The sequence below is a fragment of the Strigops habroptila genome, chromosome W (genome assembly GCF_004027225.2).
Source record: "Strigops habroptila isolate Jane chromosome W, bStrHab1.2.pri, whole genome shotgun sequence".
Taxonomy (NCBI): domain Eukaryota; kingdom Metazoa; phylum Chordata; class Aves; order Psittaciformes; family Psittacidae; genus Strigops; species Strigops habroptila.
Genome location: NC_044301.2, coordinates 4,719,062 through 4,780,867, shown reverse-complemented (window position 1 = coordinate 4,780,867; position 61,806 = coordinate 4,719,062). Strand labels below are relative to the sequence as shown.

The window sequence follows — 61,806 nt, the reverse complement described above, 5'->3', positions numbered from 1 at the left end:
GGGTCTTCATCTTTCTTCGCTTCGCGGGTTGCTCTTTGTGCCTCTCGTCTGCTTTTGCTTACAGGGGCAACAGACATTGTCACAAACTGGACATTTGGTTTAGCTGCAGTGTTTGTCACTGTGGTTGGAGTGGCTGCAGTGTCTGCCACTAGGATTGGAGTGGTTGCAATGTCTATTGCTGGGGTTGGTGCAGCTGTTGTTCTTGGGAGTTGAGTAACACCAACAGCTGCATTGTCTGTTGCTGTCGGGGTTTGAGTAGCTACTGTGCTTGTCACTGGGGTTGGTGTAACTGCTGTATTTGAAGTTGGAGTAGTTGCGTTGTCTGTTGTGGTCAGGGTTTGAGTAGCTGTTGTGCTTGTCACTGGGGTTGATGTAGCTGCTGTACTTGGAGTAGCTGTGTTGTCTGTTGTGGTCAGGGTCTGAGTAGCTGCTGTGCTTGTAGTTGGCATAGCTGCGTTGTCTGTTGCTTTGCCATCAGATCCAGAGACATTTTTTTCCCTTTGAAGGTGCTGGATAGTGTTGAGCAGGGCTCTGTAGGCGTAGGCCAAGCCCCAGCACGTTGCCAAGATTTGTCCCTCTCTGGTATAACCAGGACGACAGCACACCTCATTTAAGTGTTTTACTAGTTTTTCCGGATGTTGCACTTGTTCAGTGGTGAAGTTCCAAAGCACTGGAGGGGCCCACTGGCCTAGGTACTTGCCCATACTATCCCACACACCCTGCCACTCATAACTGTCCAGCCTCAGGGAAAATCTCCTGGTGGTCCTCCTATATTGTCGTCTAACCCTAGACCAGATTCGAACCTGATACTGCTGAACTTTTGAGATTAAACGAAATAGGATGTTCCTACGACGGGATGGCCGTGGGTAAAACACACTCCGTATGTTTGCCAACATGCTGATCCCCAGCACAATCAGGAGGCAGGTTTCAAGGGTACTCAAAGGCCATCTAAAACCTTCAGAACTCTCAACTGCTGTTGCAAATAGGCTGGTGGGGGAACGGGGGGTGAAAGAGAATGCTTTCTTCGTAAGTTTACCCCCCGAGGAGAAAAAAAAAGATATGCAATTGCTAAAATATTTCATTATATACCTCCCAATGTATAGTGGTGATGGCCATGCTGGAAGCACAAACCAGACCAGTTTCATGATCAATGAGTCTGTTGTATTACAAGTCATTACCATGAAGTACAGTGAAACAAGAACCTTAGCCCAGGCCCCCCAGCCGAGAAACACTAAAACAGCAAATAGTGGCTGTAAGTAAGGTACAACATGCTGAAACTCTGAGATCAAGCGCAACAAGTCTGAGAGCCAAATAATCACCATTGTGACGAGTAGTAACAATGAACGCTTATCACAAATATGATTAAACACACTCTGGTCAGATCTGTTGTTATCTCAACCTTTCGAGCCCCACGTTGGGCGCCAAAAAGAACTGTCGTGGTTTGAGCCCAGCCGGTAACTCAGAACCACACAGCCGCTCGCTCACTCCCCCCCCCCATTCTTCCTCCCCCCGCTCCTGGAGGGATGGGGAGGAGAATGGGAAGAATGTAACTCCCACGGGTTGAGATAAGAGCAGTCCCGCAACTAAGGTATAATACAAAACCACTACTGCTACCACCAATGATAATAACGATTAGTGAAATAACAAGGGGAGAGGATACAATTGCTCACCACCCGCCGACCGATACCCAGCCTGACCCGAGCAGTGATCTGGGCCTTCCGGGTAACTCCCCCCGGTTTATATACTGGGCATGACGTGCTGTGGTATGGAATACCCCTTTGGCCAGTTTGGGTCAGGTGTCCTGTCTCTGCTTCCTCCCGGCTTCCCCTCCTCCCTGGCAAAGCATGAGACTGAGAAAGTCCTTGGTTGGAATAAACATTACTTAGCAACAACTAAAAACATCGGTGTTATCAGCATTGTTCCCAGGCTGAAAGTTAAAAAACACAGCACTGCACCAGCTACTAAGCAGGAGAAAAATGACTGCTATAGCTGAACCCAGGACATTGGGGTCCCCCGTCTCAGTGATGCCCCAGGGATGGGCTTGGGCGCGGCTAGACAGGCATGAAGCCGAAGCCCTCGCATCCTGACAGGAGCTGGGCAGGCTGACATAGATCCACACGCACACACGCTCTGTCCTGGTGGAACCAATTTAATTGTGCTTTTTCGTTAATTGCTTGGAAGCGGCCGCTGCTGAACTCGGCACATGAGGAGCTGCGGTGGGGCAGGTGACCCCTTTCATCCCAGCGGTGAGCAGTACCCGGCACAGGAGGGTGTCGGGCACAAGCCCCGGGCTGTGGCAGGCAGTGGCTGTGCTGCCAGGGTTTGGACAGGCATTGGGAAACCTTCTTGCTGTATAAGAAGGACCCTATTTCAGAGTTGAGGTTTGGCTTTTGCTATTTTACTGCTGTTCGGTGTGTGGAATATGCAGTGCTTCAAAGCCAGTAAAGTGAATAACCTGTTCTGCCTGATGCAAATGGTTACAGGTTGTGTAAATTCTAATCAGGTGAAGACAGTATTTAACAAACATGTAATAATGCAGAACATTAAAAAGGCCTGATTACATGTAGTCATAAGACCATTCAAAGTCATATCCTTAAAAGTAGAATTCCTTGCAGAAACTTATTATCTTACATGCATCCAAATAAAAAAATCACAACAGAGGTATGAGTATCTTGGGTTTTGTACAAATGATCAAACCTGTATTCTTTATTGACCAAGGAACTGTGTAAAAGGGAACTTGGATAATGTTTTAAAACACTAGTGGTTTTTCACACAGTGTTTGTAGTTGATGCTGCAAGCTCTCTGAAGTTAGTAGCTTTCTCTGACTCGTATTTGTCTGGCACAGTGTCCTTATCACTGCAAAAAGACAACGTTGCATTGTTCTGTAAGTTTAATCTCATACAAGCCATGTAAGAAGTATTTTTAGAAGGAAACAACTGACAATACCAAACAACCCCCTCACCAAAGCTTTCAGGCCACAGTCGATCAGCTTTAACTAACCAATTGATCCCCTCTGTGAAGAGAGAAGTCTGGCTTACTTAACTCCTGGTTACAACTCCTTACATAAAAAGCTATGATTAATTATGAGCACAAAACATACCTAAGACTATCTCTATGTACAGAGAATAGTTTTGTGGTAACAAGTTTGACAAATTTCAAGTCCATAAATTGGAGTGATGCAGAAATTAATGGCTAGGTACATGGATTAAAGTAAATACTAGTTTGAACATGAGTTTAATGCCTCATAGTGCAATCCAGGAAGTGCTGCTTCAGTGACATAGGAAATGGAGAATTTCTTTTTATTTTTAAAAAAAACATGTGCTTTATTATTTGGAAGTCTCATACATCTGAAGTATCATTATAAGGAGCACCTGTAGGAGAATCAAACTTAGAAGCATGCATTTGAAAGTAAGGATTGTCTGTTACTAATGAAATATTTCAAAGACATTGAAAAGAAGCATCTTAGCTTTACAGGATTGTTCCACAAAAATGTACATTAACCTTATTACAGTACATACAAATATTGTGGATGGATAATAGAAATCACCACCCTTCCATACGAGATGCATCAAGAACAAAGTTATCCCTTATAATGTCAGAAACATAAAAGGCACCATAATAGAATGTTTAGAAAAAACTCAGTTTATGCCATTATATTTTAAAATTGTAAGAATTGCTGTCCCAACTTAAAACAAAAAGCCTTTCATACCTGCAAATTATTAGAAACTTGTAAACCTTTACATTTTTTCCAGAAGTATCAGGTGCAAATGCAAGGCAAATATAAAATCTGTTGACTTATTAGATTACAAACACTACCCCCTGAAAAAGCTGCAGTTACAAAAATATAAAAAAAATATTCTAACTCTCATTGTTAGATCTTAGCTTCAATCTACACTGCATTACGAGTCCAAAGCCAGATCTGATTTGGACTCATTCCTAGAATAGGAACGTGCCGTTTGCCTTATTTTTACATCAATATTCTGACCCCTTAGTATGGTTTTGCTTTCTGGATTTGTTTTATTAGTGCATATTAAGGATGTGGAGAGTGCTAACAGATAAAAGGTTATATTTATCAATGGACAGCAGCAACATAAGTGTTCTCAGTCTGCTGCCCTCCAAGAAGTCCATTTCTATAAGGATAAAAGGATTTTGGTGTTTTTTTTTTTTCCATCTAAGCCTCCATAGTAACTTTGTGTAGCAGTGTGCCATTTTCATTTCTGAACCTGGGACCAGTGGTAGGTGACTGAGTACTGAATTCTTCTCACAGACTTCAGTAAAGAACTGTGAGAAGTACACCAGCTGCTAATGCTACGTCATAGACCAGTAGCTGCTGTTGCAAGGACAATTATTGGCAACATCTCCTGCCTTCCACACATAATAGATTGGCACAGGCTTTACCCCTGTGGTGATTCTCTAGCCCTTGGCTTTAGTAACCTGGATCAGCATAGGAAGTTGAACCAGCTACAAAGGCAGCCTAAATAACAAAGTGCTAGTAGACATAAAAATGAGTTTACTTCTAAACAACAACTTAAAAATAATGACTAGATTAAATGAGACATTCTTAATGAGTAAATGTTGTAAATGCTGAGCCTAAGCCTGACAAATGCTAATGCTTTCATGGCTGAATAATGGAGGCTATGTTCCTTCAGTCCTTTATCAGTGCTAGAAGGCGGCGTCCAGTTTCCAACTCTAGAGAAACAGAAGCCTTCTTTTGTTGTGCAGGGAAACTGGCATAGATTAGTAGAGCAACACAGCTGTACTCCTAGATAGTGACCTGTTTTTTAATACTGGGTTTTAATAAGCACTCAGGGTCATTCAGCCAGCAGCATGACTGTGGAAGATTTAAGAGTGAGCTGTACTATTATCCTTATGCTTGGCACAAGACATTTTCCTTTAAATACCTTTTCCTTCATTAGAAAGCATCCCCAGCCTTTCTCCTGCTAAAGAACATTTGTTAGTCCTTGCCAATCAAGCAGGATTTTGGCCAGCTAACAGGTCCATAGATAAAGCGATTCTGAAATAGCATTATGTTTTACCCTACTTGAAAGAATTGACAGTACTCACATCTGCTTTGAAACAGCACCTTACTGTGTTCCATGTATATATATATATATAAAAAAGATATGAGCTAACAGGAGACTCATGGAGTTGTTATGAAAGGAAGTGTTCAGTGCTCTTATGCTGGGACAGTGTGTTGAACAGCATGAACAAGAAGCTAGTATTCCTCATTATGTTTCAGTTTCGTAAAAATAGGGTTCAAGGAGACACCATGTTCACTCCTCTGATCAGAACCGTATGTTCCAGTCAATTACACTGCCATGGCAGGATTTCTTTTAACAGAAGGTCAAAGGTATCTGCACACATCTGCCAAAGATTTTTTTTTTTTTTTTAAATAAGCACACTGTACCTACATGCTTAATCAGATTTGGAGAACATTTCACACCACAAAAAAATTAAACAAAACAATACCTATAATGTAGGCTTTTGAATTTTTGTTTAATAGAATTTTAAGATGTGAAAAATGTGCTTTACAACGCAGCTGGGGAGAATGGCCCATCTCCACCACTCTGAGCTTCGAAGAGAAGATCGGTGCTGTCATGATCATCACTGGAGAATAAAGTCATGGGAAAAGCCAGCAGCAGCAGCAGAACTGTCCTCAGGTTACCATCGACTGACCCTGACTTCCCTCCGATCATCACCCCAACAAAGAATGAACTTTGATGAAACCAGACGAGCTCAGCAGTGACCAGATGAGTTCGGTGTTGCCATCAGCAGGCAACAATCCATCACTACACAACTGTCCCTCCCGCCCTGAAAGACTGTTACAAGAGATGGAGCCTGACATCATGGACTGGATGAATTCAGCAATTTTATAGGGATTGGTCCATGGACTAAGCAATGATATCTCTCTCTTTGTGTGTCGGTGTGGGGGGGTGTGTGTGTATATATATATATATATGAGAGACAAAAAGCAATGGTATACTAAAAAATATGGGATCTGAGGATGACGTGAATGGTACGGAATAAGATGTGGATACAAAGGATCCCGCGTCTCTCTGTGTTGCCCAGGCTACGCCGCAGTGGCTATTCACAGGCGCGATCCCGCTACTGACCAGCACAGGAGCTTTGACCTGCTCCATCTCCGACCTGGGCTGTTTCACCCCTCCTTAGTCAACCTGGCATGCCCCGGCTCCCCCTGTCTCACTGTATTGATGCCAGCCATAGCACGGACACCTGCTCGGCATAGCGCACTGCAGCCCAGAACTCCTGGGCTCAAGCGATCCAGCGGGCTCAGCCTCCCAAGTAGCTAGGACTACAGGCACGTGCCACCATGCCCAGCTGTGCACACGTGGATTTTTTTTAAAAGGACTGTCGTGGTTTAAGCCCAGCCGGTAACTCAAAACTACGCAGCCACTCGCTCACTCCCCTCCTTCTTCCCCCCCTTCCCGGCGAGACAGGGAGGAGAATCAAAAGAATGTAAATCCCACGGGTCGAGATAAGAACAGTCCAGTAACTAAGGTACCATCCAAAACTACTACTACCACCACCAATAATAATAATGATAGGGGAAATAACAAGGGGAGAGAATATAAAACTAAAAGGGGAAAAGGAAAAGAAAACAATAAACACAAGTGATGAACAGTACAACTGCTCACCATCTGCCGACCGATACCCAGCCCAACCCGAGCAGCGATCTGGGCCTTTCGGGTAACTCCCCCCAATTTATATACTGGGCATGATGTACTGTGGTATGGAATATCCCTTTGGCTAGTTTGGGTCAGGTGTCCCATCTCTGCTTCCTCCTGGCTTCGCATGCCCCTCCTCACTGGCAGAGAATGAGAAACTGAAAAGTCCTTGGTCGGAGTAAGCATTACTTAGCAATGACTATAAACATCTGTTTGTTATCAGCATTGTTCTCAGAGTAAAGTCAAAAACAGAGCACTGCACCAGCTACTAAGAAGGAGAAAAATAACTGTTACAGCTGAACCCAGGACAGAAGGAAAGTAACACAAATTATTTTTTTTCCAAGCTTTTGATGCAGCAAGCAGACTGACAATAAGTTGCAGCCAAACATACCTGGTATTGTGTGATTACCTGCAGCTGCAGAGGACACCACAGATTTTCTTTGTGAGCAGTCTCTGCACAGTACCAGTCACCAGATTTACTTTGGAAAGCTTGGCTTGTGGAGCTGCCAGCATGACCACAAGAACTCAGGGCACCGCCTACTGGATACTACCAGAGTGTCATTGTTCGAGACAAAAATTAAACTTTGGGTGTTTTCCTACCTGACGTGCTCTACAGCTAGTGCTGTCTGGTCAAACTCTCCTGACTCATCATACACAACCCACAGCTCCTGTAGTGGTATCTGGCACTCCTTCAGCTCCAAGAGCTCCTGCATGCACTCCAAGGTAAAGGTGCTGTCCCGCAACTTGCACAGGAAAGGCTCACTGAGTTGCGCAACTGCTTTCACATCTGAATACTCCACATCAACAACCTGTTGAAACAAATAGTTCTTCAGATTTCTCAGAACCTTAGATACAGCTAAGGAGGGCTAACATGCATATGTCAGCAGGCCATACTCATCAAATGTAAGGGAACTGCAAGTTTGAACATCCAAGGTTTGCACAAAGATGTGTGACTTGGACATTGAGAGACCTAGAAAAGGAATATCCCAAACCAGCAATCCTCAGTGGGTCTGTGACAGGAGCACACAATGCAGAACAGATACTGTCAGTACCAAGATGGGTTAAAGGAATTTTACTGATAAAAAAATAAGAAATTATCAGAGCCTGATATTTGAAACGACTACATTACAACAGCCAGCTCTGGACCAAGTACTTATTCCCTCCGTGCCCACAGAGTTCTACCTCACAGCTCGCTCATGCTGACTTGGTGTTCTGCTTCCAGTTTCAAGCAAGGACCCTTTAATAGAATTCCCATTGCTCTAGCCATCACTGGCAATTAGATATGAAAACATTACTATTTTCTACCAGCTCGTAAACTTATAGGTAAATGATCTGTCTGTTAGAGGTAAATGATGTTAATTGGAGACAAATGCCTGAGCATTGTCTGTCACTGAGCAACTGCATTCCATTTATCTCAACAAGGACCTCAAACACATTAGTGCGCCAGACTGCTTGCCATCCAGATGGTTCAAGGACCTTCTCCAGGTACTCAGCTGTGAATTCTTTCACTTCAGAAGCTTTGCAGACAGCTAAAGAAATTGAAAACAGTACATTTATGCAAGAAAAGAAAGAAAAGTCCTCCATCTCACTGGAAAATGAAAGTCAACGCAGTTGAAATGTTCCTCTGTCACATCTAAAGTTGGAATTCATTCTGTTTTGCTCATGATAACCAGCAGCATTTTTGCTGTGTGTGTCCCTCAGAAAGCAGGAGAGTCATCTGTTTTGTGCTTCTCTGGAGGAAGAGATCCAGTACTCAACCTTCCAGGTACTGAAGGTTTCAGTGCCAGTGGAATTAAACAGCTAGCCTGTACCTTACTACACACAAAAAAGTTCTAGTAAAATCAGTTAAAACAAGGCACAGAATCCAGTATTAGCACCTCTGCCTTTCAATCATTCAATTTTATTTACTTATCTTGAAACCCTTGCCTCTTGATCCACCAGCAATAGCAGCATAAGTGATCACAGCTCACTACATCTTTACTAGACCCCATTAAGATCACCTCACAGTTGAATACAGAATTGACTCCATTTAAACTGGATAATTTAAACAGTCACTACAAGGAATCTGACTGCATATTCTTTTTCTACTAAGAAATTACTTACTCAAGATGTAATCCTGGTAAGCTTTAAATCACTCATAAAACAAAAGATGATCAGTGTGAAAAATATCTGTGAAAAGCATATTCCCATCTGGCATAGTCCTTCCTAAAGCAGTCCCTGGTTTGTCAGGACTGCTAATCACTGCAGGAATCATCATCTTCCTGGAGCAGATCTGGGGAGAGGAGCCGGAACAAAGCAATGCCCACAAACTGTCAGTTCAATGCAATTATCAGTCACACCTCTATTCCCACAGTCCTCTATTCCTCTTCAGTCCAAGATCTATCATGAACAGCTTTCTACAACAGATTTAAAATAATCCTTAGTGAAGAGACTACCTTACCTGGTTACTTGTTCTCTTCTTCAGAATATTTACCCTGTCCCAGAAAGGGATTTCCCTATTTGTTGCCACATCGCTGAGCTGCAGTTACATGCAAACTTGCTTGATTCTATATGTAAGATCTAAAATCCTTTAGGTAATACATTACCATGCATGTACATATTATGCCTTGTCAGTACACTGCACACTGCCTGCATCACCCAGACATGGTATCAATCAATAATCCAAACAATTCTGGAACATGTATAAAACCAGCTGATCCCATACACAACTAATCCTGCGCAATGCACAAGATTACTGTGAGCAAATAGCAAAACATACATAAGATGTGTGATAAAACAGCAGGTACTGGTCTTAGCTAAAGACATCTCTTCACAGCTCCCCTTTCCTTAAGCTTTTTCCTATTCAGTGCAAGCATTCATTTTGAATTTTAATAAACCAACAAATAACATGGAAACACCAAGCAGCATATTCAGCCAGAAGGGACACAGTGTTGTAATTTTCTGCCCACTTAAATAGACATTGGCTGAATCTTTACTTTAAAGGTCTCTAGGCAATGATAGCACCCCATTAGAATTCTCCAACGTCCTGGGTTCAGCTGTAACAGTTATTTTTCTCCTTCCTAGTAGCTGGTACACTGCTGTGTTTCAGCTTTAGTCCGAGAACAATGCTGATAACACACCAAGGTTTTAGTTGTTGCTAAGTAATGCTTACCATGATCAAGGACTTTTCAGTTTCTCATGCTCTGCCAGTGACGAGGGGCACGCGAAGCCAGGAGGAAGCAGAGACAGGACACCTGACCCAAACTAGCCAAAGGGGTATTCCATACCACAGCACGTCATGCCCAGTATATAAACTGAGGGGAGTCACCCGGGAAGGCAGATCGCTGCTCGGGTCGGGCTGGGTATCGGTCGGCAGGTGGTGAGCAACTGTATTGTGCATCACTTGTACTTATTGGGGTCCCTTTTAGTTTTATATTCCCTCCCCTTGTTATTTCCCTTATCATTATTATTGGTGGTAGTAGTAGTGGTTTTGTATTATACTTTAGTTATTGGACTGTTCTTATCTCAACCCGTGGGGTTTACATTCTTTCGATTCTCCTCCTCATCCCACCAGGAGCAGGGAGGGAAGAAGGGGGGGAAGCGAGTGGCTGCGCGGTGCTGAGTTACCAGCTGGGCTTAAACCACAACAGTCCTTTGTGGCACCCAACATGGGGCTCGAAGGGTTGAGATAGTGACAGATCTGACCAGAATGCGTCTAATCGTATTTGTGATAAGCATTCATTGTTTCAGATTAATAGTCAGTCACCACAATGTTGATTTATTTGCTCTCGGAGTTGTTGTGCTTGGTCTCAGAGTTTCAGCATGTTGTACCTTACTTGCAGCCAGTATTTGCTATTTTAACGTTTACCGGCTTTGGGGCCTGGGCTAAGGTTATCGTTGTGTTGTACTTTATGATAATGGCTTGCGATAAAATAGAATTACTGATCATGAAACTGATTTGGTATGTGTTCTCAGTGTGGCCATCACCTCTATACTTTGGGAGGCATGTAATGGGAATTTTTAACAATTACATGTCTTCCCCCCCCCCCCCCCCCGCAGAGGGTCAACCTATGAAGAAGACATCCTCCCGCACCTTCCACCCCCACACCAGGCTATTGACAATGTCATTTAAGAAATTTAAAGATTGTGAATGTCCTTTGAATACCCACAAAACCAGCCTGCTCATTCCGCTGGGAACCAGCATTTTGTTGAATATGGTTCAGGTTCTTGTCTAAGGTTGAAAAACTACCTAAGAGGACCACCAAGAGATCATCCCCAAGGTTGGAGAGCCATGAATGGCAGGGTGTGTGGGATAGTATGGGCAAGTATCTAGGCCAGTGGGCCCCTCCAGTGCTTTGGAACTTCACCACTGAACAAGTGCAACATCCGGAAAAACTAGTAAAACACTTAAACGAGGTGTGCTGTTGTTCTGCTTATACCAGAGAGGGACAACTCGCTGCAACGTGCTGGGGCTTGGCCTACACCTACAGAGCCCTGCTCAACACTATCCAGTACCCTCAAAGGGAAAAAGATGTCTCAGGTTCTGATGACAAAGCAACAGACAACTTGGCTGCTCCATCCCCAGCAATGAGCAGAGCAGCCACTCCAACCCTACTGAACAAGAGGAATTAGTACTAGAATCACAGAATAGAAAGAGGTAACTTCTCGATCCCTGTCCTTGACTGAGCTGCAGAATATGCGAAAAGATTTCAGCCTTTGTCCAGGTGAGCACATCATCACCTGGTTCCTCCGATGCTGGGACAATGGGACAGACAGTCACAAACTAGAGGGTAAGGAAGCCAAGAAGCTGAGATTGCTTGCTAAGGAAAGGGAAATTGACAAAGTGATTGTGAAAGAGAAATGAGTTCCCAGATGGAGTGGAAGAGCTGATTTTACTCCAACTCCTATGAATAGGAATGCTAATCCCTTTGTACAAGAAGTAAGTGAAGAATCTTATAATCGCTATCAGAGGGGTCCTGCCTCCAGCCAGGTGCAGGAGAGGGACAATCAGGTTTACTGGACTGTGGATCAGATAGCCTGGCACATCAGTCCCACAGGAGTACAAGGCTCTAGTAGATACCGGTGCACAGTGTACCCTGATGCCATCAAGCTACCAAGGGGTGGAACCCATGTGCATTTCTGGAGTGACAGGAGGATCCCAAGAGTTGACTGTACTGGAGGATGAAATCAGCCTGACTGGGAGGAAGTGGCAAAAGCACCCCATTGTGACTGGTCCAGGGGCTCCATGCATCCTTGGCATAGACTGTCTCAGGAGTGGGTACTTCAAAGACCCAAAAGGGTATAGATGGGCTTTTGGTATTGCTGCCTTGGAGACAGAGGAAATTAAGCAGCTGTCCACCTTGCCCGGTCTCTCAGAGGATCCTTCCGATGTGGGGTTGCTGAAGGTCGAAGAACAACGAGTGCCAATTGCGACCACAACAGTGCACCGGCGGCAATATCGCACCAACCGAGACTCCTTGATTCCCATCCATAAGCTGATCCGTAGACTGGAGAGCCAAGGAGTGATCAGCAGGACCCGCTCACCCTTTAATAGCCCCATATGGCCAGTGCAAAAGTCTAATGGAGAGTGGAGACTAACAGTAGAGTATCGCGGCCTGAATGAAGTCACACCACCATTGAGTGCTGCCGTACCGGACATGTTAGAACTTCAATCTGAACTGGAGTCAAAGGCAGCCAAGTGGGATGCCACAAGTGATATTGCCAATGCATTTTTCTCAATCCCTTTGGCAGCAGAGTGCAGGCCACAGTTTGCTTTCACTTGGAGGGGTGTCCAGTACACTTGGAATCGACTGCCCCGGGGGTGGAGACACAGCCCTACCATCTGCCATGGGCTGATCCAGACTGCACTGGAACAGGGGCAAGCTCCAGAACACCTGCAATACATTGATGACATTATTGTGTGGGGCGATACAGCGGAAGAAGTTTTTGAGAAAGGGAGGAAGATAACCCAAATCCTGCTGAAGGCCGGTTTTGCCATGAAATAGAGTAAGGTCAAGAGACCTGCACAGGAGATTCATTTTTTGGGAATACAATGGCAAGACAGACGTCGCCAGATAGCCACAGATCAACAAGATAACAGCAATGTCTCCACCAACTAACAAGAAAGAAACACAAGCTTTCTTAGGTGTTGTGGGGTTCTGGAGAATGCACATCCCAAATTACGGTCTGATTGTAAGCCCTCTCTACCACGTGACCCGGAAGAAGAATGATTTCAAATGGGGCCCCGAGCAACAACTATACTTTGAACAAATTAAACGAGAGGTAGTTCATGCAGTAGCCCTTGGACCAGTCCGCGCAGGGCCAGATGTGAAAAATGTGCTTTACAACGCAGCCGGGGAGAATGGTCCTACCTGGAGCCTCTGGCAGAAAGCTCCAGGGGAGACTCGAGGTCGACCCCTCAGCTTTCGGAGTCAGGGATACAGAGGATCCGAGGCCGGCTATACTCCAACTGAAAATGAAATACTGGCAGCCTATGAAGGGGTTCGAGCTGCTTCCGAAGTGATTGGCACTGAAGCACAGCTCCTCCTGGCACCCCGGTTGCCCGTGTTGGGCTGGATGTTCAAAGGCAGGGTCTCCTTGACACATCATGCAACTGATGCTGCATGGAGTAAGTGGGCCGCACTAATTACACAACGAGCTCGGATAGGAAATCCCAGTCGTCCAGGAATTCTAGAAGTCATCATGGACTGGCCAGAGGGCAAAGATTTTGGAAAGTCACCAAAGGAGGAGGTGATGCATGCTGAAGAAGCCCCACCGTATAATAAACTGTCCGAAAGTGAGAAGCAATATGCCTTGTTTACTGATGGGTCCTGCCCTATTGTGGGAAAGTATCGGAGATGGAAGGCAGCTGTATGGAGTCCCCTGTGACAAGTGGCAGAAACTGCTGAAGGAGAGGGTGAATCGAGTCAGTTTGCAGAAGTGAAACCATCCAGCTGGCCTTGGACATTGCTGAACGAGAAAAATGGCCAGTACTTTATACTGACTCATGGATGGTGGCAAATGCCCTGTGGGGGTGCTTGCAGCAATGGAAGCAGAGCAACTGGCAACGCAGAGGTAAACCCGTCTTGGCTGCTGCACTGTGGCGAGATATCGCTGCCCGGGTGCAGAACCTGGTGGTGAAGGTACGCCACGTAGATGCTCATGTACCCAAGAGTCGGGCTACTGAGGAACATCAAGTTTCAAGACATTTGAAAGCCATTGGACTGTAGTGCTTAGCAGCTTTTTTGGTTTCTTTTTTATTACCTCTCTCTTCTTCGTGTTTGTTGGCTGAGGCAGTCTTAGGTCTTCCTCTTCCTCATCTGCTATGATCTGAATGGCTGTTAGACCTCTATCTTTTTCGGTTTTCTAAGTCTTTCTTTACTGCAGAGTTTATCTTCTCTCGCTTAACTCTCTCTGTTTGTCTCCTTTTGGCCTCACTCTTGTTTTCTGTGCAAATGAATAGAGATGGTATGGTATGATCTAGGGTTGTTTTCATCTTTTTTCCTTAATTTACTCTTAGCACTTGCCCCTCCCCCAACCACCTTTCTTCTTTGATTCTCTTAGCAGAAGTGGTTAGATGTCTTTACAGAATAACTACATCTGCACAGTCATTTCTGCACCCATGCAGAAATTAAGGTGTCAGATCCAGAATGACACTTCACTTCTTGATTGTAAGGATCAAGCCTTTAATTACTTCAAATGCATTTTGCAACGAGACATTTGCTAGCACACTTAAAAGTACAGTTTCGCATAATAAGATGAAAAAACTATACATATCATAACCATCAAGACAGCCCATTGTATTTGTTTCCACTAGCCAAAGAAAAAAGTTTATCATATAGGCAAACAGCAAAGTACTTGATCTTTCTTTGACACTAACAATGAAATCATTCCCGCTGCTCACACATGTTGCTGCGTTGCTTCAGCCAAGACTTGCAGAACTAAGCCAACCCCCTGGCTTAGGGCTAGAGATCACAGACACCAATATGGAGGATGATCAAATAGCGTTTTATTAAACAACAGCAAGCATTATATACCTTCGGCCACGCGGAAGTACCTATGCTGATCCAATCAGAAGGCAGGTTAACAATTTTTGCCTTTTATGGTATCGCCAGGCCTTGCCCCACAATTCCCCTCTCCATGCTATGGGGCTTGTAAAAGTATCAGGGGAGGGGCTCTCTCTTTCCGTACAGCGCGATATCTTCCGGCCGCCAGACCTTAACTACCTACACACACAAATCAAAATGCTGAGTCAACGATGCAGTCAGTAAATGCCACATTACATAGCACATGTCCCACCAAGTCTAACCTATCACAAGGCCTCATAATACTTAATGCTGAACAGGTGTCTTGTCAGAGTCAAAAAAAGAGTATTTACATGAGTTTCACCTATAAGTTAATTACAGATTAGTGAGCTTGGGTACGAAAATAGTATAGTCCCCACAGCACACTATTCAACACAGATTAGTTGCACATTTGCAAAGCTGCAGCACCATTCTGCAGTAGCTATATTGTTGAAAATACTGGAACAATGTTTTCTAAAGGAAGTTGCAGTTACCTTATGAGCACAATACAGACATAGAGTCTCCCACTACACCTTCCTGGGAAAATAGTTTCTTTTTGCTGCAGTTATCCCATTAATCTTGTGTAGACACAGGGTACTCACTGAACAGCAGGGTAACGTGTCACTAATGTTAATACAAAAGCTGTATTTCACAGTATCCCAAAAAGGCTGAAGCAGCAAGGTGTAGGCTTAAATTTTAAACTAACAATAGTGTGTGTGCCTTTAACATAGTAGAATGGACCAAACTGTTTTAACTTACTAACGCGTAGAGAGAAAGGAATGTTTGGCTGATGGGGGAAGGAACATCATGGAACTGATAACTCCAGATTGAGTCTTAGAGAGTTTCTCTGACTGACTTTTACGGTAACAATTTGGCGCCCAAAGTTCATACTGAAGTTCTGTACAAACAACCACCTTTCTAATATACACCCTTCCAACTTTTAAGCCCTCTTATAATTAATGCCTGTAACTCCACATGTAATCTTTTAGTCTTTGTTGTCATCTTGCTACATACTTCGGTGGCTGGCTGAGGCACTACGTTGCACAGACAAACTGAGGTGGTAAAATTAATACACTTGTGCTATTTGTTTTAGAGATCAAGGTGGAAAAGAATGCACAAGTCATTCAAATATATAAAAGGTTTTTTGGTGGGTTTTTTTGTTTGTTTGTTTTTCTTGGCTTTTTGGTTTGGGGGGTTTTGGGGGGTTTTTTGGTGGTGTGTTTGTTTGGTTTTTTTTATCACTACAATGCATCTGATTCACCCCATTGTTAAAATTATAAAAGATGGTGGATTACCTTCACGTCACTAACATGAATGGCTGTCCAACCAGATTAATGAGGAAGGTGAAATAAAAAAAAAACTAAAGCAGACTTACTCACCCATGTATCCCTTAGAGGTGTAGTGAAAAGAGGCCAGCTCAACATTGTTATAGCACTCGGGTTCCATCTCATACAGAATCTTTTTGAAAGAATGAAACTGGCATCCTTCAGAGTACACATTGTCCTGGTAAACCTGAACAGTCAGAAGATGACCTTTCAGAGAGCCAGGTCTGAAGAAACAGTGGTAATACTTAAAACTTAAAGCCATTAAAAGACACAAGGTTCTTTCTTTGTTAAATAATAATTACTGTAATGATGCATTTTATCTCATGTGGCCATACTTAATAGTTTAGCCTTTGGAAGAACAGTGAGCATCTTTGTATAACTTAACCTTTAGTTGTATTTTTTAATTGATTTTCCTTCTGTTTCTTTCATTTGAAGTAGTCTGAGTATCACATCATAGGTTTTTAGGTCAGTTCCAGCAAAGTTCCTCCTTGTGTCTCCTTGCTCGTGTCCCCTACTCTTTCTAGTTCAAATCCAGATCAAGACACCTCTCATATTAATCCTCTGATATTAAGAATATTGCATGTTTGTTCATGGCTTAAAATGATAACAGAGAATCTGTTCCCTGTACTTAAAAAACACCAATACCACACATGGAAAAAAATTATACCTCGTATGTGTACTCTTAGCTGTGCTTTAGGGAGAACAGAATATCTCATTACCTCATCAGCCAGAAGAAAAAGTTTCTCTTCCCAAGCAAAGTGTATCACATCTTCAGTGCACTTTTTGTTTTGCACCTGTCCTATGGTTTGATTTTTAAAGCAAGAAGAAAGTTAGTGGAGCATATATATACACAAATCTTTTCGCCCAGACCTAGTTAGACTATTAGCTTTTCAGTAAGATATCCTTCTTTCTCAGAAAAGTGCTATTGAATTTTATAATTCAATTTACTAAGTGTGAAATTAAGGAACATTTTCGGAGGAATTATGGTTCAAGGTAACTTAGTCCATCTCAAGCAAAGGAAGTGTGAGATACAGTAATTAATAATTTATTGAGTCCTCTGTGTATAACTGATCATTTGAAATACTCGCATGATGGTTAAGTGGGAGCTAGTTTCTCACTAATCAACCTCAGTTACTCAAAAACCTAAATTATTCTGAGGGAAGCAGTGGTTGCCACTGAGTTCAGAGTGTTTAGTCATTGCCTTTCAGTGGCAAGAGGCTACAAGCCATGTCAGAGACAAGATCTTTGATAAAGACCAAAAGTGACCAAGTGATTCCACAAGTCTGCAAAAGTTCACTGGAAGCAGTGGCTTCGAATGGGATCCAGTGACGTGAACCTGCTCCCTCCTGTCTTCCCAAATCCCTGGAGTTCCATGACACTGAAAATAAGTTTCTAAAAGTAAGACATGCTGTCCTACTTAAAGCACTGATCTCTAGAATTCAGCTTTACATATTTCATAGGTATTTAGAATTTGCCTGTGATGTCAAATGAATGGAAGAAGGAAAAAAAGCCCCAAACGGTGTTAAAACCCATCCATTAACCAAAATTGCTACAGACCTGTGGGATTTCTGGGGTTGATGATGCAGAGGACTTTCAGATTGCAGTATGCCTTAGCTTCCTTCAAGGAACGGCAAAGTTCATTCACATCTAGAGCCCAGCAATTTTCTTCATCCAAATAGTAGTTCACCTGGACAGCATCTAGATATGGCTGCTGAATATAAGGGATACTGTGGTATAGGGATCATCACTCCTGTTTGGGATTTTCCACCTCCTGAGACCAGGATCTTTAAAATGGTCTGGGGAAAAAGTAGGAATTAAAAAAAAAAAAAAAAAAAAAAAGAAAAAAGAAAAAGTCACACACCAGAATTAATAGCATACTCTAGAATAAGTTACTGATCTTCCCTCTTAAAAAATCTAGAGTTAAGGTATCTAGAAGCATACAGTCATCTTCTTATATCAAAGGGCATTTATTTATTTCAAGTTAAGTTACTGACTGAGGGAGGATGGTTTAACTCAGTTTAATGGAATTCCTCTGAATGTCGTGGCTTCTAAAGATCATGTTAGGAAAAGCATTCTGAGCACAAGCCAGAGGGAAAATTGGAAACAGGAATACCAAGCTCATGATTTTTGTACTGTACCCAGTTGTAAGCAAACAACAACAAACTCAGCTAGTTCTTGCTTGTTGCCTTCCACTCATCTTGTGGCGTATTGAGACACGGACTCAGGTCGGTGAGGATACTGAGACAAAGCTTTATTACAATCGAGCCCCTTTTATTCCCTCATTCGGTACTTTCCCAACATGCCCGGGCATGCCACACTTAATCTCATTGGGTTCTGTGAAAATCCCATAGGTTAAACACGCGCACAGTAGTCCAATCACAATGCCGATCACGTGCTGTTCACGCGACGACAGTTCGGCCTTCTTGCTTCACATCTTGCCACATTTCCTGACCTTCAACTGAAATTCTTCGTTACATTTCCTGTCTTTCAACATCCTGGCTTATCTGTTTCCCAACATCCTGGCTTATCTGTTTCTCAACATCCTGGCTTATCGGCCCAAGGCTTGTTCGGTATCAGGGCCTCATAGCTTGCATTCAGAGTGTTGCTCAAGCTCATCATGCAGATCCTGTCGCCTTCACCTCCCACATCATCTCACTAACCACACGAGGCGAGAGAATAAACCCAGAAATTAGAACTAGGGCCTGTGGAGGTTCTCCTTTGGAACAGAGACGCACAGAGATTAGGAGCAATTGTAGCCGGGTGGGAGGGAAGGAAGCTAGAGAATCACATTATGGTTTCATTTTCAAGTAACAGAAGAGACCAAAAGTCTGCATGTCTTGGTATAGGAAACTAATGTATCATATGTAGTTTAGGTTCAGAAGATACAGCTAGAAATGTAATGCTTGTGCTAAGGTCAGTCCAGAGGATTTGCCTGTGCCCAGCAACTGTGTGTCTGCGTGTGTCTATGTGTAGGCTTTTTACATGTGATTTAAATAAGAGTGCATTTGGTGCAGGAATGGAGAGATTTCTTGCCTTTATAATCAAGGGAGAACTCTGAAGTATGGGCGCAATCAAAATAGGCATCCTTATCAATATGTAATTGATAGTGTAAAACCAAAAATATCTCTTCAGATATAACAGCAGTGCCCTTGAAGTTTCTTCATAGAATCATAGAATAGTTAGGGTTGGAAAGGACCTTAAGATCATTGTCCTGGGTTCAGCTATAGCAGTCATTTTTCTCCTTCTTAGTAGCTGGTGCAGTGCTGTGTTTTTTAACTTTCAGCCTGGGAACAACGCTGATAACACCGATGTTTTCAGTTGTTGCTAAGTAATGTTTACACCGACCAAGGACTTTCTCAGTCCCATGCTCTGCCAGGGAGGAGGGGATGCCAGGAGGAAACAGAGACAGGACACCTGACCCAAACTAGCCAAAGGGGTATTCCATACCACGGCACGTCATGCCCAGTATATAAACCGGGGGGAGTTACCCGGAAGGCCCAGATCACTGCTCGAGTCGGGCTCGGTATCGGTCGGCAGGTGGTGAGCAATTGTATCCTCTCCCCTTGTTATTTCCCTTATCGTTATTATTATTGGTGGTAGCAGTAGTGGTTTTGTATTATACCTTAGTTGCGGGACTGCTCTTATCTCAACCCGTGGGAGTTGCATTCTTCCGATTCTCCTCCCCATCCCTCCGGGAGCAGGGGGAGGAAGAAGGGGGGGAGTGAGCGAGTGGCTGTGTGGTTCTGAGTTACCAGCTGGGCTCAAACCACGACAGTCATCTAAGTTCCAACCCCCCTGCCATGGGCAGGGATGCCTCACACTAGACCATGTCGCCCAAGGCTCTGTCCAACCTGGCCTTGAACACTGCCAGGGATGGAGCATTTACCACTTCTTTGGGCAACCTGTTCCAGTGCCTCAACCAACTTCTTGTTGGTTCTAGAACAAAATCTGCCTTTCTGTGCCTCTTGTCACATACTAACTCAGCTGCTAAGTTTATAATCAACATAATTTTGCACCCACCACTAGTTTAAAATTACCAAGCATCCAAAATGTATAATCAGGACCAAGTGCAGATTTAAAAACCCTTTAACACCCTCTGTCCCCCAAGTTATGAAACAATAGTTGTTTTATCCTTGGAAGTGCCAAATAATGAGACTCATTGTACTACTGACTTTTCATCGCTGGTGAAATCAAATAAGCATGGTACAGATTTGATATGCTACGCTGCCATTCCTGACAAGCTTCCAGGTTAAGACTTGGCATCTGATTCGTAGAACTCATTAGGAACTCGTCAGGAACTCGTCAACAAAGTTTTAAGTTGACAAGCAGGTATTCTTTATTGCGGCGCCGGGAGACACAGGGGATATCTCCTCCTGATGTGTCTCGTTTAAGCATCAAACAGACCATGATCACATTGTTGCTTAACATACATAGTCATTACATTTCCGGTAAACGTCATACATATTCATTAGTTTTCCGAGAATTGTTTTACATAATTCCACGCCCATTTTCACATACGCATAGCAACATGGTAGTGGTCTTTAGTGGTCGTTTTACTTCTTCCAACAATCTTCATCACTTGGCCGTTCCTTGAACTCTTGTTCTGGTAGTCTTTGAGGTCCGCGCAGTAGATAAGTGCTTACGCCAGTTTAATTAGTTCGGTAACACTGCTGACATAAGTGAGTGATTTCTTCCCATCCTTCTACTTATCAGTTAACTTAGCTACAGCACATCCTGAACATCTGCTAGTTTCAGACACTCTTTATCTACAGTCCTTATTTTGCTTACAATAAATTTTATACGAAGGTCATAAGGTTCTAAAACTATGTCAGCTACAACGATTTATCTTATACAAGGATCCTTATTATGTTCTTTTGGTTGGGCTTTTTAGGTTTGGAAAGTTTTGTTGTTATGTACAAAGCCACCAAGCTTAAAGTTACTTAAAACTGAATTTTCTTATTTACAAAGGATTATATTTCATTTTATACTTCCTTGTCTCAGCATCATAAACTCTGGAAAGGCCAGCTCACTAAAGACATCTGGAGAACTGCTCCTATCAGAACACTGTCATTCTGAACTCTGCCACTAGATGTCATTTAAAAAAAACCAAACAACAAAAACCAAACTTTTACAAACAAGCTATAAGAGGCTGCCTTAATAAAAGCAAAGAACTGCTGGTTGTTGTAATACCAGCGAATGTGTCTGTGTAAAGGAAAAATCTAATACAGTATTCCTGTTTTAACTAAGGACCAACTCTGAACTTTGCTTGAAGCCAAAACCTTACATTTTTTTTCCCAAACAAGCTGGCTACTGAAGAGATTTTGGGGATTTTCACTGGCATTAATCTGCACTAGCAGAGAGTTTACTAGGAAGAAGAGCTGCTGGACTTCTCACTTCATTCTCTTCACTCATGTCTCCATTCCCTCTTCTCTCTGCTACAGGCTCATACCTTCTAATCTTCAGTGCTTATGTATCTTAACCACTGAGGACACCATTATTTAGTCTGAATGGTCTGAATCTCCTAAATTTATATTTAGGCCCCTATGTAGTTTATACTACCTTTACAAAAGGTACAAGTTAATGTATATCAAGAGACTTTGTTTCCATGTGCCTGTTTCTTAGCTGGCATCTTAAATCCACATAATTGGATGTATCGCGTATCCACTTAATGTGACTGCAGTACCTGTTAGATCAAACTCACAGGAGTTGTGAGACCAGATGTTCAACAGAAATCTGTATTTCCAAAGGTAGCTGATAAATTACACCAAGAAGAGAGGTTTAATTTTAACACTTACAGTAATACCATCACTTGCCCCAGTGGTAAGATATATGTTATCTGGATCTGCAGGAACCCCTCCATCTCTTCTTCCAATATATGAAGCAACATCTTCACGGATACAATTTATACCTGGACTGGCAGTGTAAGATCCTGTGAAAAATGAGATGAGAGTTGACTACAATGAGCAATCAGATTTTCTGTTTGCTAGCAAAACTCCTTAGCTAATATTGTATGAAGTAGTTTGTATGTATGAGGGATTTGGACCCCCAGGATTTGTTTGGTTTGTTTTTGGGGGTTGTTTTTTTTTTTCAAGGAGTAAGAAAGGGAGTTGGTTTGTTCACAGAGCAAAAGAGTTAATTTGGAATTAGACAAATAGTATAAGTATCACTAAAATACAAACATAATAAACTAGAGTGGTAAAAAGTAGGATTTAAAGGCTACTTTGCAAACTGGGACAGCAATCCCATTTTGGCTAACTCCCAGTTGCTTGCTTTATGTTGAAAACCACTGCAGAATGTCAACCAACACCTATTTAACTAATGGGAACAAGGCAAAGAGGTAGCATGTGCAAGAGAAAGGAAAATAACTTCAAACCCATGACAAAAGATTTCTATTTGCAATATGAAAGTAATATAATACCATTTTCTCCCACAGTCTGAAACCCTAAAAATCTTAAACTGCTGCTCTCTGCCCCCACAGCCTCTCCCACAATTGCTTTTCAGTTATTTGTAGCAGAAACGTTTAGGATCACCCCAATCTATAGGCCTTGTGCAGTTTACAGAGCACAACTAATAACCTTAAATAAAGATGTTAGATGCCTGTGTACATCATTGCTGAGCATGTACAAAAATAAAGAGTAAAAATAAGCCTAAGCCAAGGTGAAGAATGGATTCAAGCTATGAAGCCTAAGACTGATGGACAACAAAGCGACAAGTGTACATCTAATTTAGAACACTGTCATGAAGCTGTAGAATCTTCTGTGCTTGTTGGGTGGAGCGGAATAATTGTGCCTGACTTAACTCTTATCGCTCAGTTATATGCTAGTAGTCTGCCTGATAATACTTCTGTGAAAGCATAATTTATCAAGACAAAGAACCATGGGACAAAATGGTAATTCAGGGCACAAAGTTCCCTGATGTCCTAAACATTTACTTTTATGGGACTAAAAGTTATATTGGGGTCTATACATGGGTCTCTGATCACAGCTAGGAGCTGCTGTTAAAGTAGGAGAACAAACCTAAGCTGTCATCCTGTCTTGTGCTCTATTAAGCATTAAGTCCCACGATTCAGTGAGGATATACAGAAGACCTGAACTCAATTTTCAGGTCTTCTACTCTTAATTGTACTCAACGGATAGCTTTGATCAGAACCCATCTGTTTGCAATGTAGGATGCAAATAAATAAACCCAACCCAAAAAGCTGCATGTGCACATATTAGATATTTTTATATGTAGGAGAGGGGTAAATTTCTCAACTACCTGGAGAGACATGACAGTTATCCCACATGCAAAGTAAGTGTTGTCAAAGGAATCCCAGAGTATTTGATTTGAACACAACAGAAGTTGAGGACATATCTAAGCCTTCATACATGGTCTGGGAGCAGCAAGACTCAATACTATGAGTAGAGTTTTGCCAAATGGAAGTTCACTGGAAGTGAGGTTTAGTTCATATCCAGAGGTCAAGACATTCATATTAACTTTGCAATTAATACATTTAAAGTGGCCAGTATAGATGTGGGAACAACGCTTCAAATGGCTTGACCATATCTAGTGAAGCCACTTTTCTGTTGGATGGACAGTTTTTGAAAATAAGGTTTTATTAGAACACAGCACATCATTTCAAGCTACATGGAGGGATCAGGTTTTGACCTTTCCTTTTTCCCAAGAAAGCAAATTTCTCCTTCTCAGCCATGAAGAGAACAGCAGTAAGATGTCAGGCTAACAACAATGTGATAGGAGTCACCTCCATTCAGCTGCACATCCACTTGCCTCAGACTATGTGTTTACGGAGTGCTGTACAGAGGCTGATGAGCAACTGAGACCAAGAGAAGGGGCTGATACATGATACTAGAGACAGGGAGGGTGGAGAGAAGGCATAAACCAGTACAGCAGATCAGTAAGGTCTACAGTGGTTTTAGTTTTCAAAAATTTGCACTATTAGTCACTGCTTATCAGTAGGCCACACCATGAACTCTCCCCTTATTATTTTGCCCTAGGCTACTCCCGTTTGACTTGTAATCATATAAAACATGATTAAGAAATTTCAGCACTGCAGATATTGATTCTAATACCAACAGGAACAACTAAAACTTAGATGCTTACCTAAGCTGTTTCCTCCACAACCCTGCAAGATCCGTCTGGCTCGCTTTTTGGCATCTTCTGGAAAACTTGGGCTGTCCAACAGGTTTGGGTATGTACACAGTGCCACCACCTAGAGTGCCAAGAAAATGTAAATTGGCCATTTCTCAATGGTTATTTTAAGTTGGTAATATTACTATTAACTTTCCTTGGAAACGAAAATCACAAATACTAGCTAATTTAAAACAAAGGTTGCTGATGAAGAGTTTGCAGTTGTTTTGTTAAGGGTAGTACTTACAGAAGTGAAGAAATCTTATCAGGTTCCAAGTTCTGCTCATAGAAACAGTTATAGAATTAATTAACTATTAGTATTACAAACAGTGAAGACTGGAGTCCAGGTGAGCTATGCATAGTGCAAGCACACTAAAACACAGTTAATTACTCACGTTATCTCTAAACAGCTCTATCCTCTACTCTTTGTGTATTACTAACCCACTTTATTGACAAGAAACCAAGAGTTTAAAATGGAGCAGAACTGAGAAATATGATCAAATTTTGAAGCCCCAGTTGCATGTTCTAATAATCCTTCCCAAAAATAACTTATAGTGATTATTAATTTGAATTTGTGTGAAATAATTAATTAAAAAAGAAGTGGTGATATAGAACATAGTAAAAGTAGAAACATGACCTAGCAGAATTAAGTTCGTGAAGGAATGTAAGACACACAGAATCTAGAGGTCTTGCTTGAGATCAGCTTAATTTGTTCCAGTCTCTCTCTCATTTTTATGCTTACATGGTGTAATATGGATAGGCTGTTGTCATCTTGTGACTGAAGAATTAATCCATGTGTGCACACACGGGGAGTCATGAGGAGGAAGAATTTCCCATTTACCCAGTACTTTATTTAATAACATTGGATCTGATTAATTTGTAAGAAGCTCTGGTCTTCCTAGTTTGCTGACAGTTTGCTGTACAGCTCAATTTTATAATCTCATCACCTGGATCCCCAGTTTGATAGGGCTTCAGTTTGTCTTGGAACTCTGAATTTAGATTATTATAGACTGTGGATTTTACATGTGTGTGTAAGGGCTGCTCAGTAAATAGTGTAATACTAGTTTTAAACCTTGCTTGTGTTTTAGGAATAATATACAAAGGTGAATTCTGTTGTAGTCTTTCCTAAAAGTTAACCAACCAATTAGCTTGCCCAGAGGTAAAATGTGCAAAATCAGCAACAGTACAACTAGTTGCACCCAATTGTGTGCAGATCTTAAACTGTGAGATGAAAGGCATTTGCTTTTTTCTTTGAAGACAACCCCTTTCTTTTTCAAAGTGCGTTATTGATAATGAATGTGCAGACTGATAACATAGGAGAAGTGTCAGGAGAATGTATGGATGGGGAATAATATGAAAAGTAAGGAAAGCTACTTTCTTGAAAGAGGACACTCAGCAAGCAAGGTATAGGACTTCAGCTCAGAAATCAAAATCTGTAATTCTTTACGAAAGAACTACGTTAAGTCTAAGTGCATCTAGGGAATCATTTATGCTAATACACACACCAGACAGATTTTAAGGCATTCTTGGTAATCTAATAAAAAATCAAGAATAATAATTTATAATATTCTCACCTGACAGAGGAAGGTGATTGGCCTCTGTCCCATTGCATGTGCATCTCCAATGTTGGCTTTAATTATTTCAGTAAAAGGTTTTTTGATTCCCTAAAAAGAGATTATTTATTCCCAATGCATTGTTAGGGCTGAAGTAGATGATAAGGAATACCTCTGTTTTGGTATCTGTCATATGGCTGTAACTAACCAGTGCCCAATCTCAGAACAAATAGAGTGTTTAATGTAAAGCTTAACACATTTCTTATACAATACTGCCAGTAAATCTTAAATGCTTTACAGAAATGATACTGACCTTTAGAACTTTCTAGAGTAAAACCAGTAAAGATACTGCTTGCTTATTTATTTTCTGTTTAGATTAAATATTCATTGTGTGATGACCCCATTTTTCCATACATAGATGCTTTACAAAGTATATCATAGTGAGGCCCTATATGAAAAACAGCAGAAGTGCTAAATAATCAGCATGAATACTTAAAATCTTCCTAATCTCCGAAATCTGAACAGACAGCCATTTTTCCTATGAGGGACTGGATACACCATGAGAACAGAGGAAAGACAGTTGATGAATGTTGATTAACAATCATGGCTCTTTAAAAAGTGAAATAAAATAAGGGGAAAAAAGACAAGGAACTGACTGGTAGAAAAAAACAAACAAACAAACAAAACATCATTGATCGATTGAAATAAAAAAGCTTAACTGAAAGGAAAGGCCAACATTACAAGAAGAATACATTGTAGGCTTAAATTTTAAACTGACAATAGTGTATGTGCCTTTAACATAGTAGAATAGACCAAACTGTTCTAACTTACTTACTCTAACACGTAGAGAGAAAGGAATGTTCGGCTGACGGAGGAAGGAACATCACGGGACTGATAACAACTAAGGAGACAGTAAATAAGACCAAGGATAAGACCTTCAAGATAGCAGAGTGGCGCCCATCGTGGAGCGAGACTGGAACAGAACAGAAGCAAGGACATGCCAACTGCTAACTCAGCACTAGGACCTTGCGAGCATGCACAAGCACTGAGGTCATTCAGTAAACACAGTGAGGAAGACTATCGGCAACCACCAGAGACCCCCACTCAGCAAGAAAGTGCATGCGTAATTAGGATGCAAATATTATAATTCGTTCCTGGAAACGCTGTAAATATGCATGAGTATGCTAAATCTATAGATGCTGCCAGCAAGGAACGGGTGCGCTCACCTTTGCAAAACAATTCGCATGTGCGCCCAGCGCTGCAATAAGGAATGCTGCTTTCTAAAACTCCAAATTGAGTCTTAGAGAGTTTCTCCGACCAACTTTTACGGTAACAATTTGGCATCCAAACAGGGACCCTCTGCCATGTTTCCCACGGATCCGAGGAGTCTCTGGGACCTTCACGCTGGCGTCAGGGGAGTTTCCCTGAAAGGAACCACAGCTCCCCAGACTGACTCGGGACCTCGGTAAGATCCCCGATTTTATTTCTTTAACAAGGCATTCTTTCTGGTCCCTTTCCACGTAAGGCGCAGGGGACGCCCTGTGCGGTGGGTAAAAGGTAGTCTGGTTTTGGTGCTCCGGACTCTGGTGTCTGGGTGGAGGGCAGGATTATGGGTACCACTGTCTCCAAAAGGGGGGTCCTGAAAAGGTCCCTGCTGGGTTGCATTTTGCAACACTCTAGAAACAAATCGGTGAACCCCTGGGATGGGCTTGGGTGCGGCCAGACAGGCATGAAGCCGAGGCCCTCGCATCCTGGCAGGAGCTGGGCAGACTGATATAGATCCACACGTACACGCGCTCTGTCCTGGTGGAACAAAGTGGTGGACCCCCGGGTGGTTTGGTTATTCGGGAGACTCTGGTAAAATAATGTAGTCAATGGTGGATGTTATTCTTGAGACGAAAAGGAAAGCGGAATGAAGTAGCTTATGCAGAAATGTTTTTCACTTTGAGAAATCATCTGGAACAGCAAAAGGATTGTAGTTTTAATTTTGCACCCCAGGACCTGTTAGTATTGTCCTTGGAGAAAGATAGTAAAATTCACTTAAACGCTGTTGCTCTTTGTGCAGCATGGGACGGTTATGCGCTAAACATCTGAGGAATGCGGAGGAGGATTTGGATTTGATGGTAGCCCCCTGGAGAAGGGGTATTGTGAATAATGGGGCTGAAGGTGCTGACAATGAGAAACAAGCACAAGCACAGGCACAGGCACTGGAAAGGGAGATGTTAGAGGGGGGCTGAAGGATTTTGTCCTACAGCAGGGCGAACTAGGGGAAAACAAGGGGAAACTGTGATTGTGCCTTTAAGACAAGCTGTGGGCAATGATGGTCCGGTCGTGATAAAGATTCCCTTTACCATTATAGATTTGAATATTTGGAAACAAGTGGCTGGTAATTATGCATCATGCTTTCGAGAGTGTTGACAGGGATATGATTATTCATACGGCTCGGACCGTGGTAGAGCAACATTATATGGCAGGCACATTGGCAGGTATAGTGAATCTTCACGTACCTACCGCCGATCCTAACTGGGACCCTAGTCAGGACCAGGACAGGCAGGCTTTGAAACAATATCAGAGGTGGATTTTATTCAGTATTAGGAATGCTGTCCCCAAAGTAGTGAACTGGTCTAAGCTATATGAAATAAAGCAAGATATAGATGAATCACCTTCTGGATTTGTGGAAAGATTAAAAGAGGTGATGCATAAATATACTACTATTGATCCTGAATCGGAGGACGGAAGGAAAGGGCCAATATGATTTGGGAAAAATAATGAATGTGGCCTGGGAGACCTATCGCAATCGGACCACCATTGCCCTGGTGCAAGTTCCCTGAAATGGTTCAAATGGTGGTGGAAAGGGGGTTGAGTCCCCGATTATTAATATATAGCATTAATATAATTATTAATATGATTATTAATATAATACAATATTGTGTATTGTGGGTTATAGTGTGTCGGGTTTCACCTAGGAATCGGTTTTTGTATATGTGGGGGGCATAAGATAAGCTCCAGAGTAAATTGGAAAGTTTAGGAAAAAATTGTTGGCTGTAACTCTCACCCAGGAAAGCGGGAAAGGGGGGAGCGGCCTGGGAGGAAAGGGTCGGAAAGAAGGATTACATGGAAAGGTTTGTGAACAGACTCCACGGGTTGCACTGGAAGAGAGAATGCCCTCAGAATCAAAATAAACACCAGAGATTTAGTGGAATGTCAGGACAGGCAGGGAAAATTATTACTTTAGATGAGGGCTGAGGAGGACTGGGGGAAGATTCGAAACCCTCCCCAGCAGAACCCCTGGCTACAGTTAGGTTGGGGAATGATAAGATAAAATTTCTTGTAGAAACAGAAGCTACTTATTCTGTTATAAATACTTGTAAAGGGCAATTAAGCAAACAAACAGCTTCAGTCATTGGTGCCACGGGGTGGACAGGAACCCGGCCTTTCTTTCAACCTTTAAATTTTAAAAATTGGCAAACAGATGTTGACCCATCAATTTCTTTGCATGCCCGAGTGCCCCGTGCTGTTATTGGATAGAGATATACTGAGTAAATTACATGCATAAATTAGGTTTAAAGAAAGAAAATTTAGATACACGTTCCTGATGAAAAGGCTGTGGAGGCCCAAGTTTTTATGTTACAAAAACCAGCCACTGAGCCAGATATACCAGAGGAAGTGGAGAATACACCCCGCAAGTATGGGCTGCTGGAGCACCGGGACAATCATGAAATGCAGAATCAGTAACTATTCATCTGAAACCAAACGTCAGACCGGTAAGACAGAAACAATATCCTATGAAACTGGAAGCAAGAAAAGGACTAGAGCCTCTAACAGAAAATTTTATCAAATACTTTGGGACAAAAATGGACTATATTTGTGGTTCTGAGTTACCAGCTGGGCTTAAACCACGGCAACTTCACGTGGTAACAACCATTCCGGAACAGAAAAGCAGTCATTGGCTTTTCTCAAGCAGGCTGTTAAAATATCAGGCTGTGCTTTTAGAACAAGAGGATGTAGAATTGAAAGTAACTAACCTTTTGAACCCAGCAGTGGTTTTGACAACCGATCCAGAAGCAGGAGAGCTGACTCACAACTGTTTACAGACTATTGAGCAGGTGTATTCCAGTCATACTGGAATACCTGCAAGATACATCCCTGAAGGATGTGGACTACGAACTGTTTGTGGATGGTAGCAGCTTTATGAAAATGGAAGCTGGAAAGCAGGATATGCTGTGGTAACCAAACATAAGATAATAGAGGCTAAAGCCCTGCATCCATCCCCCCCCCCCCCCCCACCACCACATCAGCACAGAAATCCGAGCTGATGGCGCTACCGAGAGTTCTGGAATTGTCAGAAAGTCAAAATTTGCTTTTAAGGCACATCAATTTGATAACACTCCAGTGAATATTTGTAATCACGTTGCTGACAAAGCAGCTGAAGAAGCTGTGGGTGGGGACCTTTTATTAATATTGCCTCATAAGTATCAGTGCTTGGATAATGAAGTTCCAAGTTATCAAACAGAGGATGAGAAGTTACCTAGTCTATTAGGAGCCAAGAAGAATGATGAAGGATGGTGGGTTATACCAAACAGGCAAGTAATAATTCCCCAGCCTCTTATGAGAAGAAAAACACCAGGCAACTCATGGGGGAACAGAATCAATGACTGAGGCTTTAAAGCTCCAAGTTCTGAGTATGTGATTGACTGGAATTTTAAAAGTGTTATAAAGAAGCGTGAACCTTGTTTACCGTGCTAAGAGACCCCCACCTGAAACAATAAAGGCAATTGTCCAGGGGACTATTGGCAAGTGGACTTTACAGAATTGCCACAGCATAACGGGCTCAGGTATATGTATATATTGGTACGAATAGATAACATTTTCTGGTTAGCCGGAGGCTTTCCCTTGTCGCACCAATATGGCTCATGAAGTGGTAAATTGAATCAAATAATACCCTGATATGGTGTACCAGCAGGCTTGTCCTTGGATAGAGGTCAGCACTTTGTTGCAGAAGTAGTTAGGAAGGTGGGAAAGTGAAATGTATGAATCGGACACTCAAGTTACAATTAAGTAAAATATGTCAAGAAACTTGTTTAACTTGGTTACAAGCCCTACCAATTGCTTTGTTAAGGGTACAAATACAGCCAGGAAGGAATCATGTGAGTCCATATGAACCGATGTATGGGCGGCCTTACCAACTGCCTTTTGTTCCTGGTGATATGTCTTTGCAGGGAAAACAAGATCTCAAACAATACCTGCTGGCACTGGGTAAAACTCTTAGCTCTGGTAATATCTTGGTAGGACATTACCCAGACTGTAGCTGGACAATGCAACTCCGGATTAAGGGACCCCAAACTGGCTATTGGAATGCTCCAGAAGGGAAAGGGTGGTATTGATTGTGTAATAATACTACTAGAAAGGCCCTTTCCCCAGGGTGGACTGGAACATGTACTCTGGGTGTTGTACTCCCGGATGCTATACAACCATTACAGATTGAGGTATCCAGCCTATCCCAGGTAACATTGCAGAACCGTATGGCTCTTGGCACATACATAGACCAGAGTGGCAGAATATCCACCGATCTAGCAGAAATCTGGATGCAGACAAAGATCTTAAATCAGGCAGTTAGAGATGATACTAACTGGGGATTTGAAGAACTATGGCATGGACTTACCAAAATTGGCTACCAAATTGGATATTGTTAAAAAACTTGTTTGTGATCATTATAGTAATAATTTATGTCTGTATCCTTGCATGTATCATGACTCAATTTTGTAGTTGCTGGTCACGATGGTGTATTAGAATCAAATATGGGCAAAGGGTATAGAATGAGACTTACAGGATATATGTATATCCTATAAGTCTCAAAGGGGGGAAACGTAGGCTTAAATTTTAAATTAACAATAGTGTGTGTGCCTTTAACATAGTAGAATGGACCAAACTGTTCTAACTTACTAACACGTAGAGAGAAAGGAATGTTCGGCTGATGGAGGAAGGAACATCACGGGACTGATAACAACTAAGGAGACAGTAAATAAGTGTCGTGGTTTGAGGCCAGCCGGTAACTCAGAACCACACAGCCGCTCGCTCACTCCCCCCCTTCTTCCTCCCCCCGCTCCCGGAGGGATGGGGAGGAGAATGGGAAGAATGTAACTCCCACGGGTTGAGATAAGAGCAGTCCCGCAACTAAGGTATAATACAAAACCACTACTGCTACCACCAATGATAATAATGATTCGTGAAATAACAAGGGGAGAGGATACAATTGCTCACCACCCGCCGACCGATACCCAGCCCGACCCGAGCAGTGATCTGGGCCTTCTGGGTAACTCCCCCCGGTTTATATACTGGGCATGACGTGCCATGGTATGGAATACCCCTTTGGCCAGTTTGGGTCAGGTGTCCTGTCTCTGCTTCCTCCCGGCTTCCCCTCCTCCCTGGCAAAGCATGAGACTGAGAAAGTCCTTGGTTGGAATAAACATTACTAGGCAACAACTAAAAACATCGGTGTTATCAGCGTTGTTCCCAGGCTGAAAGTTAAAAAACACAGCACTGCACCAGCTACTAAGAAGGAGAAAAATGACTGCTATAGCTGAACCCAGGACAGTATCCACCCCTTATTCCATACCATTCACGTCATGCTCAGATCCCACATCTCTCAACACACCATCACCCCTGTCCCATATATGCACATATATAGACACCCACACCCACACACAGAGAAAGATATCATTCCCTAGTCCATGGACCAATCCCTGTAAAATTCAGGGGATTTTACATCCTCATCCAGTCCATGATGTCAAGCTCCATCTCCTGTAATAGTCTTTCAGGGCAGGAGGGACGGTATGTAGTGTTGGGTTGTTGCCTGCTGATGATACCGCCAAACTCATCTGGTCACTGCTGAGCTTGTCTGGTTTCCTCAAAATTCATTCTTTGTTGAGGTGATGATCGGAGGGAAGTAAGGGTCAATTGCTGGCGACCTGAAGATATCTAGCTGGTGGGCTATAAAAGTGTTATAGAGCAGGCAACAGCGTACAATTGAGTTCATTGGCTGTTTTCCCCCAAAATCAAATCCCCTTGAGGTACACATCGGACTTCCCCATCTTCCCGCATTACCCACCAAGCATATCCAGGTCCCTGAGCAAAAGCAACCCCACGAGTGGGTTTGCCTTTACCTGAAGCAGGAATAACCCAGACTGTCTTCCCCAACAAATTCTTTATGTGCACCACAGGAACTTTATCCCCCTCTACAGGACGTAAAAGTTCTGATTGGGCTGGGCCAGCCCTGTTGGCAGATCCCCTACTGTTGACCAACCAGGTGGCTTTTGGTAAATGTGTATCCCAGTGTTTGAAAGTCCCACCACCCATTGCTCTCAGGGTAGTTTTTAACAGCCCATTGTACCGTTCGATTTTCCCAGAGGCTGGTGCATGGTAGGGGATGTGATATAACCGCTCAATGCCATGCTCTTTGGCCCAAGTGTCTATGAGGTTGTTCCGGAAATGAGTCCCATTGTCTGACTCAATTCTCTCTGGGGTGCCGTGTCGCCACAAGACTTGTTTCTCAAGGCCCAGGATAGTGTTCCGGGCAGTGGCATGGGACACAGCGTATGTTTCCAGCCAGCCGGTGGTTGCTTCCACCATGGTAAGCACATAGCACTTGCCTTGGCGGGTTGGTGGGAGTGTGATATAGTCAATCTGCCAGGCCTCCCCATACTTGTACTTCAGCCATCGTCCTCCATACCAGAGAGGCTTTAACCGCTTGGCTTGCTTAATTGCAGCACATGTTTCACATTCGTGAATAACCTGGGCAATAGTGTCCATCGTTAAGTGCACCCCTCGATCACGAGCCCATCTATATGTTGCATCTCTGCCTTGATGGCCTGAGGTGTCATGGGCCCACCGGGCTAAAAATAATTCACCCTTATGTTGCCAATCCAAGTCCATCTGAGCCACTTTAATCTTAGCAGCTTTATCCACTTGCTGGTTATTCTGGTGTTCCTCAGTGGCCCGACTCTTGGGTACATGAGCATCTATGTGGCGTACCTTCACCACCAGGTTCTGCACCCGAGCAGCGATATCTTGCCACAACGCAGCAGCCCAGATGGGTTTACTTCTGTGTTGCCAGTTGCTCTGCTTCCATTGCTGCAACCACCCCCACAGGGCATTTGCCATCAGATCCAGAGACATTTTTTTCCCTTTGAAGGTGCTGGATAGTGTTGAGCAGGGCTCTGTAGGCATAGGCCAAGCCCCAGCACGTTGCCATGATTTGTCCCTCTCTGGTATAACCAGGACGACAGCACACCTCGTTTAAGTGTTTTACTAGTTTTTCCGGATGTTGCACTTGTTCAGTGGTGAAGTTCCAAAGCACTGGAGGGGCCCACTGGCCTAGATACTTGCCCATACTATCCCACACACCCTGCCACTCATGACTGTCCAGCCTCAGGGAAAATCTCTTGGTTGGTCCTCCTATATCGTCGTCTAACCCTAGACCAGATTCGAACCTGATACTGCTGAATTTTTGAGATTAAACGAAATAGGATGTTCCTACGACGGGATGGCCGTGGGTAAAACACACTCCGTATGTTTGCCAACATGCTGATCCCCAGCACAATCAGCAGGCAGGTTTCAAGGGTACTCAAAGGCCATCTAAAACCTTCAGAACTCTCAACTGCTGTTGCAAATAGGCTGGTGGGGGAACGGGGGGTGAAAGAGAATGCTTCCTTCGTAAGTTTACCCCCCGAGGAGAAAAAAAAAGATATACAATTGCTAAAATATTTCATTATATACCTCCCAATGTATAGAGGTGATGGCCACGCTGGAAGCACAAACCAGACCAGTTTCATGATCAATGAGTCTGTTGTATTACAAGTCATTACCATGAAGTACAGTGAAACAAGAACCTTAGCCCAGGCCCCCCAGCCGATAAACACTAAAACAGCAAATAGTGGCTGTAAGTAAGGTACAACATGCTGAAACTCTGAGATCAAGCGCAACAAGTCTGAGAGCCAAATAATCACCATTGTGACGAGTAGTAACAATGAACGCTTATCACAAATATGATTAAACACACTCTGGTCAGATCTGTCGTTATCCCAACTTTTCGTGCCCCACGTTGGGCGCCAAAAAGAACTGTCGTGGTTTGAGCCCAGCCGGTAACTCAGAACCACGCAGCCGCTCGCTCACTCCCCCCCTTCTTCCTCCCCCCGCTCCCGGAGGGATGGGGAGGAGAATCGGAAGAATGTAAGTCCCACGGGTTGAGATAAGAGCAGTCCCGCAACTAAGGTATAATACAAACCACTACTGCTACCACCAATGATAATAATGATTAGTGAAATAACAAGGGGAGAGGATACAATTGCTCAGCACCCGCCGACCGATACCGAGCCCGACCCGAGCAGTGATCTGGGCCTTCCGGGTAACTCCCCCCGGTTTATATACTGGGCATGACGTGCCGTGGTATGGAATACCCCTTTGGCTAGTTTGGGTCAGGTGTCCTGTCTCTGTTTCCTCCCGGCTTCCCCTCCTCCCTGGCAAAGCATGAGCCTGAGAAAGTCCTTGGTCGGAATAAACATTGCTTAGCAACAACTGAAAACATCAGTGTTATCAGCGTTGTTCCCAGGCTGAAAGTCAAAAACACAGCACTGCACCAGCTACTAAGAAGGAGAAAAATGACTGCTATAGCTGAACCCAGGACAATAAGACCAAGGATGTTAGCCTTCAAGATAGCAGAGTGGCGCCCATCGTGGAGCGAGACTGGAACAGAACAGAACAGAACAGAACAGAACAGAACAGAAGCAAGGACATACCAACTGCTAACTCAGCACTAGGACCTTGCGAGCGTGCACAAGCACTGAGGTCATTCAGTAAACACAGTGTTCCAGGGATTGAAGGATTCCAGGTGGAGAAGGATGTAAGCCACGCACGCACACACACCAAACTGCTAGAAAGTTTATTACAAGATCCAGAATAGATATAAAATCCAGAGATATTACCAGCTAGAGAGAGAGATACCTACCAGAAACTAGGTTAGGCACAGATTCTTACCGGCCCACACACTTATACAATGACCAAGAGGCCAGCTCCGGGGTGCATCATGACGAGATGGGGTGGCTGGCACTACTTTGGCAGGCGTCCCCGCAGAGGTAGTGTCGACCGTAAAAGGTAGTTGGATCCACCTCCTTCTCAATCTCTCTCAAACCCCAGGCTTTTTAAATGCCAAAAGTGCAGACTCATCCTGATGCAGGGGGCCAGCCTGTGTCAGGAGGAGTGGCCTTGCCGGCCCTTTGCCGTACACACCCATTCTAGATGATCAGGATGGTCCACCACGGACCAATTTCACAGTGTTAGACCCATCTAACACACACAGTGAGGAAGACTATCAGCAACCACCAGAGACCCCCACTCAGCAAGAAAGCACATGCTTAATTAGGATGCAAATATTATAATTCGTTCCTGGAAACGCTGTAAATATGCATGAGTATGCTAAATATATAGCTGCTGCCGGCAAGGAACGGGTGCGCTCACCTTTGCGAAGCTATTCGCGGGTGTGCCCAGCACTGCAATAAAGAATGCCTGCTTTCCAAAACTCCAAATTGAGTCTTAGAGAGTTTCTCCAACTGACTTTTACGGTAACAAAATGAGGTAGGCAAAAACAAATGTATAGCTTTTCTAATGTATATTTAAGTATGAGAGATAGTAGAGAGGTCTTCTAACAGTGACAGAATTTTCATGTAGACTAATGAACTGCAAAATCAGACCAATTCATTTTCTGTACACTATTACCTATAACATCCTGCTCTGGCTGTGGACCGAACTCACAAAGCCTCTTCCTGCCCTGTATATTTACAGCAAGTTATTGGATTTGGATATAGAACATGCGGCTGGCAAGCCTTAACTAATTTTTGCTTTTCTACCATGGATTATGTGTTAAGACTTCAATGACAGACCAGAACCCAGATGTGCAAAGGTAACAATGACCAAAATATTAGTAGCCACCAAGGATGCAAATTCCCAGGTATACCAAGATTTGGACACGTACAGCTGCATAATGTAGCTGAGAGGTTATGTGATTGTCCTGGGTTCAGCTGTAACAGTTATTTTTCTCCTTCTTAGTAGCTGGTGCAGTGCTCTGTTTTCGACTTTAGTCTGAGAACAATGCTGATAACACACCGATGTTTTTAGTTGTTGCTAAGTAACGCTTACTCCGATCAAGGACTTTTCAGTTTCTCATGCTCTGCCAGTGACGAGGGGCATGCGAAGCCAGGAGGAAGCAGAGACAGGACACCTGACCCAAACTAGCCAAAGGGGTATTCCATACCATGGCACGTCATGCCCAGTATATAAACTGGGGGGAGTTACCCGGAAGGCCCAGATCGCTGCTTGGGTCGGGCTGGGTATCGGTCGGCGGGTGGTGAGCAATTGTATTCTCTCCCCTTGTTATCTCCCTTACCATTATTATTATTGGTGGTGGTAGTTTTGTATGGTGCCTTAGTTACTGGACTGTTCTTATCTCAACCTGTGGGATTTTTACATTCTTTCGATTCTCCTCCCCATCCTTCTGGGAGCGGGGGGGGGGAAGAAGGTGGGGGGAGTGAGCGAGCGGCTGCGTGGTTCTGAGTTACCAGCTGGCCTTAAACCACAACAGTGATAATGTGATTCAAATCCTCACTACAGACCCAGTCCATCATTTAACTGATAGCATTTAGTTTTTTTCTTTTGAAATGAAATAGGTAGTTAGAAATGGCATTAAAACAAGACAATTGGACTGACTCAAAAGGGTTATTTTTATATGGCCTTAAATTTAGCAGGAATTGAAAAAAAACCAAACAACATTCACTCAAAATAATTGAAAGTGACACACAGACTCCATTACAGTCATTTGCTTTTATGTTTGCTGATCTGAGTGCTTAAATAAGAGTTGTATTTCAACCTTAAATAAGGAAATAAGAATAGGGATGCCAGATAAAGATTACAGGTATCTAAGGCTGAAGTTTAGCAATTCGTGAATAAAGCAAGCAGCTAGAAATAGGTTCTTTTCAAACTATCTGGGGTCCACTTGTTACCGTAAAAGTCGGTTGGAGAAACTCCCTAAAACTCAATTTGGAGTTTTAGAAAGCAGCATTCTTTATTGCAGCACTGGGCACACACGCAAATCGTTTCGCAAAGGTGAGCGCACCCGATACTTGCCGGCAGCAGCTATATATTTAGCTTACCCATGCATATTCACAGCTTTTCCAGGAAAGCATTTACATATTCATGAGACCTCCAGGAAGTAATTATAATATTTGCATTCTAATTATGCATGTGCTTTCTTGCTGAGTGGGGGTCTCTGGTGGTCGCCGATAGTCTTCCTCACTGTGTTTACTGAATGACCATGACCTCAGCGCTTGCGCACTCTTGCAAGCTCCTAGTGCTGAGTTAGCAGTTGGTATGTCCTTGCTTCTGTTCTGTTCCAGTCTCGCTCCACGTTGGGCTCCACTGCTATCTTGAAGGCTGGCATCCTTGGTCTTATTTACTGTCTCCTTAGTTGTTATCAGTCCCATGATGTTCCTTTCCCCATCAGCCAAACATTCCTTTCTCTCTACGTGTTAGCAAGTTAGTACAGTTTGCTATATTTTACTATGTTAGTTTAAAGCCACACACGCTATTGTTAGTTTAAACCTATAATTTAAGCCTACACACTGATAGCTCAACAGTGTTTCATTCTAATTTGAAAATAAGCAGGAAAAGAAAGATACATGTAGAAGGAGAACAAATTCAATTTGCCTGAAAATAAGAAAAATTCCCACAGATTTTGTTTGCATTTGGTCCTTCTTACAGCAAACAGAATCAGTCTCACTAGATTTGCACAGCAAAACAAATTTGGTAAAGAATAAGGGATACTTTCTTTGCCTTAAATTAGGCAGTCTAAAAAAACAGGGCAGTTCTCAGCAATAAGATGAAGTAGAAATACCTTGTTTTACCAGATTAAAAACAGAATAAACAAACCCCATACAACATAAATACATTACATTAGACAAATTAGATGGGTTTTGCACACAAATAAAAACTATTGTGATCTGCGATAAAAAATAGCTGCTTCTTTGTTTAGTGAAATGCTGAAAGGTACCCTGCATTTCATAATGTACCTGTGGAGTTTATATAGTGGTACAGCCTTTACAACAAGGTAACAGACCTTTTCTGGTGTCTGTGTCAGGTTTATTGTAAATTATTTCATAGCTTATTAGCATGGATACCATGCAGATCTCTGCTAGTGCCCAACTCAGTGGTTATGCCATCGCTGCCTTTGGGCATCAACTGCAGGTATATAGTCAGCACTTACTCCATAAACCCCACACTACCTTTGCTGCTAAAATGATTGATCTGGAGAAAATAGAAAAACATACATAACAGTTATCTTACTGTAAAGTCTTAGTAAAGAAGGAACAATGAGGTTTTCTGTGCCGTACACACTGCTCCTACATACCTGCTTAAAGGCCCGTGGTTCTTTAAGCTAATGGACTAACTTGCATTTCTTGGTCTCAGCTACAAGAGGCATTTCCCTTTTTGTCTTTCAAAACAGAGATATGTTTTTAAATAACTGGGACCTTTGCCTTCCCTGACAATGAGTTAATATCAGCAATTGTTTAGAACTGTCTTTATGAGATTCACTATATCCCCTCTTAGTGAAACCTAGGAAAAAAAAAATGTTCTGACTACTTAGTTTTTTTCTCACCTTCTTCTATTACTTGATTCCCAGTGTCTCTATGGAAAGGAATATCAGAAGTTGTACAGATTTACGTTTGATTCCTCCAGAACAAAAAATCCCATCTTAGCATTTCAGAAAGAAGGAACAGGAAACAATAAAAGGCAAGAACAGGTGTTGAATGTGAATGAGTCAAAGTTTCAAAGCAAATCAGAAGCTGGCATCAAGGGAAGTCTAGACAGTGCCTATGACTCTGCAGATGAGTTCAACGTGGAATTCACTCAAATCCTTAAGACGAAGTGGCATCAGTCACTGGTTACTTGTGTCACGGTTTCTCCTATGGTGATGGCAGTAGTGTGCATGAGTATCCAAGGGAAGATTAACATCAAATACTTTTTGGAAGGTCTATGAAAAGATCTGTATGAAAGGAGGAAGTGTGAATGTGATGTTGATAACCTCAACATCAGGTTGTAGAACAGCAGGAAAAGTGCTGCAACAGGACATAGTTTGTTAGGGTGAGATTTATTTCACTGCAGAAAGCTAAGCAGTCTTTGATCATGTCAGCAACACGCCTGTGCCGAGACAATTTATGCCCCCGGCAAGCCAAGGAACATACAGGGGGAGCAGAAACTAGGCCATTAAATTGTTTTGCTTTCTTCTAGTAATAGAGAGCTGCCCCCATATTCTCCCCCATTTGTGCACTCTCATATTCTCTCACATCCTCTCTCTCTCTTGAGTACAATCAGGCTTTCAAGGTGTGTTGTTGAGGCAGTCTGATTGGATCGTAACTGCTCTCTGCCAGCAGGCAGGGATTTGGAAAAGTGAAGCTTGCAGAACAAGAGCTCTAATAACAAACTTGGGAGCAGTAAGTACCAGATTGATACTCATGTCTACTGAAGAGGGTATGAACCACACGAAGGAGGAAAACCAATCCCCAGCCCTTCAAAACAACCACTGCTACAACTTTCTGCCTTTTGTGGCACCTCACACTGTCCTAACAACGATTCATCCTCATCTTGGGAACGAAGCCAATCTGCTGCCATTCTTTTGAAATTGTTAGTGAGGGGACTAATTGTAGTAGCCATTTTAACAGCTGAAGAAGCCTTCTTGCACTTCTAAATTCAGTTGTAAAGTAGAAAATACAAAAATGCTTTCTTTTTTCTTTTTTCCCTTTTTTTTTTTTTTTTCCCAGTTGCTATCTTCTTGATAATGAAAGGATTTTAATTGAATAAAGGACTCTTCCCAGATTTGGAATAAGTTCTTTGGAGATCAGTTCCTTCAGCAGTTAGTTCTGTCACTCTCCTCGGAAGAAATGCAGTCTTTTAAGAGACCAGATGAAAAGCCTCTGAAACCTGAAGCAGGTCAGACAGGATTATTCTAACAACTGTGTCAGTGTTCTAACTATCACGGAAAGCTGGTAGAAGGGATTTTCACATGTGAACCAGAAATCATTGGTGCAAAGTCAACACAAATCTTTATGTAGGTAACTGGATTTGGGGAAGCTTCCCCTAGACATCCCTGCAGCCTCAAGAAACCCATCAGGTCCAGAGTACAGTATGAAATGATGAGCTGTCTCTCAAGGAGAGTCACCAAGCAAGAACTGTCGAGAGAATTATTTTATCAAAAAAAACTATATGATGCCAGAACATACACTGTCCCAAAGAACTACCATGAAGGCACTGCACTGCCAGGAGCTGGTTTGTCTCTTTGGAGTTTTAGTATGTCTGGAGGTTCCCTTTACGATGGTGCCATCTAAGAATGCTGGCATATTGCAAACAACACTGTGCCCAGAAAGTGTAAAGGGTGAGAACTGACCTAAAGCTCTCTTTGCTGAAGTCTTCAGTGAATTTCAAAGGAAAACCCTCAGTCTGTAGACAGGCTTATGTGATTTGGATTTGGTAATGGCAATAGGAAAGAATTGAAAAGGGTTCCCTTGAGGAGGCCATAAAAATGTGAGGTGCTTTTAATCCCAGAAGAGCAACGTGGTATTTCAGCTATTTCTGAATTTTTGAATTTGTCCACTCTTGGCTGCTCCTCATTGTTTCATTTTCATTGCCATTGTTTTTTGCCTCCTTTTGATGGTTATCAGGCAATAACATCACACTATGAAACACTATGCTATTTCCTTAGCACAAGCTGAGTTTGTTATGCTGTGACTTGCACAAACAAGCTGTATAAGAGAGCTGACAAAACCATAGTTGAGATCTACACTGTAGTAGCCAAGTTGCTTGCTTCCCCCCCCCCCCCAAAGGGCCAAGACAGCACTACCCAGAGGCTCTTAACTAATAGGGACTTGAAGGCCTGAATTAGCATTCCAATCTTTTTATTAAAACAACTCACAGCAGAAAAATAAACCTGACCTGCTTACCACAGAGTAAGGCTTTGAGTTTGTGTTACACGTGTGATTCAAGCTGACATGAACTGTTGTTGGAAGGAAGAAGGCACATTCTGGATTTTGACTTGAAATGGCAGTGATGACTTGCATGCCCCTAATACTGGATGAGAAAATCGGTAGGGCTGACCACTAATTGGCAGATCTGATTCAGGGATTTTGGAACTGGAGTTATCCTCAAGTTACTTTTGCCTTCTACAGTGTTCAAAGTGCATTTGCATTTAAAATTTTGCCTATATGAATAGAGCCCTCTATTTTAATGTGACTGTAAATGACAGCATTAAAATAATGCTCATTAGAAGATTAGACATTAGGACCCTCTTAACTTGAAGACCTATTGGAAAAGGGCTATTTTGGAATAGATTCTGTTACCGTATTCAACAAGAAAAGATTAAATCTCTGGATCTTGTGGACCGTGTGCTTCTGAACATATGATTTTGGCAATTGTACTCTTAAAACTGATTTTCTTTCATCTTCGTCTGCAGTAGTTTCACCCTGCTAAAAAATGTGGGGTTTACTACAGATTCCCTTCCATATGCAACATGTACAGGCAACTGAGGAACAACAGTTCTGTCCTAGTGAGGTCAAATGCTCTTGCCTGGAAGATGCTTTCTTAATGTGCGTGCAAGCACGTATTCAAGGCAGGAAATTATAGGATGGTAATTTAAACTTAACACCTTTCATTACTGGGTGTACCAGTCAACCTTGTATCTTTTTCTTGGCATGTCAAATTATATTTCTGCATGTCATGCTCTAAACTGTGTTTTATCTTTCCACAACTCCCAGGGACACGGTCAACTCATATTTACAATGATGTCTGGATTCTAAGTCAGAATTTTTTCTATTCAATTTAAAAGCCTGAGGAATTAGTAAAAAAAATTTAAAAAAAAAAAAAAAAAAGGAGGGTATAAGTGGAGAGAGATGTCAGAGTAACAGATATGAAGGGACTTTACATAGCAAGGTCAGTTAAAATTAGCATGAATGCAAAGTAACAAATCAGGTATGTGTGCTGCCCATGTAAAGACAAAGCTAGCTTGTTATCACTGATTAAGTAAAGAGAAGCGCTCTGTCCAGAGATGACATTCTTGCATTGAATTCATGTTCAGGCTAAAATTTCTGGTCTGAAATGTAATTAAAATCAATACTTGATATGGTGGCCATCTGTTAGCAAGTCTAAAACAAAGGGGTAAAAAAAAAAGATCTTGTTTAAGTTCTATTGAGAGTATAATTGTTTATTAAGATATGCCTATGCTCTAGCTTACTTTAAAAAGTTCCCAGAAACACCAAGGAAAATGGTTGAAGTCAGTTCTATCTCCCTCTATCACCTTAGTAAGCCAGAATCAGCTGATTATTACCATTAGCAAAGGGGAAGAGAAATCAAGTTTTCACTTTTGAAAGATTGATGCAATTTCAAAATTATAACAAAAATATTCAGAGAAGTGATTCAAGTAAGTGATTTTGCATGAAAATTTCCATGCTGGAAAGACTTAATATAGATCAAAACCTTCATTTTCCACCTAGATGAATACAGGTCACAGGCCAACAAAACTCATGAGGTCCAAGTACAGCATGCCTCATCTGTACTCCTAAGCAATTAATTTTACTCTGCTTTAATAGAGTATTCTAACTTGTCACCTACATTGGCTTAATCCCGAGCTCATTAGTTGAAATCAATGCCTTGGTTTTATTTACTTTTTTAAAGAACTATCCCTTCAATTGCCTAGTCAGCAACTTCTCAAGTAACATTTTAGTCTGAGACAGCAGAACAAAACTCAAGGATGAAAGCTTACACTGTACAAACAGCTTCAAGTAGCTATTTTATAGTCTCCATGACAAGCTGTGTAAGTTACACGAGAATGAAGTCTAACTGAATTAAACCAAGTTTAAACAGGGAGAGCCTCTACTGTATCTGATTAGACAATGTCTGCATTTAAGATGCCTTTAGTTTGGGAACAAATGACCCAAAGGCACCTTGGCAGAACAGGACAAATGCAGATTTACTATCATCGCTTCACCTCTGCCAGCTCTTGCTACCAGCAGCCAGTGCAGTGCTTCCATGGCTCCCCACCGGCCTGGGACAGCCAGCCTCAACCACGGGCTGGCAGGGCAGGCCCCATGCCCTGCCTCAGGATGGGCTGGAGCAGCGTCCTCCCTGCTCGCGGGACCACCCTTTGAACCCCACAGTCACTAACCCCCCCGGCCCGAGCGGGGAGCTGGCCCGGCGGCCACCTCACCGCACTCTGAGCGGGACTTGGTGACTGTTATAAATGACAAAAGGCCAATTTCTGCCATATAATCAATTTATTTGGTTTGAGCAAGCGATAGCAGATAAAACACAGCGCTGGGCGGCCGGAGAGTCTCTACTCTTCCGCGGCGCGCGCCCCTCCTCTGTAGATCCGGTCTTTTATACTTCTTTACTTCCGGTGAATGTGTTCTTTTCATTCTCCCTCTGCGCATGTGGGGCCTGTTGCTGGGGGGCGAATTCTGCCTCTTTAGTGGTCGTGGGGATGAAGGTGGGTTGTCTTCCTCGTTGACCTTTTCCCTACTTTCCTGATCTTGCCTTGTTAGGAGTTTCACAACAGGATTTACAACATTGCCCCAGCACATCCCACAAGTGTTCCCAGATGTTTGCGGCTATCTTATCTCTGCCAATTTCCTGCGGTTATCTTATCTCTGCCAGTTTCCTGCGGCAGTTTGTCTTACACAGTTTCAGGCTAATTATACAAGGTTATATGGCGGTTCACATATCTATACATTATATCCAGCTTTTGATGAACAATGACAATCGCTTATCACAATTTCCCCCTTTTTCTCTTCACGGATTTTGTTCATCAAATTGTTGTAAAGCTCTCTTACTTAAGATTAGCGCATCGTCTTGTTCTAGAGATTCATATTTAGCTCGTATTATCATTAAGCGTGCTGCTTCTAACCGGCTGCGTACAATTTCTAATATTTTGTTAAAAATACATGGTCCAAACGTTAATCCTAATACAACTAATATGAGGGGACCTGCTATTGTTGACAACGGGGTGGTAAGCCAAGGGGATTGATTAAACCATGATTCATACCAACTGCGTTGTGCTTCCCGTTCCCTTCGTCTTTTTTCTAGTCCTTCCTGTAATTTTGCCATTGTATCCCGCACTACTCCTGTATGATCTGCATATACGCAGCATTCTTCCCTTAATGCTGCACACAGGCCTCCCTGTTGTAACAACAGCAAGTCTAGTCCTCTTCTATTTTGTAGCACAACTTCAGATAAAGATCTGACCGATTTTTCGAGTGCAGAAATAGATTTTTCAATCCTCAGCAAGTCCTCATCGACTGCCATTCTCAATGAGGTAAAATCTTGACTTTTTTTTATAAGGGAGGTTACTCCTGTACCAACTCCTGCACCCCCTAAAATCATTATTGTTGCTAAGGTTAAAGCTGTTACTGGTTCTCTTTTACTCAAGTGATGTTCCTGATTGATTTGGTTTTCATACATAAAAGATTCAGGATGGTACGAAATTTTTGGCATAATGAGAACTTGTATACAAAAGTGAGTATCATATCTGAAGATATCCAAAGATACGCATGGTGTTACGCCCGTATCCTTGCATATCCATCTGGCATTCACGGCTGGTATTAGCCATTTAGTGGGTTGTCTACTTCTATTGGTCGTTACTGTGTAATTGCAGAGATAGGTTAACTCTTCTGGCACTTTTCCTATACATCTACCACTCCCGGAGACTTGTGTTAGAGTAACCCCCACTGTTTCTTGTCCCCACTTACATTCAGCAGGGCTTGTCGTATTTGATCTTTTAGGTTTCCTAGTATCCCCGATCGCTTCATAAAATGGAGGTTCTATTCCATAACATAGCCAGCAACTTTCTGTTAAATTAGGGTTACTTACATTCAATACCTGATAACTTGTCTGCATTAATTTCCATAGTGGATCATCCTTGGGAGAGGTCGTTGGTACGTTTTCCAGATTAGAACTTTCGTTCTTAATTGTTATGCTTAATTGGTTGGTTAAAACCACATTAGGTCCAATCGCTGCTGTTCTTCTTATAACATCTTTCCTTATCCAAATTAGTCCCCCGCTATCCTTTCCAGGTTCCCAGTATCGTACTCCCCATGTTCTCCCTGTTACCCACCCAGGATCTTCCGGTTGCAATATTGTAAAAATTATATAAGTACAACTTCCTCCACCTCCTACGATAGCCCCCAGCGAATCATATTGAGAGGGTGTGCAACCCTCAGGACCCCATTGAGTCCTGAGGAAAGGGTCTGCCTTATTCGGTTGCCAGGCTCCAGCGAGGGTCACACAGTCCCAATACGCACAATAATATTCATTTGGATAGTTACAATATCCTTTTCCTGGGTTAGAGGCAGGACACAAATAATATCCTACCTGATCTAGGCATGGTTCCCTGGGTACCAATTGGCACATTGGAGCTCGGAATGTGGGGGCTCCGGCAGTGACATTAATGCCAATTACGGTTTGGTCCTCCCATCGACCAATCGTCCAGTTGAAAGGCTGGTGAGTGTTGCTGCGTTGCTTCAGCCAAGACTTGCAGAACTAAGCCAACCCCTGGCTTAGGGCTAGAGATCACAGACACCAATATGGAGGATGATCAAATAGCGTTTTATTAAACAACAGCAGGCATTATATACCTTTCGGCCACACGGAAGTACCTATGCTGATCCAATCAGAAGGCAGGTTAACAATTTTTACCTTTTATGGTATCGCCGAGCCTTGCCCCACAATTCCCCTCTCCATGCTATGGGGCTTGTAAAAGTATCCGGGGAGGGGCTCTCTCTTTCCGTACATCGTGATATCTTCCGGCCGCCAGACCTTAACTACCTACATTTCCCCCCTCCCTATGCACAAATAAATTGATTAAGATATAACAATCCTAAAAATACATATCATAAACTTGGGTGCAAACCTAGTAAATGTGTGCCGTTTCTATGTTATTTTTTTACAACAATCTAGAAATATACATCATAAGCTTAAATAGAGAATATAAGGCACGCTAAACAAAGATAACTGGGGGACAACTGAGAGTAGTGGTGTATAACTAGGGATAGCTAAAGGGAATTTTAAACGGAAACAGTCTTAGAGCAATCGCTGATGTGCCATTAACATAATGCTAACACTCTCTAGTCGGCTTTTAACAAATGAAACGAGCTTGACAGGGTCCAAAAATCACTGCTATCGCAATCATTGTGATTGGTCCCATTAGGGTAGATATCAGGGTGGTCAGCCATGGTGAATGGTTAAACCATGACGTAAACCAACCTTGCTGTGCCTCTCGTTCCCTCTTTCGTTTTTCCAAACCTTCCCGCAATTTGGCCATAGTGTCTCTTACTATTCCAATGTGGTCTGCATATACACAACACTCTTCCCCTAGTGCAGTGCACACTCCCCCTTGCTGTAGAAACATCAGGTCTGATCCTCTTACTTGTCATCTTCATTCGTCACTGGGACGTACGGGTTGCGAGGGCGTCCGACAATCCAGTCCTGCGGACAAGAACTCACAGTTTTCATTAGTTTTATTCTGATTGCATGATTATCAGTTATCTGTCTCCTTTAATTCTGCCCTAATACATCTGCTAGGCACCCATCTCAGCAATCCCTCCTTTTCTTCCGCTGCATACCCTCTTCCAATTGTACACAGCCTCCACCCGGATTCCCACTGTAGTTCCCCTGGAAATTTAACACGCACCTGGGGAAAGGTAGCTACTTGTTGTTTTAGATACTGTTTTTCCATTGGCGAGTACTGTTTGTGTCCTCTAACATAGTGATTTAAAGCTAACAGGGCTCGATTTAAAATATTAGTTTGTTGGCTTGCAGGTCGAGATACCACGCCTCCTTCCAAAGAAGGAATAGCGGGCCAGTTAGCACCGCCCTTGCCAGCTGCCTAGCGTCGGCAGGGGCTAGTGGTTGGACGTGGGCGGAGTCGAGCAGCATAGCTGTGCTTTCGCTCGACAAACCTTCCTCTTTTATTGCCTTGTGAAGGGCCTGAACCAACTTAGCGTCCAGGGGCGTCCACATAGCTCCTCCTTGTGGCCCAACCTGAACAGGGAACGCCTGTGGAGGCGTGGCCGCGGGTAGGGCTTCTAGGGTTACGCCACTTAGCACACAGTCCTTCACAATCAAGTTCCAATTTGGCTGCGCCACAGGGGGCGGGGTTTCGCCCAGCTGCTGCAAGGCGCGTCCCTGTTTCTTTGTCTGTGCCCGCAGCATACGCATTGCTCTGGCAAGTTCCTCTATAAGCTCCCCCGGGGTTTTATACCTCTTTTCCCCGGCACCCGAGCCCTGAGGAGGTCCAACGCCTCTCATCGTAGCTTCCTCATTTTCTGACTCAGAGTCAGAACGCATTTCACGCCCACCTCCCCACCATTCCCGCCACGCCGTTTGTTCCTTTGGGGTACTGCGTTCCTTCTTCCGCGCCCCAAAGGGTCCTACGTCACCGTCACCCACACGTCTCCATCCCAGGTCTGACAACTCATCATCATCTAGATACCTCAGTACCATGCCTGGGAGCGCATCTAGGGGGTCTAGATTCTGATTTCTTGGTCCATTCAGCACAGACTCGCCGCCCCTATCTGCGGTGCCCCCTTCAAGACACTCCTTGTTAAGACGGGCTACAGACTCGCCACCCCTATCTGCAGCGTCCCCTTTAAGACACTCCTTGTTAAGACGGGCCACGACATCCTCTAACTCCCCCCACGGATATGCTGGTGGCGCGGGGGGCTCCGTCCACGCGGCCCCTCCCTGCGCACCGGTCGCAGGGGGCTCCTTTTCAGGCTCAGTAACAGGAAATGCCCGCGTCTCAGGCTGTTCCTCCATAAACTTGTCCTCCACCCTGTCCTCCCCACCAGGCCCGCCAGTCTGCACTGCTGCTGTCGTAGTGTGAGGCGCAGTTTCAAGCGCGGCTCCCCGCAAATACAACTGCGCTGCCCCCCATGCCTCCCGATCTTCCCGAGCCAATTGCAATAAGGCCAACAACTTTCCCAGAGTAACGAGGGCTTCTGGCTTTCCCGCCAGTGCCTTCTCAATCAGTGTCTGCTTAAGTTGTGGCCAATTTTTTGAATTAAATATCTGAGCAGGGTGACTAAGCAGCACCCCACTGTGAATCAAAGATTCCAGGCACGCCTTAATGCTGCCAGATTTGATACAAATCTTAAAGTCCTTTGCCAAAGTTTTCAGTACCTTAATCGTTACATCCATGCTCGCGAGCTACACCTCTGCCCTCCGAACGAATCACGTCGGGGTCACCACTTGTTGCTGCGTTGCTTCAGCCAAGACTTGCAGAACTAAGCCAACCCCTGGCTTAGGGCTAGAGATCACAGACACCAATATGGAGGATGACCAAATAGCATTTTATTAAACAACAGCAAGCATTATATGCCTTTCGGCCGCACGGAAGTACCTATGCTGACCCAATCAGAAGGCAGGTTAACAATTTTTACCTTTTATGGTATCGCCGAGCCTTGCCCCACAATTCCCCTCTCCATGCTATGGGGCTTGTAAAAGTATCCGGGGAGGGGCTCTCTCTTTCCGTACATCGCGATATCTTCCGGCCGCCAGACCTTAACTACCTACAGTGAGGACTTCCCAAGACAGGAGTGATCAATAAAATTATGAGGATGCCAGCTTCCATTCTTCCACCTATGTGTACCTCTCTGCCTTTCCTCGTCTACTCCTTAGCAGGGAGCAACGGGATATCAGAGTCTTCTCGGCAGCAGTGGGTATTCTTCAGGAAGACACTGGTTCCTCGTCTAATTTTAGTCTCAGTTTTTTTGTCTCCTCTTCCAACTATATTTTTTAATGCTACGTCTAATCGTTTTGTTCCAGTCTTTTTCCAATATTTCCCACCTTTCGGGCAGGTAGAATGGTCTTCCACAGAATATCTTTACAATATCTATTTCCCCTTCCAAATTTATATGCAACCTCTTTGGGTAAGGGTGACAATTACTGCACAATTGTTGTCTATATTTGGATGAACAATACCAATGACCTTTACAGTTAGTACACCTGATCAGGACCCACGCTGCATGTATTCCCTGTTCAGTTCCTAATACCCGCACTTTCCCGCAAACACAAGGAATATATCGAGGCACCTCCTTTAAAATTAACTGCTCAATGGGTGGTTGCTCCCAATCTAAGGCAACCAAGTTTCCCGCCGAGGTCCGATAAATCCCCTCGAACACAGTTCGGCCCACTAGTTCAGATGAGTATCTGTCAGGCGGAAGTGTCCTTAATGTGTAGAACCTTACAGGGTTAACAAATTCCCAATGCTCAAGGCCGAACCAACTTGGCTCAGGTAATCTTAGTCTGTTCTCCACCTTGGATTCTTAGGAATTTCGCTTCAGGGTCACCTTCAGATCTCCTGGTTGACTGATTACCTGCCAATTCGAGTCCTTGATGGGTCCTTTTACCCGAGATGCATGAGTCCATCCACATTCGGCCGTCCGTACTGCAGTTTCTGTAGTAAGTAAAACAAGAAAAGGTCCTTCCCAGCGGGGCGTTAAAGAAGCTTCCTTCCATGTTTTAATTAAGACTTTATCTCCTGGCTTCAAGGAGTGAATATGCATATTTAAAGGGGGTCTCTGTGTTATCATACCCCGTTTGTGTAGTTCCTCCCTTCGTCTGGCTAAATGTGTCAGGTAAGGTTTCAACATCTCATCTGCAATTACTGGATGTTCAATTGGTATTTCCATATTGTATGGCATACCATACAGCATTTCAAAAGAAAAGATCCCTAAATCGGATCTTGGTTGGGTTCTAATGTTTAACAGGGCCAAGGGTAGGCATTTAATCCATGACATTTTGGTTTCTATCATGAACTTAGTCAGTTGTTTTTTAATTTCTCCATTCATTCTCTCAACTCGTCCTGAGCTTTGGGGATGCCAGGGAGTGTGGTAGTCCCACCTTATGCCCAGTCGTTCCATAGTCTCCTTAACAATTTTAGACGTAAAATGTGGACCTTTGTCCGAATCTGTCACGTCGGTGATCCCATACCTGGGAATTATCTGTTCTAAAAGGACTTTTACCACGGCCCGTGCTGTAGCCCTAGAGGTTGGGAAGGCCTCTACAAAATGGGTTAAATGATCCACAATTACTAAGAGGTATTTATAGCTGCCTACCTTGGGCATTTCTGTAAAGTCTATTTGCACCTTCGAGAAGGGCCTCACAGCCAATTCTCGACCCCCAGGTATCTGTTTCCGCAACTGGTACTTGTTGACCTTCTGACATATGGGACAGGACTGCACTATTCCTTTAGCTATATCATAAATCCCTATGCACATGTATTGTGTGGCAAACTGGTCCACCAGGGCCTGTGTTCCCCAATGTGTCTTCTCATGTATTCTTACCATAATTTGTCGAGCCAAAGTTTTTGGGACCACTCGTCTCCCATCTTCAAGTTCCCATTTCCCTTGCCGCCCTGTTATCCCCATTTTAGTTAACCTTTCTTGTTCTAATTGGGTAAACTTATGTCCGTTCTCCACTTCATCCTTCCCGACTGGGGGAGAGTCTAATACTTTGACAACTTCTAAAGCAGCTCTTTTCGCCTCTGAGTCTGCCAAGTTATTTCCCCTTACTTGAAATGAAGTTCCCTTCTGATGCCCTCTTACATGTACTACTGCAATATTTTTTGGTTTTCTCAGGGCTTGTAAAACTTGGACTATTAACTCTTCGTGGATTAAACCCTTTCCTTGCGAATTGATTAATCCTCTTTCTTCCCATATTTTCCCAAAGGTGTGTATTACCCCATATGCGTACTTGGAATCCGTATAAATTGTGCCACCTCGTCCCTCTAGGAGTTTCAACGCCTGTAATACTGCATATAATTCACATGCTTGTGCGGACCAACTAGGGCTTAAGGGTCTGGATTGTATTACTCTAAAATCTTTCCCATCTATAACCGCACACCCTGATTTCCGTTTTCCCTCTATTATTCGTGAGGAGCCATCCACAAAATACCTTTCCCCTTCTTCCAATTCCTCCTCTTCCAAATCAGGGCGAATTTTCGCCTGATCCTCTATGCTGTGTATGCAGTCGTGGAGTATCTCCTGAGCTGGTTCTCCATATAAAAATTGGGCTGGATTCTGTAAACTAGTCGTTTCCAGCTCCAGTTTCGGGGAGGAAATCAAGGCAGCCTCATATTTTAACAGTCTAGCATCAGTGATCCATTTATCCGCCTTCTGTTGTAAAATTCCCCGGATATTATGAGGAGACAGAACTTTCAGTTCTCCCCCAAATGTAACTTTATGCGCTTCCTCCACTAGGAGGGCGGTGGCTACAATAGCTTGCAAGCAAGTCGGCCACCCTCTACTCACAGGGTCTAATAATTTTGACATGTAGCCTACAGGCTTCTTGCGCCCGGCCCAGTCCTGTGCTAAGACCCCATATCCTGTCCCTTCATCCACATTTACAAACAGATAAAAGATTCTTTTTAAATCTGGTAGGCTTAAGACAGGAGCATTCACCAGATTCTCTTTTACTTCCTGTAGCTGGACCTCATCCGACTCCGTCCATTTTACTAGTCCATCTTTAGTATACAAAAATTTAACCTTTTTACTATAATTCTCTATCCATTGTCTACAATAGCCTAATAGGCCAAGTAGTTGTCGCACTTGCCTCTTGGTGGCTGGAGCTTTCAGGGACAGTATACCATTGACTCTCTCTGGGTCTAATTTCTTAGTTCCCTTACTGAGCCAATGTCCCAAATACTTTACCTCCTCCTCTACAAATTGTAGCTTTGATTCGGATACTTTTAATCCTTGTATACTTAGAAAGTTTAACAATTTAATACTCTCCTGTCTCACATCCTCCTCTTGTTTTCCAGCTATTAGGAGGTCGTCGACATATTGGACCAGTGTCACATCTTTCCCTATTTCATACTTCTGTAATATTTGTTCTAAGACTTGTCCAAACAAATTAGGTGATTCCGTGAACCCCTGGGGAAGAACCGTCCACCTTAATTGTTGTTTTCGGTGTGTCTCAGGGTCTTCCCATTCGAAAGCAAAATAATCTCTACAATCCTTTCGGAGTGGGCAAGCCCAAAAATGCGTCTTTCAAGTCTATTACACTATACCAACAATCTTTAGGATCTACCTGACTTAAAATCGTGTAAGGATTTGCTACTACGGGGAACCTAGAAATAGTTCTCTTATTGATTTCCCTTAGATCAAGGACCAATCTGTATTTCCCATCAGCCTTTTTTACAGGCAATATCGGGGTATTAAAAGGAGACATACATGGCTCCAGCAAACCTTTTCTAAGTAAACGGTCTATCTCAGGTTTTAGTCCCCATCGCCCTTCTTCCGAGAGGGGATATTGTTTGATTCTGACGGGTTTATCTGGGTCTCTAATTGTTACTGAGAAGGGTTCGATATCTAATTTTCCTATCGTATCAGGATTATACCATACTTCTGGATTTATTTTCTCTCGATCTGCTAATCGAAGGGGGCATAGCTTCACTCTCAATTCTTCATTCTGGACCTCTAAATTGACTCCCAGTTCTACCATCAGATCTCTTCCCAAAAGATTATAGTCTGCTTCCAGCACTAATAATAGTGATCCTACCCCAAATTTAGAATTCGTTTTAAACGTTACATTCTTGATTACAGGTACCCCGAAGGGTTCCCCTTTAGCCCCTATAACTTGTACCATTTCCGAAGATTTTTCACAGCCTAAGGGGAGTCTTTGAACGGTTGATCGTTCTGCTCCCGAGTCCACAAGGAACTCAATTTCCTGTTGCCGGGGACCCACTTTAAGTTTTATCAAGGGCTCTTTAGTTTCTCGAGTCCCCAGCAAATAGAGCCCCTGACCCCTTCAGTCCTCTTTCCATATCTTTTCATCGGCCATGCATTTTCTGCATTCTCGTTTCATGTGGCCTTTTCCCCCATAATAAAAACATACCGGTTGCTCCTTTTCCCTTCCTCTGGGGGTGCCTCTGGGCCCCTGATCCTGTCTGTGTTCTGACCTTTTGTCAGACACTCTTTTCCCAAACTCCTTCTGTCCCTCCCTGACAGCTGCTAGCAACATCCGTGCTTGCCTTCTATGTGTTTCCTCTAATACCCTAGCTTGTCTTCTATTTGCTTCTTCTTCCCTCCTTACATATACCTTCTGAGCTTCCCTCAACAATTCATCCAGTCCTCTGGTCTGCCAATCATCAAGTTTTTCTAGCTTCTTCCTAATATCCGTCCATGAGTTGGCTACAAATTGAGCCTTAATTAAAGCTTGCCCAACGGGCGTGTTGGGATCCACCCCTGAATACAGTTGGAAACTTCTCCGCAGCCTCTCTAACCATTCTGTGGGGGTCTCTTCTTTTTTCTGGTGTTCACTAAAGGCTTTGTTAATGTTTTGGCCTCTGGGGACCGATTCTCTTATGCGTTGTATTATTATGGTCCTCAGATCCTGCATGTGACCCCTATGTACTTCGTCTTGATTATTCCAATCAGGTCTTTGGAGAGGCCATTTTACGTCAGCTGCTGGACCTTGCTGATGTTGTTGGTCCCATATCCTCATTCCGGCTCTCCTAATCATATCTCTTTCTTCAGCCGTGAATAGAATTCCCAATATGGCTTGTAATTCCTCCCATGTATAAATATTTGGCCCTAAAAACTGATCTACTCTCTCTGCAACCCCTAAGGGATCCTCTAGCAACGTCCCCATTTCTTTTTTAAAGTCTCTAACATCTCCTGAGTTTAGGGGTACCGAGACATATCCCATTTCTGGCCGCGCCCCTCCCATTGAGATTTCTCTCAGGGGGTACATCACGGCCTCATTTTGTCTTTTACTCCTACTTCGCGTTACCGGTCCCTCAACTTCAGAGGGATCATAAGGTATCTCTGCGTTCCCTGGGGCACTCGGAACGCTGGGGGGGTTTTCAGGTGGGGGCAAAGGCTGAGGTGGGGGAGGGGGTGGTATATATGGTGGAGGTGACGTAGGAACCTCCTCCTCTGTTCTATTTTTCCTCCGTCCCCCTTTTTCTTTTAGGGGATATAAATTGATTCGTGTCTCGGATCCTATCCATAGATGCGCATACTCGCTCTCTTCTAGCTCAAAAGGCTCCTTTGAATTTACATATATATTCAACGCTTGGCATATCCAATCTTCAAAAGACCCATATATTGGCCAGTATAGGTGGTCTCCTCGAATTTGTTTGCCTCCCCATACTTCCATGCAATAATGTATCATCTTTGCCTTATCCTTCCCTTTTCTAGAAGGGTAATCATTCCAATACTTAATCATTAAACCTAAAGGACTATCTGGAGGTATCTGAGGTAATTTCATCTTTCCCTCGAAACCTCCCATGGGATCAGAAACCTTGCTCTTTTTCTGTCCCATCTTCTGGTGTGCCTTCTTTCACTCACACTCTCTGTTGCCCTCTCCTCGTGGCCCAGTCCCTCACGGGATATGGGAACCGCACTACTAAGAGGTCCGCACTCGCTTCGTCCGCACTTGGACGTCTCACTCAGACACACACCAGGATCCCCACCCCTACCCGAACAGATCCCCGGGACTTAATGTCCCACTATACTCACGTCTGCGTCCTCTTTGCTCGGGCTTCGTGCACAAACTTTAAGGGGTTGCCGGCATTTCCTTTTATCTGCTATTGAATTTGGGTTCGTCGGTGAAGGTTTCAGAAGACCAGACCACAGTCAGGGGGCCACTCATATGAGTGGGGCGCCTCCCCCTAGAATGTGACTCCCATCAGAAGTCCTTCATCTGAGTCACGGCACCAATTTTGTTATAAATGACAAAGGCCAATTTTTGCCACATAATCAATTTATTTGATTTGAGCAAGCGATAGCAGATAAAACACAGCGCTGGGCGGCCGGAGAGTCTCTGCTCTTCCGTGGCGCACGCCCCTTCCCTGCAGATCCGGTCTTTTATACTTCTTTCCTTCCGGTGTACGTGTTCTTTCCATTCTTCATCTGCGCATGTGGGGCTTGTTGCTGGGGGGCGAATTCTGCCTCTTAGTGGTCGTGGGGATGAAGGTGAGTTGTCTTCCTCGTCGACCTTTTACCTACTTTCTTGATCTTGCCGTGCTAAAAGTTTCACAACTTCGCCCCCGGCATGTCCTATTGTCTTCCCGGATATTTGCGGTTATTTCCTGTAGCAGTTCGTTATACACAGTTTCAGACTACGTGGCAATTGCACAAGGTTACATGGCGGTTTATACGTTCATATATTATACCCAGCTTCTTGATGAACAAACTTTATCGATTACAATCACATATCACACTTGTGTAGGATCTGACAATACTTGAATGTGGGAGCTTTGCCAGCACTGAACAGTCAACTCCAGTGTGCTCCACTGCTTTTCAGTCCTCACTCATCACCACCAAAACTGGTGCTAAAAGAAAAACAGAGACCTCCCTTGTGTCTTTGCCTTCAGTCTCATAACCATACCACTTCATTTTATTGTATTAACCTGAACAATGCCACTAGCTTACATTATTTTTACTATTGTCGCAATATTTGTAATTTAATACAACCTATATGACATTTATTTTAGTTATCGGACTAGTAATCATATTTCCTCTACACAGTTTATATTAGGTTCCAGTGTTGGGAAGCAAATGGGGATATATGTTCACCTAGTTTGAGATAAAATTTGAAGCCACTTTCATTTGGAGCAGAAAGCAAGGCTTTGCTTGAAGAATTGCTGGACACTTGGCAGTTATAAAGATTCTTATGGTTAATTTACTCACAAATCTAAAACTGTCATAAGGCTTTGTCCCATCCCTCATTGAAAAATGAAACAACAATTAATTTTACTGTAAACTTTCCTAAAATGGTGTCAGGAGGAACAAAAGTCTTGGCAGGGTCTTATTCCTATAAAAGATATGAAGTAGGAGAAAAGAAGAAAGGAAATAAAGAAGGAAAGAAAAGAGAGAAATAGGAGCGACGCCTTCTTGGTCAGCAAGTGGAAACTCTTTCAGCTGTAGTCCTTGTGGTCCCTTTAATCCTTGGAGTCAGTGAGTCTGCTTGGGGTCTAGGGGGGTGGGGTGCACACCATATGGCTGAAGGATGGCTGCTTTTTTATAGGGTCAGGCTCTCTTGGAATCCTCCCACAGGTGGAGTCTCATTTGCAGGGGTATCTGATGAGCCCCCAGACCCAGTTAACTTTGTGTCCTGACAGGTGCCACAGTGTCTGTCACCCTGTCTTCTGGCAGTTTGTTGCCTGAGCAATTGATCTTCACGGCCTCAGGGCAGACAACACAGGAAAGCATCCCCCACCTTCGCAACATGATCCCCTGCTCTGCCCCCCTGCCGTTTGCCCAAGCAATAACAAGCTGTCAGTTCCTTCTATCTTTTGAGTTGTTTTGAGATAAACACAGAACAGGTCTCTTCACCACCACAGTATTAAATCCATAAAGTAAGGTGGACAATGTTGGTGACATACCTGGGAAGTCTGTATGGAAAGAGCTGATGAAAGTGATGCTGGATGCTGGTATGTTCTTGTGAGAAACGCGCTCACCTTTAGAAAAATTTAACTGGGGACAAAGTCGGTGGAGCAAAAGTTTATTTACAACGCTGGGTGCATGCTTTCATATCCCGCATGCACACTTGTGAGTACAGAGTCAAAGTTTCTTATAGTCAAGCCTTTTACATATTCATAGGACTCTTAGGAAGACGAATCCCACCTCCCAACGGCTGATGCAATCTTCATTCTTTCTTTTGTGCATATCCAGGAGGGTCTTTTAAGAGCTAGTTGATAAAGGCTAGTAGTCTTCTTTGATATGAACCTTTGATCTACTTAACCCTGTGCATGTGCCTGAAGCCTTTATCTTAGACCTTGTTCTGTTACTTCCAGATTAGATGTTGGTTCAATCAAGCATGACTGCCATACGTCCTATATCCGGCTGCAAAAGTCCCTTATTCCTGTTTGTTTCATAGTTTCAGGAATTTACATTCTTCCCGTCTGCCTACGCGATTGTGCTCAAGCAGGATAAAATGCAAAAACAAAGATAAAGGAAGATTTTGCTGAAGCAAACTATTTATATAAACTTAAACTTAAACAGGAGAAGTTTAGATTAGATATAAGGAAGAAATTCTTTACAGTGAGGGTGGTGAAGCACTGGAATGGGTTGCCCAGGGAGGTTGTGGATGCTCCATCCCTGGCGGTGTTCAAGGCCAGGTTGGACAGAGCCTTGGACCACGTGGTTTAGGGCAAGGTGTCCCTGCCCATGGCAGGGGGGTTGGAACTAGATGATCTTAAGGTCCTTTCCAACCCTTACGATTCTATGATTCTATGATTCTATATTATTAATCACAAACCACCCTTTTTCTATTTTATCCATTAGTTTGCTGAAGTATTATATGTATTATATTTTTTTCAATTCTTTTGAAGTCTCGCAAGCTTGTTTAGTATTAGGTTCGCTTTTTCCGGTTCGTTGTTGTCTCATTTTTGTAAAATCATTATCTTTTGTGCTCCAGATGCCATGGCCATTTTTGAATTCATGGGCATAGCTGTTAACTGCATTCCTTCCACAACACTAGAGATTAATCTTATAAAACAGGGTATTAAACATGGCAAAAAGAATAGCCCAGCAAGAGCACATAACATAAAGAATCCTAACTTCTTCTACCAGGCAACTCCAAGTATACCATCCCACCAACTAGCATCTATCATTGATTTCCATTTATGAACTGGCACATGGGCTATTTTGTGAATGTTAGTAGCTATGTTTAATACCGCTTCTCCATTATTGTGTATCTTAAGGTAGCAGTCGGAGATGTTAAATTTTCCACACACCCCTCCCTCTTCAGCAAGGAGATAATCCAAGGCTAACCTATTTTGGTAAACAGCTGCTCTAATCTGAGTCTGCTGATGGGCCAATGGTTCTAAACCAGCTGCTGTCTGATTGGCAATTAATTCGACCACAGCCTGTGGCCTTATAATATGATTAAGCATATAGATAGGGGTGCGATAGCCCCAGCTTCCATCTTGTGCCCAAGTGGCCGGTCCATAAGTTTCAATGATTCGTTGGGGGGGCCACTTGTCTTCTCCCCACCTTTGGGATCCACCCACTAAAGAGTGCTTTTCCCATCTCTGGCTCTCATATAAAGGGACACCCAGCCCATCTCCATCCTCTGGAGGTAAAAGAAAGAATTGTGGCTGGATCAACCCCAAAGCACAGCTTCCCTCCCAATTGGCTGGCAGTTGCGGATATGCCCATCTGCCACATATCCAAAACAACCCATCTGGTGCTTTCCAGAACCCTTCTCTGATACTCCCTATATGTTTCCAAAATTTGGATATAGCTTTTATTCCAGAGAAAGGATTCATATTTTTTTTAGTACACTTACTTATATAACTGTATATTTGGATTTAAATCACAACTCATTCCATCTTTATTAGACTCATGATATTTGGCCCAATATGACCTCGGGGGTCTTGGTATCCACTTTTGAAAAGTTGAGTTAGTGCTCAAGATCCTCTTACAAGGAGTATTACCCATTGGGCTCTGAAATCTTGGTCCTTCTCGCCTTAGGCATTCTATACCAATAAGAATAGAGTTTAGAACCCATCCCCCTGGTCATCTTACTCCACTGGTGGTAAATGCATGATTCCACCTGATCACATCAAATGCACTTAAACTTATACCCCTCCAGGGCCATTCTTCCGTCATTAAAGGCCCTCCACAAATCCAGCAATTTGCTACATTCAATTCCTCAGCTATTTTGGTTGCTAAATTAACAAACAGATTTTGGCCTACTGAGGGAAATCCTAGTTCTTTACTCATTCTTTTCCTTAAATCTATATATATGTTACTGTGGGTATCCTGTTCTCTTTGTTGTCCTTGCTTTATCAAGTACCTAGTTATATTTTTTACGATTTCTTCTTTGACCATGTCTTGAACTCCACCTTTATCTGATGTGTCCCAGTGTCCCGCCTTAGTAAATCATAACCATTGCTCCCCTCTGGGGCAACTCAACCCCAGACAAATTCCTCCTTTTCCCAAATTTTCTCCAACCCAGTATTCCTGGCCTCCATATTGACATACCCCTAGACTCTTTTGATCATAACAGACTTCATTTATGTGGGTGTGCAGTGTGAAGGTATAGAGTTGCTGGAGGCCATACCGGATTGTCTGGTAGCACTTTTGGCAAGTATCAGGGATCACACGGACGACCAATACTGCAGCTAGTATCACTGAGACAAGCTGAGGTCCAGTACAGCATATACTCACACCTCTCATGCCTATTCGGTTGCCACCAACAGCAGAGAAATGCATCTTCTTGGTGGCAAGTAAAGAAGCTAATCTGGTCTTGCCCTCTCTTGTCTTGCTAATATAACTTCGCTGCAGGGATTAGGGGAGTGTCCTGTTCAATTTGGCAAAATCCCACCTTGCCTATCAATTTCCTACAATCAGAACTCCTTTTACACCAGTTACAGAAGTAGTTCAGTGAATCCTTCGTGGATACTTGTAGAGCCAGAAGTACCTCAGCGTGTCACCACACTTATGTGACAGGGTCCACAATGAGTACATAAAAATGGATGGTGTGTTACGACAGTGTCATGGTTTGAGCCCAGCCGGTAACTCAGAACCACGCAGCCACTCGCTCACTCCCCCCCTTCTTCCTCCCCCTGCTCCCGGAGGGATGGGGAGGAGAATTGGAAGAATGTAACTCCCACGGGTTGAGATAAGAGCAGTCCAGTAACTAAGGTATAATACAAAACCACTACTGCTAACACCAATGATAGTAATGATTAGTGAAATAACAAGGGGAGAGGATACAATTGCTCACCACCTGCCAACCAATACCCAGCCCGACCAGAGCAGTGATCTGGGTCTTCCGGGTAACTCTCCCTGGTTTATATACTGGGCATGACGTGCTGTGGTATGGAATACCCCTTTGGCTAGTTTGGGTCAGGTGTCCTGTCTCTGCTTCCTTCTGGCTTCCCCTCCTCCCTGGCAAAGCATGAGACTGAGAAAGTCCTTGATCGGAGTAAACATTACTTAGCAACAACTAAAAACATCAGTGTTATCAGCGTTGTTCCCAGGCTGAAAGTTAAAAAACACAGCACTGCACCAGCTACTAAGAAGGAGAAAAATGACTGCTATAGCTGAACCCAGGACAGACAGGTATCTGTGGAATTTTCCTAGCATTTCCTGTCCCATATGCTATTTGAACCATAGTTCCCTATCTTTTCCACAGCGTACCCCTGTTAGACTAACTTGTCTCTCACACTTCTCCCAGCTGGACCAAAGTCTCTCCTTTTGGCAATGAATGTCATCCCCTTCCCGTATCCACAGGGTTTTACCACACTCTTTATCTTTCCAAGCATCGTGAGCATAGTAGCATTCTACCATGAATAATGGATTACAGTCATTATTATGGTGTAGTGGACACCAGTAGTTCTGAACAATGTGTGGTGGATACCAGTAATTTCGAACTCCTGACTCCAAACTGGGCTGATTCTCTTCCGATGATTCTGTCTCCTTTCCTGTCAAAACAAGAACATGAGGCCTCTTTTTGATAGTTAATTTTAAGGGATCTTTATGTGGATATATGGCCCACCCATCCAGAGGATCAACAGGGCCTTTTATTCAAGCAGCATGGGTCCATCCCCTTTCCTTCATCCGTATTGCTGTTTCTGTTGTCAACAATACCTGATATGGCCCTTCCCAATTAGGTTTTGGAGTATCTTCTTTCCAATTTCTTATTAATACCCAGTCCCCAGGTTGTATCTTATGTATATAGAAATCTAAAGGTGTTGTTTGGGGAAGGCGGCCCTGTTCCTGTAGGTGACTCAGATTTCTGGCCACCATTTGAGTGTATTTTTGTAGATATGGATCACCAGCCTCTGGAATAAGGACATTTTCTCCATTTCCTAAATAAGGTAACCCGAACATCATTTCATATGGGGAAACTCCCAAATCTTTTTGAGGTGCTGTTCAAATTCTCAACAAAGCCAGAGGCAAGCACTTAGTCCAGGGTAATTTGGTTTCAATTAATTTCGACAATGTTTGTTTTAGAGTTTGGTTCATCC

The 61,806-nt window shown here is 43.3% G+C and overlaps 1 protein-coding gene across 1 annotated transcript; it reads right to left on the bottom strand.

Moving 5' to 3' along the window:
- Positions 1-16,099: 16,099 nt before the first annotated feature.
- On the bottom strand, positions 16,100-48,035 carry LOC115619230 (alanine aminotransferase 2-like). Its single transcript, XM_030511284.1, is given in 8 exon segments — positions 16,100-16,240; positions 16,773-16,852; positions 17,611-17,756; positions 17,758-17,849; positions 21,849-21,982; positions 24,154-24,262; positions 47,275-47,303; positions 47,777-48,035. Coding segments are annotated over 8 exon segments (990 nt in total).
- Positions 48,036-61,806: the final 13,771 nt, after the last annotated feature.